The sequence below is a fragment of the Megalops cyprinoides genome, chromosome 15, assembly GCF_013368585.1.
Source record: "Megalops cyprinoides isolate fMegCyp1 chromosome 15, fMegCyp1.pri, whole genome shotgun sequence".
Taxonomy (NCBI): Eukaryota; Metazoa; Chordata; class Actinopteri; order Elopiformes; family Megalopidae; genus Megalops; species Megalops cyprinoides.
The window spans coordinates 5,226,931-5,299,019 of NC_050597.1; the positions used below are offsets into that span (position 1 = coordinate 5,226,931).

The following is a 72,089-nucleotide window of genomic DNA, read 5'->3' on the forward strand; positions in this document are numbered from 1 at the left end:
GGCTCGTTCTGGACAATTACAGAGCTGCGCGTAGACCCTGTTTGCTTAAGTGTTTACTAATAAAAAACTGCGTGCGTGTTTCCACTAAACTGCACTGCCCTCTGTTGGAAAACACAGAGCACAATGGGCTGAACCAATGGCAGCACAGAAACAGCACTGACTGGCCTGGGCCAATGACAGCACAGAAACAGCCCTGACCTGGACAGTTTTATTTTACAGCTGTTTAAGAGACTTGTTTAAAAGAAGAACAATGAGGCAGCAGACCAAGGGATCAGGCCTGTTTTTGGAAATCTGCAATCACTTTAATAGGCACTTTATTGAGCTACACATAAACAGCTTATCTCTTAAGATTTATGAAGAACTTGTTGGTTACAGGTGACAGCAAATTCTATGCCACTATAAATGTAGGAAAATTATTACTAAAACATTACAGTTAGGTGTAACAAAAAACAATGGCACATTGTTCAGTAAACCACAGCAGAAAACTGGAGGAATGTAGAACAAGGAAACAGCGTGAAAAAATGAAGCTACGGCACAAACAACTGAACAACTTTCTTTCCATGCCAAAAAAACCCTTTTCAGAGACTCGCATAAACTGAATGGCATTCCCTCTCTGCTGTTAGTGTGAACTTTACATAAGTACCTTTTCATTTTTTTCTTTGCCACTTCCCATTATCGTTGATCTGAAAGCTCTCACAGTAACACCTATACGTGCTTTTATGTGCAACGCAGAGAGATGTCTCTCCGACCGATACGGTTGCATTATATGGTGTTCTGTAGTCTCACAGGAGGAAAACAAAAACCGATGACTTCCAGCCCAAACAATTACAGTAACAATTTCAAACAATTTCAGATACAAGCTGACAAAAACATCTTCCGGTAATTTCCAACACAAACTTACAAACACTGTCTTAAGTTATTAAAGAGAGAAAGAATAAGCACTTGGGATTTCTAAGCAGCTGCTTTAAGTATATTCTGAAAGTGTGCAAAACTAAGCCTCAAAATATGTGCAACTCTACTGTTCTTAAAGATTCTAAAAGAACAAAAAAAGAAAAATTTTCTCGAAGTTTGGACTCATTCTTAATTCCTTTGTTATAACTGAAAATGCTTTTTGCGAAACATTATTACAATAGCTGTTGTGTATGTGTGCCCATGCGTGTGTCTGTGTGTATGTGTGTTGCTGTTATTGCGTTGATGCATCAAGTTTTAATTTTCATTTGCATTTATTTGTTGCACGGGCACCCCTGACTCAGATGCTTCCTTGCATACCCCCCCCCCCCCCCCCCAACTGCCACTAAAAGCCCCCCCCAACATCTCTGTGTGTGTCCCATGTGTTCATGGCCATTAGGAACTGAGCACCGGGGCAGAAAAACTGAAACGAGACACACATACTGCTGTTTTAATTCTACTGTTTTTAAAAAAAACAACAACCAAACAGAGGGCTGATACATTTCTCTCCCAATGTTGAACTGCTACGAGTTTGCCTCACTCAAATAATCACAGAGCAGCCAGGAAGTGCTTCAATTCCACCTCTGCTCAGGCGCATCAGCAGTGCTCCTGTTTTCACAGAGGGAGGGAAGGATGGCAGGGTGGGGGGGTGCTGCCGCGGCGGTGGGGTTAACCTTTGACCCCTCGGGCTCTCTCGTGCGCCAGCAGCCACTGTTTCAGGTGGTTCCCCTTCCCCCCCATGTAGCTGCCGCTCTGTCCGCTGCTGGAGATCACTCGGTGACAGGGGACCAGGAGAGGGACCTGAACGCAGAAGGAAACATTCACCCTTTTACTCTCTCTGAAAATAAGAGGAGCAGGAAGCTCCTGGGGTTTCTGTACAAGCACAGAGAATAATGATGTCATTGATCTCATATCTCATATCTCAATAATGATGTCATTGATCTCAGATCTCATATCATAGAAACTCATTCATAGAAACACTTTTTGTTCAGGGGAAAAGAGTGTCAATGTCACAAATATTGCTCTCAGCTGAGAACTGTCTCATTGTGGAACTGTACACATCCTGTCCCCGTACTGTCGCTATACTTACTGTATGCACTTTTGTAAGTCGCTTTGGATAAAAGCGTCTGCTAAATAAATAAATGTAAATGTAAATGTAAACACTTTTAGGATAACAATTTGCTTTTAGCATACTTTTACATTCAAATGCTCATTCAGAGCACCAAACATCGACACTGAAGTTCTGCAGGCAGGCGCAGACAGCATTTGGCTGACTGAGAAATATAAATGCATAAACAGATTGTTAGACTGCAGCGATACAATTCCAGTGCAGTTAGTACAATTGTAAAAACTAACAGTACAATTCCCTTCCAGATGTACAATCTGATAAAACCAACCGACTGCCTCAGTTATATTAATGACAACAGGGACTTTCTGACCTAACAACAATTTCCTGCCCAACTGCAATGCCACAATCTGCCTTCTGAGCCAACTTTGTAAATGCTTTCGTTGCTAAGTTTATTTGGTAGCTAAGGTGTCGAATTGTAATGACACACGGCAATAACAGACCGAATGCAAAGCCCTGCCATCTGTAACTGTAGCAGCCTTTCTTACCACAGGCATATTGTTTCAAATTACTACAACCGCCCGCTGTCAAAGAGAGGAACAGCAATTTGTTTCCTTGAATAAACTCTCTCCCACGTCCGAACACGCTACGTCTACAAGCCCAAAGCGCTGGCGGCTGTTAGCTAGCGATCCGGCACTTAAAGACGGTGTTTGCTAATCCGCCTCTGTCCCGCCTGTAAAGACTGAAACTCGAGGACTGTTTGTTGACATCCTTCTCCCGTGGATTCTGAGACGGGTCCCCCAGGCAGTTACCCTGGTTACAACCGCTCTGAGTGTAACCTTATGATAAGCAGGCCGTGCGTCTTTCACCCCTAAACAGACGCCGAAAGAGATCACACTGCAGTGTCGTACTTACTCAAATGTCATCACCAGCGTTTCTGTTGTGAGTGAAACCCCCCTGAGAACTTCCAGAGAACCCTCGAGGAACCAAATATGAACCCTGTGCGACTAAAGTGCTTTTGGCAAACGAGATCCAAAATCTGTTGCCGCTAGACAATTCAATATATTTAAGCAGAAATAGCTGATGACTGGCGGTCTCTGCTATTGATTAAGTGCAGCTTTCCCATAAGCAAAACAGCATGTATTTCAATTGCAAAAATGTCTGGCATTTTTATACTTCAAGAAATAAACATAATTCCACTAAATTGATTAGACAAACATATTCTGGACACAATAAGACACAAAATAACACACTTGCATTACCTATAATTCTGCAAAAAGCATTACGTTAAGATGTATGCTAGATGTGACATATCATTGGGTCAATATATAAAAGACACCACTTAAACAGCCACTATTTCAATAAACTCCTAAACTCAGAGGTGTGTTTCCTGGACCAAAAAAAAAGTATATAGGATCGATAGCAAAATTTGGGTAGCAGCTAAGTATTTTCCGCAGGTTTGCATTTTGTTCTTCTGGGTCAAGACCCACCAGGGAGCCTCGTTGTTTCCACTTCCACCCTCATCAATACCTAAATCCTGGTGAACAAGTGACACCGAGAAGCTGTAATCAATAGCTCTCCCTGTGTCTCCTTCCGTCTGGTCAAACGGTTCAGCTCCGCTGACAGGGTTGGCACTTAAAAACATGATGCTAAGTCTTTATCAATGAGAGCAACAGTCAGTCAGTACTGCAGTCAGCATTTAAACACACTCCTTCACAACCCATGCTTCTCTCAAGAAAACTGGAGAAAAACTATATAGATACACTGTATGTGTGTCTGTGCATTGATAAGTGTGTGTGTCTGTATATGTGCGTTAGTGTGTGTAGGTATGTTTTATATATGTGAAATGTTATCTCTTTGAAATCCATTTGGAAAAGCATGTCAAGTCAAAATCAGTGGTGACAGGTGTGCCAGTCGCTTGCCAACGCTGTAACTGTGATGCAGTAAAACATTGTCCTTCACCCCTGAACGTCTTCTTTCAAAGGTTCACCTTACCTGTGAAAATTTAAGGTGAAAAATTTAAGGCGAAAAGGTTTCTAGTGCTTTTCATAATTAGAGCAGAACCAACGAAGCTCAGAGGGGGACCCATTGATAAACACAGACAAAACTTCTGAAGTGGACTGATCCTACCCAGTTCTTGAATAATCTGCATCTCTCAGCTGCTGCTGGTGCCTCTCTCTACACTCTACACCCTCCTGAGGTTAAAGGTCATGTGTGAATGACTCACCGGGTTCCGCCTCATGGCCCCGCCCACTGCTCGCACCGCCCTGCCGTTGCCCGCCATCTCAGCCAGGCGCTTGTAAGACACCGTCTGTCCCACCTTCACCTCCCTCAGCAGGGTCTGAAGCACTCTGCTGGTGAACGTCTCTGCCAATGGGAGAGGGGAGAGGCGGTCACTCACACGCTGCTTCCTGCCACATCATGAGAATCACTTAATATCAACTCAGTGGAGTAAACCCCACCCCCCCCCACAACATGCTTATACACCCCCCCACACACACACACACACACACACACACACACACACACACACACACATACATATGCCAATGCAAAAAAACCCAGATAAACGTTTGTTCACACTGACAATCACGGTCACAAATCACAATTCCAGCATATGCCACACGCAGCAGTCACTACAAATCCTAGTCAATCCAGCACTTCGGGAGTTAACACCCTCACTTCCCTCACAGCGATACTTGTTTCAGTTTTGGAAAAAAAAGAGAAGTACTTTAGGCAGTTTAAGTGTCTCAACTCAATTAAAAATTAAAATCAAACATTTTTATGGGGTGTGCACTATTAACACAAGCTGATGAATATAGGTCATAACACAAAGAGAAAAGGGAAAAGCTTATTAATCAAATAATAAGGGCAATTCCAGTGCCATTAGGCCCAGCCCAATCAGTTCCGAGGAAGTGGGGTGGCAAACTGCTAAGCCTGGTGGTGTTTACACAGAGAAAGACAAAAAAAGAGAAAAGTTTACTTAACAGAAAAAGGAGATGGTTGAGGTGGGAGAAAAGGTAATCATTTGATTGACAAATCTGATTAGTCTAATATTATGACATAAACCACATTACAAAGCAGCATAATCCAAGTTATATTAGAATAGGGCCATCCTAGGAGTGAACTTCCCCTCATTAATTTATGTGGATTAGCAGAGGGCAAAAAGACTGCAAATCTGTCCTAGTTTTTATATAATCATTTAAAAGCGCACACCAATTGTGACAGTTGGGTTGACTTTGGGGTTAATCAGGCTGATTTCTCCTTTTAATTGCTTTCTATTCAGAGTAAATTCATTAGATAATGTTCTCTTCAAAATTCATGAATGACTTTAACTGAGGAGTCTGCTTTAACTGTTTTAGGTTTATTAGCCTTGCATCTGACCTGCCAGCTTGCTGTTTCTGTTTTTTCTTATTGTTAAAATGTTTGTCCTAAAATGCTAATATTAATATTATAGCCCTCATCTCTCAAGAAAAAGGTTGAGAATATGAGACTGACAATAATAATAATAATAATAATAATAATAATAACAACATGAACACGCATGTAAACTCCAACCACACTTCATTCAGAATAACCAAGTATGTTTAGGGGAACTTTCTGTGGCTGTCTTCAAATGACAGTTATTCCGGTTCTGTGAAAATATGCAATCTAAGCATAAAAAAAAAACAGAAACTCATACATCAATGATATAATGAAAATGATATATTCTGGTTCTAGGAAATAAGTAATATGTGTGGAAAAAAGACAACCAAAGACATGAATAAACAGACACAACATCGATGAACTTAATGAACATCACATATTTTGGCTCAATGAAAATATGCAATTTATGTTGAAGAAGACAGATATTAAAGGAAGATGCCAAAGGAAAAAATCAGTGGCAGTAACATCTCGATGTGTCTGTAAAGTCAGAAATGTACCAGTGGATGCTTTTAATAAATGAATTCTGTAATATGTCTTTTGAGCCTGCCAAACCATTTTTAATTGGCTATAAGTTCAATAAGATAGTATGTGTCAGCTTTTCTTTTTTTTTTTTTTTAAAAAAAAAAAGCCCCTTTTGCTAACTATATTAAAGACTGTTAAAATTTAATCACGATGCTCCTGCTCTTCTAAATAATACAGTCTGACAGACCAAATGGTGAGCGACAAGTAATCTGCAAGACAACATTCTTATTTGGACCTTTTCATCTGCCTTGTTTTCAGAAAGACTGCCCTGGGACGGTCTCAGCTGCATCTAGGCAACATTATAGTCTGTAAGCAGGGGAGGTTCCCTAAACCGTGCCCCTACCCCTGAGCCTCTCCAAACTACATGAGGCTGAGACAAGAGATAATCAAGGCAATTTGCCTTAACTTGGGAGAATATTTACAGAATCTGAAGGGGATAACCTCGATTGATATCTGCCCATGTGACTTATTAGGCTTTGTCTGGGAGAAAAAAAAAAGAAGCCCCAAGGTGCTGTTAAATAATTTTTCATTGATAATCATGCTTGTCACCGCTACGAGCCAACTTTGTGAGGAGCGACCGGGGCGGAGGTAAGCCCCTTAATTTCTTAATAAATTATTCTTTACCAAAGGATGAGGATTAGGGGCGGGGGAGGGTGCGTGGTTACTGACAGAGCTGTCAGGGAGGCAGGTGAAGGGAAAACGGGCACGCTTTAATTTATCTGCGCAGGAACGAGCAGCTCTTAAGGGATTAATCTCGGTATCTCGGCACAGCCTCGGCCCTGGGGCGGCTGGAGCGTTCAGCGGGAATTGGGCGATTGAATTTCTCAGTGACGGGGAGTCTACCTCAGAGGGCGGGCTGGGATCTCACCCGCTCGACATGAGGGAGCAACAACTCAGGTAGCGGCGGTGGCGGGTGTTGTCTTGCAGATCTCTTCCCTTTATTAAGCCCTGGCAGCGCATGGTGTACCACATGGAAACTCAAAGAGCAAAGTGCCCTCCGCACCACCCTGTTGCAAAGATCAGACCTGAACTTCACCTGTAGAATTGTGGCCCACTGCTTCTGGTGGGTTTTATACCGGTTACTCCATCTCGTACACACAAAGGCATCAGCAGGTTTTGAAGCATGCTTTCAATGGATCCTTTTGTGTCCTAATTAAGAGTTTCCAACAAAGGTCAGGACCTCCTGGGGTCCATGAAGAATGTGATGGAGAAAGTATATTCACTTTATGTAAATGATCAACATCTACAAACACATTTGAGAAAATACCTGCATGTATGCTGCATAAAAATCACAGATGTTATTCTGAATATGTGAAATATTTTGAATTATATTACACAAATTTTTACTCACAGGAGTGAACTACTGTACAGCAACACTTAATGAAAAGATCACACCCAGATCACTCTGCCTTTGTATCTTAGAGACCAAGTTCAAAACAATACACAAAACTGATTGCTGAATGCACGTAAACACATTGCTTATGTTCAAGCGCAATAATTTCCTCAATCGGTGAGGTTTCACTGTGACTGAATCTAATGCTGCTGACCGCTTTCCTCACAGACGGGTTCTTAATTCCGGAACGTTATTATGACACTCCTGTCTCTAAGAGTGACACGGAGTGAGTGAGAAGGCTCCTCCCTCCCAGGACACACCCGTCCCCCTGTCCCACCGTGCCACGCCGTGCGCTGGGACCTGCGGAGAGAGAGTGTTTTGTCTTGTGATTAATATTAATACAGAGGAGCGCGCGGCTCTAAACGAGGGGAAGCTCTTTGGGCGGGACGCGTGCGTGACACGGCTGACAGCTCGGTGCCTCGGTGACACCTCGTCCTGACTTCAGACGGGATCAATTAGTGTCGCAAACGCGCAGACAGGCGCAGGAAAGACAACCTGAGAGTGTCAAACGCACACGCGCGTACACACATCTCTGACACGGTGGAGTCTGTGCTAATTTACATTGTGCAGAAACGTCTTAGGATTAACTTATTTCCATTGACTTAATTATTTACTTAAAAATTCTGAGGAACCAAAAGTAGGGGAGACATTCCCAACAAACTCAAATGTCAATAACCATGCATTTAATACCCAGGCAAATTAACATATATGATGTATTAGACTGCTATAGTTCTTTCCTTTTCTGTAGACAGGTATAGAAACAAAAGCAATACGATTTATTGTTTGCTAATGTGGAATATACTTTTAGCAAAATATACCAAGTAGCTTGTAAAAGTTCAAACAAGAACAATATACCTATCTGTTGATCTTGATATACAGAAATTATGTTGTAACATACTGCAAGAAGATATTGCAAATAAGATTAAAATATATTAATGCATATCTAAAATATATTGCAATACACCAAAATGGAAATGATTCACATATCTTAAATATATTTACTGAGGTCAAAAATATCTTCTGTAATATAGACTCTCAATATACGATTAATTGTAGGGGTCTATCTATCCATCCATTACTTTTCTTTTGGTATCTCTTTGTTGAGTACATTGAGTGGCTACACTGCGAATGGGGGAAATACAAAAACCATGCAACAGATATAAAATGATGTAAAAATGACAGGAAACAAACGCTGATGATGCAGATAGCGTCACCTTGGTGCATACTATACTTTTCCGCAACAGAGCTGTTTCACTTGTCAGTCAAAAATGTTACTGGATATTTATTAACATATTAATAGGTGGTTTATAGATATGTCATAACATCCTAAAATGTTTTGTTTGAAAATCATATCATTTCTGGCAAAGTTTCTTAAGATGAATTATGAGAAAAAAATGTACAGTTCCATGTGAATGGTATGTCATAATCTGGAGCAATCCTTGTGTCATACTTCAGACTTATCCTCACAGAAGCACAGATTCAAACACACCAAGTTCCTGTATGAAATCTCCTTTGCTATTTGCATTTACTTTTAAATTTACTGTAAAATTAATAACCAAACATGTTTTCCAGTTTCACCAAACCTTAGTGCGCTCGTAAACAACCCTGTCAAAAGGAGCGACGTCAAAACAACATCAGAATTCCCTTTTCCCCCGGCTTGCTTGCGGAGATGAAACCATTTTTTTTTCCAGTTTCTGATCAAATTGACTTCGACCTTAAGTAAACACTCCTCGACGCACATTGGCAGAGACGGATATTGAAAAGTACTCTCCAATTAAATATGGGAATCTTCCAAAAACGGACTGCTGCTTTTTACTTCCACTGCTGATGCCAGCTTCCAGCAGGAGGTCCGGCCTTACAAATGCGACGGGAGGAAACTCCCAGGCCTCTACAGCGGGAGCAAAGCTGCGGTCACACACTGAGACACCCTCCTCTCTGGGAGAAAAATGATTGCCCTCAGCAGGTTTGGAGAATGGCTTTCATTAAGGTCACTTTAGGTGACAGAGGTAGTGCTGATCTCCCGTGGTTAATGAAAGGTTTAAAACAGTGGGTGAGGAGGTCAGGACCCTGTTTTGCTGGGGACCACCGATGTCAATTGTTTAAATAAGGGTTGAAGGGACCCTCTGAAATCTTCACCTCGCGTGTACCTCAGACACGCCATAAAGACGTTACAGGTCATTAAATTCCATAAGGAAGCAGATTACACTGCTATTGGCGGCTTGGGAATTGGCCAAACTGGATTGGCTGGAGGGGTATGTGTTGCTATCGATCAGCAGAAACCAATCGCGCAATTTTTATGCTGACCATTTTGGGTAATATTTATGATTAAATGGGACAGACTAAATGTCCGATGATTCCTATTCAGAAATCTGGAAAACAGTGCAATTTATGGATGGTGGCTTTGAATGACTGTGATCTCCTATACATTGACAAATTATTATATGAAGCCTTTAAAGCACACCTTGGTTTAATTGTGATTAATAAATCAAAATATCATTAAGTTAATGTTATGGTGCCCAGTTGTGAAAAACAAAACTAATCCATTATTCGCAGCTGAATGCATGTGCCAAGCAGTCTCAAAAACTGACAGACTGATGCATACGGTGTATACAGCCAAAGACTGTCTCAATTTTTAAATATTTTTCTGATTCTTTCTGAGTAAGAATAACTTGTATATGCCTATGTACATATATTTATCAGTCCCTAGACATTTTCATATTCTAATGTTTGTGTTGTCTACAAATTAGCATTGAGATAAATAATTTTTCAGATTGAATATTTAATTGAGATTGAATGTTTTAGTGGTGCATTCCAATTATGCACTATTAACAATTTTTTTTTAGCAACTTTTGTACAGACCTCCATTTCCTGTTTCCAGAGCTGGGAGATGGAAGGTTGCTTTCCTCACTCAGTATTTTTGAAGGGATTCACGCATCTGAAGCCGCATGAAGTCTCTCTCAGATCCGGGAAACCATTCGGACAACTTTCATTTTCCTAATTCCTCTCCACATCAGAGGGGAAGAGGAAAAAAAAAAAAAAAAACGCCACCCGACCCCGTGCCATCGTGAGCAGGTGATTAAACCTCGCAAAGGAACGGTGTCACCGCAGCTCTGAGAGGTCCTCCTCTTTAAGTCACATGCTGAGGGGGGACACCCTCGTCCATTACTCGCAGATGCATAATTAATGAAGATGAGTATGCATAATTCTTGGAGCCCATGCTCTGTTCAAAAGACACCCCCCCACCCGGAATCCTGTGATGAAGAGTGCGGAAGACATGTGGTGAAAAGAGTAACCATCAGAGGAATCTTTTAAGCATCGGCGGTGAACATCAGAGGGAGAGAGTATCTGATAGCGTTCCCTTTTTAAGGAACTACGTCCCGTTTTCCTCATTTTATCCCAACATCACTCGCGCTTTTGTATTTTGTAATTAAACACTATATGGCCATTTTTCCAGACTAGGAATTTGCTTTTTTCTTTGTTTTCACTGTAATCGCTGAAATAAAAAAAAAGAGAATAAAAGAAGGTAGAGATATAAAATGAAACTGAAATGCATCATAACTTTAAATTTCCTCAGTGTTAAAGCACATCAGCCAGTTACGTATAACAAACAGATGACACTCAGTGATTTGTTGTTTTAAAGAAAATATTGTAAGAAACTGTATAATAAGAGGTTTATGCCAATATTAACTAATAAAAATGTTACCTGTCTGCACAGGCAGCAGAGAGTCCTCATGGGGGTGACTCAGGTATCCCAGGTGAGCAATAAGGTCCCTAATTTACATATGCAGAATGTTTCACTCTGACAAACACACAGAATTCTGCATAAATGAATTCCCATCACTGGCTTATCTACTGGACTTTACCCACAACATCTTTATTGCTTAAATGTTAACTTGCTGCACGTGGTATGCTTTCTGCTTTATAGAGGACGTAATCAATATGTGTTATCAACAGAAGCTAACAGTGTTAAACATATTTTTAAATGCCACTACACCATTACCATTGCTCCTCTCACAGGGATGAAATTCAAGGACATGCCACAATATCTTCCGTGAAGGGAGCTTCTTGCTGATGCTGAGACATTCTCACGTTATGTTATTTGTGCAGGTCTGTTGCCAGTACAGACTGTAAGTACGTATGCACTGTGTGCATGAATTTCATTGGTTTTTGTCCAAACTATTTGGAAAGAAAATGCAATCCCTCACCAAACTAAACAAACATGCTTGTTTGTTTAGCTTGGTGAGGGATTGCTTTTCTTTCCGAATGCTGTGGGTGAAAGCATTTCTTGTTTTAATATGTCCACAGTGTCAAAACAATATGTCTAAACACCAATCGGGTTGGCTAAGACTTTTGAAATCCACACAAAACACAAGCTGACATATCTATTTCCATTCTGATAAATATGAGCAGGCTACAGGCACGGCTTCTTGACTTTATATCGCAGGACTTAGTGCAGGACACAGGACACAGCGCTGTAGTTTGTGATCGCAGCCATGTGCTATCATTGCAGATAAACTATTCTGCGCATGGTGCACGGTGACATTATTATTTGATGTTTCCATGCTCAGTGTGCAGGGGGTTCACTGGGTGATGCCGTCTGCAGCGGCAGGCCATGAGGGTGACGATTTGACATGCTCTGTGTCGAACGTGCGCCATGTCATCCGCCTTAATTTCGCATACTAACGGGAGGGCCTGCCACCTCTCGTCAAAGGAGGTGAGAGACCGTCTGCGCTCCTTTCACAAATAAACCCTAACCCCTGAAGAGAGAGAGAGATGACACTGCCCAGAGTCCAATGAGACTAAAAGGCATAAATGTACAATCATAATGACTATTTTATGGATATATTTTAGAAATCACTTTAAATATATTTAATCCGCTCTCCTGACTAGAGAAGGGGTTACAGGATTGCCTTGTTCGCCAATGTATTACTTATTCATGTGGCGGTACACGTCGTAACACTGGAAAGTACATCAAAAAGTGTTAATGGTTTCAATATTTAGCTGCTGCAGGGAAGAGCTCTCTAAAGAAGACAGAAAAAAAAATCCGGCTAATGGCTATGTCTCGCCATTAAAACGAAAAGCTTAATGCATCTTATAATCAGGAGACAATTTGCAAATCATTAAGAGAAATGTAAGATTCCATTAAAATACAAATCAAGTGGCCCTCGCCGGACTAATAATCTTTTTTGATAATATTTAGCATTTTTTTTATGTCGTCTGTCCCTCCTTTGCACAGCCACTGCAAATGAGTCTGCTCCTGAACCTGCGATTCGCCGGGACCCGCCACTTTAACGAGAGCCAGATCCCCGCGCCTGATCTCCTATTCAGAGCAGGTACTAATGAAGAATTCCATATATTCTGAAATTTAATTAAAACCCCAAAGATTTCAAATTAGATGCAATCTGAAGTGCCTGGGGCAGACCCACATGCACTCGGTGGCGGGGGTATCGCGGCTGAAAGTTGATATCGTAATTGGTCTTGATGTATTTTTGTGTTGCCAGGGTGCGGGAGCAAGGAGCTCATAACCATAGAGAAATCCTCAGTAGATTACCTGCTCATTGAAAATGCCATCACTCAGGTAGTCCTGCGCTAAATTAGCATGCTGCTAAAACGCACAAAGCGACGTGGAAAGGGGAGGGGGTGGGGGGTTGATCGGCACAGCTGGCCCGTGCTGCCAATGAGTTATGCATGCCCCACCACTACTGCCTTTCTTCTGTGCAAAAATATGCTCCGATGAATATTAAAATATAATTGGCATTCAACCTGGGTAACTCGAACCGTTTTGTTATTTTCTTTTAAAACGATTTGGATCCTCAGCGGTTATTATTTTCAAAGAAACAATTCATCGTCTAATGACACCGAGGTAATCAAAAACGATTTTGATTCTCAGGCAGAGGTCTTGGTAGAGAGAGGGATACTTTTATGTGTTGCCTACTGTTTTGTTTAAAAATTCCTTTGAGCATCTATTCTGCGGCACGCGAGGAGTCTGAATTAGCTTATGACAGAGTGGGGGAAGTCTCTCAGTCTCCACACAGGAAATATCACTGTTACTCCCCAGTCATATAGATTTAACTGTAAAATTATACACATTTTTCTACACACTGAAATGGTCTTACAGTGCATGTCTACATAATATTCCTGCTGCAAAAAAATTGTATTTAGCTGATACTGTCTAGTAGTGAAATTACACTGCTCCTGGGAAGCATATATACTTGCATACATATATACATTCATAATTCCATATATCTTTTAAAAAGCACCACAATAGTCTCAAAAATATGGTACATTATATACAAGTTGACAGATTGTAGGAGACTAAAAAAATAAACACAGAGCAACACTGCACTGCCTGTGAAACCCTGTTTACTGAATAAAATTGTACATGTTAAGCTCCGACGGGGCAGTGATTATGAGGTCTGTCCCTTTCTGCGGGGAAGTGGCAGGAGGACAGGAGCTTGTAAAAAGCCTTCTGCAGCACTTAGCGACGTAGCATCGCTCTGCCCGTCAGACATTCGCACATGAAATTGTAAAATATGTACCTGCCAATCACTCCAATTTGAATTTCCCTTTGATATGAATGAGAGGATGGAAGATTGAAATATGATAACTTGTATCTCACCATAAATATGTCGTGTCCAGCAGTGTGAAAGAGCAGTAATTTTGCAAACCTTCTCCGCTTGCTCATATTGGGGGGGTGGGGGGTGGGAGAGGGAGTGAAATACAGACAGCTGCTGAAATGTGCAGGTCTGACAGCGCTATCTGTCTTTTTGATTTAAATGGAGTGCTCTGACTGTGCCAGGATTGGCTAGGTCTCGAAGGCACAAATTCAGATCTGAATTCAGTGTGAACAATGCCTTTACTGACTTTTTTTCTCCCTTTATGACCTTCAAAAAAAGACTTAAAGCCTCGGGTTGCCCAAATTTCAATATGCGCTGCCAGATTTTGGGTTTGTTTTTTGGTTTTCCTCTGTAAAGCGATGTGTGCATGCACGGAACTAACGCATCTTTAAAGCATCGTAACACAAACCCAAATGTGACCAAATGCGGCTGTCAAAATATTAATACAATTTACCAGCTGTGATTATGATTCCAGGAGAGAATTTTCACCGCGTTTGCCATTAAAACTAAAATAATATCAACATGTGACCCAATTACTTGGCATGTATATATGTCTATTATGATTACATTAGCATCTCAGTCGTGTCCACACAATGCTAATGAAGGGGGGTCTCGGCACGCTGTTGTCACCAGGAGCTTCTGGCTTTGTGAGCGATCGTCTATTCTTCACGTCTGCCCCCCCCCCCCCCAGCTCTGTTTTTGGCAAAAGGACAGGTCAGGCTAACAATAGGCTCATTGAAAACTTCACAGCCATTCACATGTTCTCATTTTCTAAACCTCCAAGCCCAGCAAATGTCAGGAGTTGAAACTGCGCTATACTCTCCCCCCCGTCCCGGCCAAGAATTATGGAAGCGCGGGCCAAGACTAACACAGCCCCTCCCGGAGCGGCGGAGGATTACGGGGCCTGGAAGCCATCCTGCGTCCTGCACCGGGCCTGGTTTTTGGCGCGGGCGGAGCGGGGCGTCTGATCCTACCCAACCCCGAGGCTTTCGGGGGCGGTCGTCGGCCACGTACCTCCGAGCAGGAGGGGGTGGTGGAAGGGGGGCATGGGGAGGCCCTCCGTGGCCTGGGGGTCACTGAAGTACGCCTGCAGCCAGTCTGCGCAGAGCCGCACGGCGGCCGGGGTCTCGTCCGGGCCCTCCGACGCCACGCAGCCTCTGTGGAGGGAACAGGGGCCCTGCTTAATGTTCATGTTCACGGTGCAACAGCTGATCATACATACCTCATCCAGTCCATACTTATTCCATGTATGTGTCCTGCCCCACTGTTAGATAGATAGTACTTTATTGATCCAAAAAGACGATTGCCTTGTTAACAGTCAAGCATGTTAGGAACAGAGATATACAAAATAAAATAAACATAAAACAACAGGACAATAAATTGAACAATAAATACTGCAATTGCAACTGCACCATTAAAGTAACTAGATGCAGAATTTCGTTAATGTCCGTAGTGTGCTTCTTGCATGTATTGCACTTATATATTGTACATGATGAGTTCCATACCTGATTGCAAATAATGTTGCAGTTTGTTGTAACACTACTGTTGTTTGGTATTTGTCGTTATCACTTTGACGTAAGCACTACGAGAGACACTGGTACTGAAGTCAAACTCCTTGTATGTGCAGAAGCATGGTTGGCCAATAAAGTCTGATTCTTAAACATGTGTGCTTAAACAGTCTCCAGAGCTCCTCATGCCCACTATCATAAATGGCATCTGTAAAAACAGCGTTTAAACAGAACATTCGAACGGGCTCGGCCTCGTCCAAATCCTCAGGCCACAGTTAACTCCATGCAGAAAACATTACCTTTTTTACAGGCCTGCGATTAATAAGTCACTTCTCACTAGGTGTGAAAAAGAATTGGCGAGCAGTGCTGTCCAACTGATTTCATTCCTGGGACCAGAGTGGAGAAGTATTACTGCTTCCTTAGGAATTCGTTTATGGACAAAAAATTCTCATTTTATATACGTTTAATAGTCACTGGAGTGGCAAGTATCACAGCCCAACTGCCTTACAATCTTAAATACCTTTTTTACTGCACGTCGTTGCCTGGCAGCTGGCATCAAAACAAAACCTCTATTGTGACATAAGCTTGCCTCCAAATCTGCCATAACCATGGAAGTCCCTGAATGACGATTAAATGTGTCTTTCAGACATACCACCCACTCACACACACACACACACACATGCACACACATGCACGCACGCACACACACACATCCACCTTCAAAAACAGCAGGCCAAAGTTCCATGAGCAAAGATGTGCCAAATACTTATCCTTGTTTTTTTTTTTTTTTAACATATATGACCATATTAAATAAATGAACAGACTTCAAACATTAAAAAGCAGTTTGTCAGATCTAGGTATGGTCATGTGCTCATACAGGTGCTCTCACCGTTTTTCCGGTTCTGAGAGTAAGGAGCTAAAACCGCTGCAGGACCCAACAGGACTGGATGCCTCCACCACTTTCCAAACAGGGTACCACCGAAGAAGGAGGCAGGAAACAGGAAGGGCTGTCCAAGCGTCCGTATTGGTTAACCTTGTGTTCTTACTGGACGACTCGTAACATTTTCACGGGATATGCATCCCCAGTGTCTCGCTAAAGAAGCTCAAATAAACCCCGCTGCACCAAAGCCAATACTCGTTCCAGATTCAGTAAATCCATTAAATATAGGTACGTTAAACTGGGTGACGACATAGAACTCTGCAATGCCAGAAAGGACAGGAAATTCGAACAGGAGCTCCACTACCACTTATTCTGACATCTCTTTGCTTTATATCACATCAAAAACATGCTCTATATTTAAATATCACAACTGTAATGCAACCCAATTCATTTATAATGAACTACTGTGTGGATGGTGATGTTATAAATAAATTAAAAAAAAAACAGACTAGTGATCACATTCTTATGCCCACTGATTTAATACACCTCCTTTAGGCCACAGAAAGCCATTTTGCATTTGCTGAAGCATGTGTCACCTATCATCATTTGTAAAAACAGGTCAGCCGATATTTTACGTTTTGTACGTTAAATATTTCATAAATCATTGATTAAATTGATCACATCTTGCTTAATTGATTAAACTTTTTAGCTGGTGCCATATGTTTAGAAAGATTTAAATGGGGCAAATGAATTACTCCGCAATACTTTATTAAGGGCATAGCCATTACTTAACACATTATTGTATTACAGAAAAAAAGGAAATGGCCCAGCGTGTCCTTAGAGGCATAGCAGTTACAGTACGCTCCTACAGGGACTTAGAGGGTTATTTAAAAGCTCTGCTGCCTCTCACAAAACTAGTAGTAGAGAAAAGTGTCTAACAAAGGACTACACACAACTAACCAGATTCTCCATCCACAACATGACGTGTGCGGAATACGGAGGAGGGACAGAGCCTGTCTGGATCATTGTGACCTCATACTTTTGACCGTATGCTGCAATCTGACTGGACAAGATTCTCTTGCCACAGTGACTGCATTTGTCAAAACCAGACCATCTGAGCATATAATATACTTACATTAGTCTTTTGCTAACTGCATACACTTTCAAGTAGACATGTATGTGATTATGCAGTTACCAAAAAACGTAAAAAACTTGTAAGTATATTATGTAAGTATATTATGAACTGCATTATTAAATGTATTAGTTTTTGATGAGTATTAGCATAAGGATATATTTACAAAGACCTTGATTCATTGACAGATTTTCTGAGACCTTGAGCAAGTGCCAGCAATGAAATGTTTTAACTTTGCTGTTCTGCTTATGCAAAATACATGGATTTCCAGCAAACCGATCACGGATGCTAGCTGATGGATGCTTTAACCAAACACAGTAGAGTAAAACAGGAGTTTTTTGTTCTGTGGAAGACCTAAAGGTACTTAACAACGCTAACTCCTGTCCCTAACAAGACAAAGGGGCTAAACCATTATGTATCAGGTACAAAGTACCATCCCCTGAATGTTCCTCTCTAAACATGTGCATTACTGGTACACAGACCTGAAGCTCCGCCATGGGGGATCTGCACAGCAGTTCCATTAACTTCTGTACGGCCTTATAAATAAATAATACCACCACATAAGTGGCTTTCTTGTAAATTGGTTTATACTGTTTCGTATAAATAATACACATTTTCTCCGTTATCCTCCATGACTGACTTTTTTTTTGTTTTTTTTTTTTTTGCTTTCGCCACAGATAACCCGATACAACAGTTTTTACACTTGTGCAGGAAACGGTTTATGTACCTTTTAAAAACACACAATTTCCTAGTGTTGTGTCATCACTCTTGGCTCTTACCTCAGATTGAATGTTTATTGGATTCTATATTGCAGAACAGCTCTGTTTTTAAGGAAAAGCTATTGACATAAGTGCTCTGTTATTTGAGGTCATGTTAAAAACACTTTGGGGGCTCTTAAACAAACAGCTAACACAATTATACTATGAAAGCCAAAGGGAAAAAAAGCAACAACTTTCAATTCAAATACTACCTACTGCAAAGCACATTTAACACTTCCATCCAAAAGAAACCAGTTAAAAATCCATTCAATTTATCTGGTTTGGAAGTGCTGAAAATTTGGAATGAAAACTAGTGGTATTTATGTTTTAAATAGCCACCAGGGCGATTGCAAAATCAAACCAGGTGCTTGCACATAATAACACTGCACATGACTCTAAAATGCATGTTACGCTGGATCACAATGCCACACATTAGAGACTTGGAGGGCGTGTTCCATCTAAGAGAGCTGCAGCTAAGGAAGACCCCTGCAGGTAAAACCACAGGTATCAGATTAACTGCGCAGATCTTTCCAGGATGGTTCAGCCATGCAACAAGGGCTGCCTTGATCCATTCCTGTGCTGTTTGACCATCCAAAAATGAGGACTTTACCATTTCTGCACAATTCATCTACCACTCAGTCAAATGAATGTATTCAACAATTTCAATAAAGCTGATCACCTGTAATCCATGAAAGATCTTATTACATTCTTATTTGCAGTATTAATAGTAAAAACTGGAGTAATAGTAATGGGAGCAGTATTAGTTGTATTAGCATTACAGGTGAATGTGGTACAATTATGTCTCTCTCCATTCTGACAGAGGGAAATCAGACATCAAGCACACGTATAAGATCCCAATGCACTTCAGGTAGAGCAGATTTAGACAGCAGTTACCAGCATCTCTGGGTTTATCAGGAGGCAAAGAGAAATAATTGCATGTAGACTGAATTAATGAGATGGAAAAGCAGGCGCGTATTGGCCGGCACAGAGGGGACCGGCCTCTGCCATGGCGGCCGGCATCCTGTCTCCGCCCGGAACCGTGTGTGTGTGTGTGTGGGGGGGGGGGGCACCTGATCATGCCGTCTGAGACGACTGTAAAAAGCCCTGCGAAATGCAAACACCGGGCCCCGCTCTTAAGCACAGGGGCGACCCCGACACACACCCTCCGCACTGCCGACTACACACTCATAAATAAATGATTAGATGCGGCATCTCCGGGGGCTATCCCACTCTTCCTACAGCAATTACGGGGGCGGGGGGGCGGGGGGAGGATGATCATGGCTCCAGCAGTGGACCTCCCCACTTTAAGCTCGCTGACTAGCAGGAACAATTCCCGGCGTCTTAAGTCGCTGTGCCGGAAGATTGGGCATTAGCATGTAGTGTGCAAATTTCGAAACAAGTCAGGTCAACAAGTGAGGTGTGGAAATACGGTTTCAAGCTCGAGTGCAACACTCCCCCCATGACAAAACTGAAATGCTTTCATTGCCTCTCTTCCTCATGACTGTCAATTTATTTGGTCTCTTCTTTGCTACAGGTGATTAGTCTGTTGTTTCAACCCGCTGAATTCAGCCACATAACACCAGATGTCCCTTTTCCCCCCGCCTTTTCCTCTGGTGGAACCATGACAGGAAATTAAACAGCTGTTCCTCAAAGAATTTTCATTCTAGATACTGTGTGAGAAAGTAACACATCACATTAACAAGAATTATATATTTACTGCTGGGAAGTACATGACCCACAGTTGGACAATGTCTGAGAGCAAATATCCACTACTGAACACTGAACATAATTTCCCTCTTACTGACAGGTGCATGGAAAAGGCACCAGTAAAGATTCTGTTTGGTTTGTTCCAAGAGAAGAGGCTAATTTACTCCATTGTGGATATTTGCAACCCAGAACAGAATTCTCGATTAACTTAAGTAGGGTCTTAATGCATATGATTCTGAAGACCCATGACTTATGGACATGTATATATCCTGTTATAGCCTTGAATATTTGAGTAATATAGGAAAGTCTCTATCCTTATTCTCCTCCCTTACTGCATGCACCATTGAGATGGGATGAGCAATTTTTTCATCATTTTTATATTTTTTGGAGCCCTTTTACAAGCCATATAACTGCTGACAATGTGCATTAACAGGCTACCGTAGCAACAGTAATGCTTGACGCAATACGCGATTACCGTTGGCCTTCATTTATGTGTAAACGACACAAAGTGCAATGCAGTAACACTCACAAAAAAAAAAAACACTACACTCAAATTATGTCCCCAACGGACCAATGCCCTCAAACTGAGTCTCACACCAGCATGCCGGCCCAGTAAAATATACTCTCAACAAAACAGTTCTCAGCACAAAGATCTGGCAGCCACAAATCAACCTCACATTACTGGGATACTGGTGGGGCCACTCGTGTGATGAGGTTAGAGAGGGCACATATACGCTCCTATTAGACAGCGGATGAAGGGCCCCCGACTGCTCTGTCTCTCTCCCTCTCTTCTTTGTGCACTTTCTGTCAGCGCTATCCCACGTAGTTAAGTATTCTCATCTTCTCCTCCTGCTCTGTTCGTGCCAGCAGACTGCTTGACACCTCTCTCCGGCCCCGCCGCTGCGCTCGTGGTCCGGCCGCTCGTAGGCTCCTATTTATTCTGACAGCGACACTAACTCCTCATTGCAGTTTCCCCGGCACTCCTCACAGACACGCTTTGGTAACCTCCAGCCCCGTGGCTTTCCCTGGAAGACGTGCGCGAGTTCGGCCTCTGTCCGCAAAGGCTGTTCGGCAGCACTTATCTTTCACTGCTTTAACACATACACAGCACTAAATCTGTTTGGAGGGCTCGCAGGACTGCACTCTGTCTAAGACATCAGTTTTACTGATGTAACACACCTCAACACACCTCACTTTTACTACATAACATATATATCTAAATGTAGCTTGAAATGAACAAAATTCATTTTCTGTGGGAAATTCCCCTGATTTTTCCCAAAAAAAAGTTACAGTTAATCAATTTAATCAATCAATTTTCTTGTGGAAGAGAGATACAGGAACTGATACCACAGAAGGCGCCGCCCAAAACAAAAGTAGACTTGAAGCCATAACTCAAAATTTGTACACATACAAGGCAATCAATGTTTGGTGCTCCTCAGTAAAGTGGCTGAACATCTTCAACATCGGGCATCCCATTGACAATTCGTATAAACCTTAACTGTGCTGCCTTGTCTATGGCCTTTATCAGTCAGGTGATGAGAGGGAAGCATTGCTCCATATTGCCAGGGAAGGCACAGCGGCAACTGCAGTGGTCCTAATCAGGAAATAAATAGGTCAGGGAGCGCTGACACACTCTCAGATGTCCACACCTGTCACACACAAGGCCCCTCATCCCTGTGCTTAGGGATAGTGAAGCGTGGAGGAAAGAGGTGGCCACCTTCCCTCCCTCCTCCTCGACTGCATGGGTGAGTGGCTGTCTGGCCCCTTAATTTCACCCCCTGTCCCTCTGAGAGGGTGTCCGAGCTGCTGCTGGCCGGCGCATCTCTGGAGCGCTCCCTCTACCCCCGCCGTACCCTGGGGGGTCACACCCCACTGGGCAGCGGTGGAAGGGGAAACTCAGTCCCCTGGTGTGATGGGACCCCTTTACCCTACTCTAACACTCATTACTCCCCCCAGTCTTCCCCTGCCCGTCCCCCCTGGGGGCCCGCTGTGCCAGACGCCATGCTGCCTGCTCGAGTCTCTGGGCGATGGCCCGGCCCGTGTGGAGCGCGGCGATCTCCTACGGTCACACGCTCTTCCCTAACCTGGTGATGGGCTGTCAGATATCCACACCTTCAGAGCCACATCCCTATTTCTGTTAATGGTAACATAAGATATTCACACTTGTCATTTGGACTTTAATTCCTATATTCTACACAATAAAAAAGTGTCACAGTCCATCCGTATTCTTTTTTATCCGTTTTCTGCACCGCCGGTGACTTACACTGATATGACAGGATGGAAGTTTAATTCAATGTCTCAGTGCGTGCGGCAGACTTTTTTTAATGTCGTGCAGTAAATTATGTGTATACTATGCGGATCGGTGACACGCTGGACTCAGTGAATAGACCATCCATATTTAAAAATCAAAGAATCTCTGCAGCACTGATCAAAAACATGAGCCAAGGATGATTATCAATCACACCGGTGAAGGCTGTCAGCTCTTCCGTCAGCTCACCATCTTAAAATTATGGCAATCATTTAACAGACAGCATGACGTGAAATACGTGCAAACAAAGCCAAAACAGACCATACACAAATCTGACTAGGTGGGCAGTACTAGGTAAAGCTATTTTAAACATAAAATGACTGAAATGTCGTATTTGCAACATAAAAATCTTGAACTATGATAAATGAAAAAAGACATGAATGGAAAAAAAGGAGTTGCAATAAAATCAGAAAGCAACCATGTAATGAAAGATAACAGTGAGGAAAAATATGGATGGCTGTGCGATATACTACTGTTACATCCATCTCAATCACCACATAAGCCATCCCTGAGTGAGTGGCACACACAAATACCAGCAGTCCTAAATGAAAAGTTTAAAATATTAAAATTTTATGATAACACAGCTTACATCCTATGTTAAATTATGCAGAACACGTTCACCTTTAAAAATACATTATACTAAAATCTCAGAATTAATAATGAAACACAAATGTAAATATTATTTGCCATTTTTTTTCAAGCTGAAAAAAAAAGTCTACAACATTGATAAATTCAGCGGATGCCACTTCAGGCCTGCTCTGCTCTCTCTCTCTCTCTCTCTCTGTGCTGAATTAGTAATGATGGGGATCCAGGAACTCTCAGCTCTTTTACCACGAATAAGTGTGATCGGTCGTGACTCCCGGGGGACTCGGTCAGGAATCTAACTCCATAACGCCGCCGGTATATGACAAGGTCGGTTCCATCTCCCAGCAAATGCACTCAGAAAATAAAGCAGACACTCGCGGGGCAGGCAGCTGAAACCCAGAGCACGTCGCCGTCCAAGGCCCGGACACACGGCACAGCCAGTGCCTGCAAAACCGAAAACTAACCAGCATTAGAGGAGGACCTGCCACAGATTAAGAGAAGAAATTAAATGACACACGCCTGTGTGTACACCACACACACACACACACACGCACACACACACACACACGCACACACACACACACACACACGTACAAACGGGGCTTCATGAGTGAACCATCTGGGGTTGTCATCAAAGCCACAGCTGCCCACACAGGGCTTCACCATAGCTACCCCTGACAAAGGCCAGTCCATTCAGGCATTTAAATGTTAAAGGCTGCAATAAAACTTTTAGCAGTTTGTTAAATATGAGTAGAAGCCGTTAAATCACCTCTCTGTACCCTACACATGCAGTTGATTATAACTGAAAGAAGCAAAAGAAAATTCACAAAAGGAGAGCATGGCACCAGGTGTACCAGGCACACTGAACAAGTATGAATAACACTCTGCTCAATACTGCATTTCAATTTACTGATATTAACTACAATACATGGAATTTATGCAATGATAGTTTGCGAAACTACATTGGTCTAAAAGCATTCAATGAATAGAAAGTAAACAAGCCTGTATGAAATCTGCTGAGGAAAATGTGTAATATTCATGTAAATTACAACTCATAAAGCAGATTATTATTGCATTTTGCACAGAATACCTCTATTCTGTATCTGAGTGAAAATACGACTGATTTCCCATAACTTTGGAGGCCTGCATAATTGGCTCCATTTGTGTTAATGAAATGTATAAAAATTAATCTAGCCTGAAGGTGGATGTAGCAGAGGCCAAAAAGGCCTTGCATTTAAAGACAATGAAAGATAAATCACTGTGTCACCTAACCAATTAAGAAGCAAAAAAAGAAAAAAAAAAATCTGCATATCGCGTGTATACTGTGTTCTTGAACTCACCTCCTCCTGCTCCCTGACCCTCTCCTTTTCCATATAGACCTATTTTCCCCCCATCCCAAGTGCGGAACTGTCATATACTGAAATGCATGAAACTTTATACATGACAGGAACACGGGCAGATACTACAGTGATGCTTTAAAAAGCAGCCTGGACAGAACCTAGTACCTTAAGAGTGCCACGCAGTTGCCGGGATACGTTCTGCTGGTGTCTGAAACGTCTGTATGCCAGTCGGTTGTGTGAAGAACAACAACAACCCTGCATGCGTTAGTCAATCTTATTGTGGGTCCTAACTCTACAGGCAGGACACTGCTGAAGCTTTACAGGTCATTCCTGAATGTAAAGCGCTTTTTTGGGGGGGGGGGGGGGGGGGGGGGGGTGGGAGTTGTGTTATTTGATAAACCAAAAGGGGAAAAAAAAAATACAGCCTTAGTGCCTGGTTTCTGGTTTAATGCACACCAGCCACTTACACAAAAGCGACAGACCCCATCACCCCCTTTCACTTCCATTAACTGTGACTTCCAGATGTCTGTCGACAGGGCTTATGGGTCCTCCATTTCTCTGATACTGTACGGCAAAGGGCTGCCTCAGTGAAGCCCAGCAGCTCCGATTCTGCTTGACCCGCTGTGTTATCAGACCAGCAAGAGGGAAGCGAAGGATAAGAGGGAAAAAAGACTAATAATCAAGGGTTCTGATAGGTCAGGGAAGCTTGTCAGAGCTCGTACTTCTGGGAATTTATTAATAGGTGTATGACTTCCGCGAGCTATTTATTCTGCTATTACCAGCTACTCAAACGCTTATCCAGAATCTGGAAATTCTAGAGCAAAGCAGTGCCCCACCACATCCTTCTCTTTACCCAGTCAGCTCAAATATGTATGAAACTCTCCAGGGACGTCAGATGGACCTGGCCACCATATGTTCTGAAAAACGTGTGTCTATCTAGGTATGCTTCTGTTTAAAAGAAATCTGCAGTGGCACTTAGCTTTTATAATGCAGAAACTGTTCTGTTAATGCTTCTCATAGTTAGCATGTTCAGCCAAATGTTTGACAGGAGAGGGGAAATAGCTCTGTGCAAAAAGACAGTCAAACTGAGAACGCTTTTTAACCCTGCGGCGACCATGTGGGGGAGGGAGATTTATGGTTTGCCTGTGTGGGACATTTCTGGTGGGTTTTTTTTTTTTTTTTGGTTGTACTTTTGGGAGGAAATGTAGCATACCTCGCATTCGAGGGGGGAGATCTCCTACACGGTACTGGGAAACCCCTGGATCTGACACCCAGAAAAGCGAGTTTTAGCAAAAACAGCAGGCACCAGGCACCAGAGGACTGGCTGCTGCACATTCCACAGAGGCCTGTAGGACTCTCCTGAGCAGGGCAGCCACCGGGACAAAGAAACATAAAAGACCAATGTTGGATTTTCTTATTATTTTAAAAGTAAACGAACCGGACCAAAAGCGCACTTGGAGAAAATCTTTATTTGGTGGAGATGGAATCCGGCAGCATTTCTGCCTGCGAAGCTTTAACTCAGAGAACTGTTAGCGTAAACAACCTTTTATACCATGAAACAAATGGTAACAGACAATAGGTTTACACTGTTGCAACATCAACCTATGCTCCCAATGCAAATCAGAATCTTTTGATGCTAAAGGCTCCTCTGTCTGGTGGTGGTTGCCAATTGCCCACTACCGGTTGTATTCAACAACTGACGGCTGTCACCTGCCTTAATCAGTTGCTCTCGGCTCTAACTGTAACGTGGCGCCAGAGGTGTGGACCTTCCTTTGTAACTATGATAATAAGGCCGTCAGGTTCAACAGTTCTCTTATTCTGAAGCATTTCTGGTCAGAAGTTACTATAATCTTATACCAATTACCAATTAACCAATTAAGAAATCACATGACACACACAAGAGTCACATCTGAGACCCATAATATTTTAAAGGAAAAGACCTGCGCTGGAAGCAAAAAACACTCCATATTACGCTTAGTCTCAAAGTGTAAAGCTGATACTGGGTTACACAAGCAGTCCTGTGTTTCTCAGATGCACAAATATATATTTCACATAAGGTGGCTTATAGGCTTAAACAAGTTGACTTTCTGACAGTAACCCTATTTTGGTCGAATCCTGTGTTACCAATTACAGCATACTGTATATCCCTATCACTCCATCAATTGGTTTTGACTCAGTGAACCACATAAATATATTTATCTGAGTTAATTATGTACAAAAAGCCAGAGATGAAGTGTAAAAATCAGAAATAACTATTTCAATTCTGCACAAAACCGGAACACATATCACAGCATGTTATGATTCTGAATAATGTAAACCACAGAAATAAAGGAACACGAGAAATGCATTATTCATGGTAAAAACCTGGAATTATTTTCAAAGTACAAATACCTGCATCAACTGCCCTGGAGACAGTGACTGTCCTTTCGTGTTTGTGTCCTACAGAGCAGGGATCATAAACCTAATTTATCCTGACACCAGAGTAGATCAAACCTAACCTATCCCTTTAAATATTTAACTGCCTTTTTATAACTTAATGTATTTTGTATTAGGAGGCTTCTATTTTTTTTTTTTTACTCTGTCTGTTGGAATCTGAAGTTTGTTAAGTGGAGATAGAGTGACAAGAGATGTGCATCAATCACAGGGAAGAAGCGGGTCCGATTCCGGGGCCACTCGACGCAGTTAAGGGGGTTAGAAAGCTTGCTCGGTGTCCCCAGAGATGACCTGGCTGCAAAGACTCAAATAGATAACAGCCGGGGTCAGTCACTTGAAGTAATCCTTTAGTGGCTAAAATGACTGGAATGGCAAAACGCCGGGCTGTGATTTACGCATTCAGACACTGATAAATTCGGATACTCGGAGAGCTCCGTTGAAGGGGACGGAGGTGGGGGGAAGGAAAAAAGGGGTTTGAGAAAAGGCCCACCGCTGTGAGGGAAAAGACACGGAGGAGACCTTGAAGCGGGGGGAACCGAGAGAGCGTGACGACCGGAGTGCCGCTTTCCTCTGTGCAGGACTGTCTTCTTGCCTCACCCTTAAAGCACCCTTACCACAAATCCAACAGGACCCGGCCGCATGTTCTCTTAATTAATTTAGGATTTCTCAGAGGGAGGTCTGACAGATACACATTTTAAGCCATATTCTCGAAAACATTTTTTTTTTTTCCAAGCTGCAGCACAGAAGAAAGTCTAGATGAGCTGATCATGTTTCTTAACACAAACGTGTGAGGGGAAAAATGAAGAAAAGATACGGATCACCTTATTTATAACCTTCACACTCACAGATGCATCTGTGCTCTGTAGGCATTACCTCAGATCAAACGGCAGACTGGAGTGTTCTTTGTCTGATTGGGTTATTTGAGTGTTTCATGTGTGTCCACCCTTCAAGCGGTATTTTCAACAGCACAATGTACAAACTGAACTAAAATGCAGTATTAAGATTTTATATTTAGATTGTGAACCGAAATAGAGGGAAATCAGAGCTGGAGCAGACTGATTTTCATTACTGCAGAATTCTCAAAGGGCACAGAAACCGAAACAAGCTTTTCTTCGTATGTACCATCTAGGTTGAAGATACGCATTCTAAATGCCTAGCACAAAAGTGTGGAAGACACAGAAGACAAAGAGATAAAATCTGGTACAATGGGCTATTTAGGTTGTAAAGAGCAGTTTTCAGTGTCATAAAAGGAATCAATTTGCCTGAAATAAATGACATGTACAGTAGAATCGTGTGCAGTATTAATAAGCTACAACTGTGTATTGTCACACTATTGCTATGTAAAGCAATTTTCATTTAATATGAACGAGTAAAGAAAAAACTAATTTCGTTCAAGCATAATTATCATTATATTTCTACCGTTAATGATTCTACAGGCACACATCATACAAATTTCATGATTCGTGTTCTCCATACGATTTAAGCAAAACGTGGAAATTACTTTCGACATAAAAATTTGAAATGCAAAGTCTGAAAATTGAATTATGGGCTCGTTTAAACTGAGATCCCAGTGGGACAAAACTGTTAAAATTACCTGCAGTAATTTGGAAACATTTAGATGTTTTAAATGAATTGTTTTTTATGCATGATTTTACACAGGGAAAATTGTGCTACCTTACACACTTCATTCATTTTTGTGAGAATATTGAGGTCAAAATCTCTACAGGCTTGAGTTTGCGTGGCAAGATGAAATATGTTCCCATGACAGCAAAAGGTGGAAGTATAATAAATAAAATATTATGGAGATGTGTTTCTAATATTGTGTTGTCATGATCAATTTCCCATTACCCATCCAGATTTTGATATAAACTGTAATATTTCCAACAAAAATTCACTTTATGGAGCTACTGACTCCAGTTTACATACAAACTACTGGCTGCCCTGTAAGCTGGAAATGAACAGCCTATGGCTATGTGCACAATGAATTGAGCATTTAAATTACAATTAGATGAGTATATACAACACTGAGCATTTGCGCTGGTTCGCAGACTCAGAGATGTGTGGAGAAAAATGATTTAGTCATCTCAGTGCTGAGGCAAATTGAATCAAATGAGCAACCAGCAAGCGGTCAAAATGAACTATTACCTCAAACTGGGAATCATAAGACATGATTGCTATCTTTTGCTAAAGGGGACCACAGTTATGAAAAGACATCATTTCAATAACTAAGATTTACATAAAACCAGCTCACACTAATATGTTACCATGGCAAATCATGAAGGCACTGTGAAGGATACTGTAACATAGGCTCATTGTTGGGATAAAAAAGAAAAGGGAAAAAAGACAGGATAATATCAAAGCCATATGAATGACTGCCATCATTTATCACCAAACACACACAATTTTTTTGGCAGATTAAGCTCTTCTAATTGCCCCTCTGAGTTCTGTTCATCTTGCTACATTATGCCTGGGATCATCTTACCACAATAAATTGTGTAAGTGTGTCAGGTCCTATAAACAATGATGACTACCCTTTTGAAAGCTTTACGTTATCAAGTAGCTTCACAAGCCACAAGTAACTAATATGAAGAGGTCCAGAGTTTCTGCACTGAAACCTGTTCAGAGGTAGGTGTAAGAGCCAGTGAGGAAAATGAGCATACAATAATGTAATGTGTCCATAATGATAATAATAATAAATAATAATCCTACGGCTACTTCTACAAACAATGGAAGCGTGGTAAGACGTAGTAAATACCCAGTTTTCTTGACAGAGTGTTAACCATGTGCATCCCTCGCTTACTGTAAGTGCTTTAACATCCTACATGGTTGCATCAGTGACCAGCGGGCGGCACAGAATGGCACCGAAGCCACTGGAGAGTCTTGAAGCGGTGACACAAGCTCAAACTCCAACTCCCACAATGCTGCAGTGGTCCTCTTGCACTGCTCGTCAGGTTCATTCCAAGCAAACGTTATATTACATTACTGTCATTTAGCAGATGCTCCTATCCAGAGCGACTTCCATTTATACAGCTGGATATTTACTGAGGTAATTCTGGGTTATGTACCTTGCCCGCGGGTACAGCAGCAGTGCCCCCAAACGCCACCTCCCTCACTGCAGAGCCATGCAATACGATGGGTCACAGGCCATCCCTGCTTTGGATCCCGTTGGCACAGACCTCCCAAACTTATAAAGCTGCAACAGACTTGATTCTGGAAGTCATAAGTCAGCCAGGGTTCATGCCATCATATTAAAATTAAATAAACAGATACCCATGCAGTAAATCTCGTGCCTTTGGTTTGCCACTGTGGCACTTAAGAGGACTGAATTGATAAGTCCTAAGGATACCTAGCTGATTAGAGCGGCTTTTCTGCACTGTTAACCATGTGCACAGTGTGTTCTAAAGACAGCATATCTGAACCTGCGAACGACAGAACATAGTTAACAAAGTGCACTGCTGCAACAGCGGTGCATATTGACACCATTTACTGCACAGCTTTCACAGTTACAGCACTCAGAGACAGCAGGAGGAAACATTCTCATTCGAAGAACATCTTCTGGATAAAATCCAGCGATGATCACCTGAATAGACAGTACGGTGTGTTTGAGATCAACATTACAAAAATGGAAAGAAAGACTGAATCGGCTAGAACTCCCTCTTCCCTCACGGTAAGCACCTCAGGTCAGAAGTCAGAATATAACGGTCCGCTCTGCCCTGCCGCAGGGACACTAACAGCAGTCCCAGTGCAGGCCACTTTGAGCCATGCCAGGTTTCACAAACCACAGGTCCGTGTGCTGAGTGGAAGCTGCCAGTTAGTGGAATCCAATAAGACCGACTCAAAACTGAAATGCACTGCTAGTCTGCCACTGTAATGTCTGCTCTGCTAAGCAACTATAATATCCACTTTCATCCTTGTACTGCACTCAGCTACATTAAACCTGACAGAAAGTGACTGCAGTCAATATTTCAAAAGTTAAATGCAGAGCTTGTGAAGAAAGCAAAATCCATGTGATATTAAAGTGAAAAAGAGCTAACTTTCCATTTCATGGAAAGCAGATGTTGGTTAACAGAGAGTCATTAGTTAGACGTTAATGTTCCGTTTGATGAAACATGTTCACTGTTGTATTGGAAAGAGAGCCAAGCCCTGAAATCCTTGTCAAAATACAACTAACCAGGATTGTTTGTTTAACCACTCGCTGTAACCTCAAAACTCCACACTATATATTTTGCTCTGCCTTGTATAAAGACACTGTTATAAACTGTTTTTACTCGTTGTGCCAAAAACCACGGGCTATCTGCCAAAATGCTTTCGTTGACGACGTTCTTGTCTGAGAGGAACCTGCCAAAACCAGTAAATATATTCAGTTTACATCAGAGAATGCCCCCAGGAAAAAAACCAAACAAAATAAAACAAATCAACTTGAGGGATAATAATTATACAAAAAAGGGATACAAATACAGCTTTATAAGGGCCTGATTCTCCCTAAACCATTTTGACTTAATGTACTTTGACATAAGTGCTTCTTTGCAAGTTTTGAGTGATCATATTATTCTAGGCATCAGCTCATCATACCTTTTAATGCGTTCAGGTAGCTGACCTCATAGACATAGACAAGTATAATGACCTCTGTGACTGGTACTGCCAGAACTGTATTCTCTTAGCTCATGTTGAAATCACTTCAAATGATTTAAATTTACTTCTAATGCCACTATAACATCATTCACTATAACATCATTCAATGCATATTAACAGATATCACGACAGGTGTTAGTAGTCCAAAAACCTGTATTTCCACCATTTCCTGGCATTTTTTCATGGATTATTACTTCTATCCAGTGCATAATGTTGTATGTGACCCAAAGATGAGTTCACACAATAAAATCAAAGACTGTTTAATGCTTTCCTCCTAATTCAGCTAAATAACCTTTAGAAAATGTGGTAAAGTATTATTGAGCTATAGTGGTAAAAAAAAAAGACAGCTAGCTACAGTACATCCCTATGTCATTGGTAAAAATGAACTTTTTCAGAGAGCGTCTGTAATATGTCATCATCATCTTCATCATCATTACCATTTCATATAGCACCTTACAAAGACCTCTGAACTGTGACCTCTGGCCTCCGGTGTTTGTGAGAGCTGTGACTGACCTCATGCAGTCTGAAGCACCTGCAGTGAGTAATGCATGCAGACACTGTGCACCAGGACAGTGACCAAACGGCAGTGTGTGTGTGTGTGTGTGTGTGTGTGTTTTTTTTTTTTTGGAGTGCCAAGGAAAAACATAAAACATATGACATTTCAGACGAAAAACAGGTCGGAAGCAGGTGCCAATCTAAACGAATGGAAAAGGAGAAAAAAAAAACAAACCACGTTCCCACTCAACCCAACCGGCCTGCCTGTCACGTCTGACACCGCTCATCACCAGTCATCCTTCACTGGTCATGGGCAACACGTGGGGTCAAAAGACCAAACTCAACGGGCCGAGCCACCCCTGTTTCTCCTCATCCTCGCGGCAGACACTCCGCTCTGAGATGACAAGAAAGAGCGCGTTTAAAATAGCTGCCAAAGAAGCAGACGTCTCAGATGGAGAGGGGAAAAAAAAGGCTGTCTCTATGAATTTCAGGGCCTCGGATCATGTGCAGACAATCGTACAAGCAAAGGCCATGAGACACTGGAAACAAATATGCTCTTCCCAAAATGATCCTTTCTGTTTTTTTTTCTTTCTTTTTTCCCCCTATATATAATTTCTCTCAGTTGTACTCACAGAGTACAATAACAGAGAGAATGCAGCAATCTGGTCTGACGCTGAGACACGGAATATGTGAATATACCAGGACAATATATATATTCTATGGATTTTGCTGAACAAAAACCATCAGATGTTGAATTACTGACTGACTAAGAATACAAAGTATATCTCCTAACCCATTTATGATGATTTCAATGCTTATTTTTAGCAAAATTAACAAAAAAATAATAAAAGAAAATCATAATTGGTAACCTAAATTGGTAATTGGTAACCTACGTTGCTGACATTCTAATTGTAAGTGAGTTCTCTTCTTAAAATTATTACTTTTGCTATAAATAATAAATATATTATTTATACTCCATGAATAATTATTTGTTATACAGATCTGTTATACCATATGCAATGGACACAAAGGATCAGTTTGATTTTTCTAGGAACAACCTTCATTTTCACAGTTAAATCAAACTGAGGTATAACACAATAAACTCAGGACAGCGGGGCCTGCATTTGCCTTTTAAAACGGTTTCCCTCCCCTGGCCCCGGCTCAGCACCAGATTAGAGAATGATTATCCGGTGCTTTTAAGTTCCTTGCTGGTTGGCGGCCGTGAATCAGACACCTGACCCGTTACCTTTATTTTCCGTCGCCACGCCGACGCCCCTCGCTGTATTCATGAGCCGCAATCTAATTCGAGAGCACTTCAGCTCCGGCAAACAGCCGACGGCCGCCACGCCGTGCGGAGTATTAGGCACCTTTTGTAAATATCACAGTGAGAGGCGAGGAAGGACAGCCTGCCTGCACATAAACTATGCCAATTAACCAACAAGGAAAAAACAAACGCTGTGCATGTTCCTAAAGGCCAGAGTAACTCCCTGATTTATGCTGATGCTAAAACCACTCCTGCTCTTGCTAAGAAGCTGGCGTGACACCATTCCTTGGAATGCGTTGGGTGTGCCCCCTGGAAATGCAAAAATTCCATTGGACTCTAATATTGCAAGGATGATATCAATGTCCATTTCTTATGTATTATGTATACTGAATGAGTAACAGGCATACAGAATAAGATGCATATCGCCTGTCATTTTATTTTGTCTTTGTAATGAGAGTAAAATGTCGAAGCATTATACTCTCACATAGGATGCCTCACAGTGATGTAGCTTCGGGACATCATGATCAGTCCACGATGCTGGACTGTTCTGCGGTTATGTGTCAGAAACGTGGCCACAATTCAAATGCGAAGACGGGCGTTTCTAAAACTGTTTAATGTGACTGGCCAGACAATAGGCAGAGACACGCTGGTATTTGTAACAAGTCCGCATTGTAATTTATTTATTTATTTTACACAGACCTTTCATGGAACAAGACAGCCCATTGCCTCGATCAGTAATCTACTTATGTTACAAAACTACTACATGGGTAACCCTTGCAGAGCACTTCTGCACACCCTATTTCCAGATTTCGCTCCAGGCCAAACACCACGCTGTATATACCAGTACGTTCAACCACCTCTTTAGCATCCGAGAACAAATTACTGTTGAGCAATCGTGGCTACGGGGCCCAAGGAGACCAGGAGACCCGGTGTTTTTTATTGTAAACAAGCATGGTGCCTTGCCCAAGAGCAGTCTGGACGCTGATACAAGATTCATAATAGCTGTCAGAATCTCCCCTTCTCCCATTGTTTTATGGGGTCAGGCGATATTACACGCACTGATGTATTCCACTTTTTTTTTCTCCCCCAGCTGAAAAACCTTCTCACTTTCAGGCAGGGAGGAGGGTATCCTCGTTCTGCTGCCCGACATGCGGAGCGCTCTGTGAGAGGGGGGACCAGGAACACTCACCCCACCTTCTACTTTTTTTGCTCTTGTCCACTGCCCTGGCAGTAAATTAAACTGTCAAAAATGGAATTGTCCTGTCATCAGTAAAGCTTGGGGGGGGGGGGGGGGTGGTCTCGAGTACTGTGACATCAGATACATTTCTAATTCTGCATTTCCCCCGCACCTGTAATTTCATCCCAAAGTCACACCGGACCGTGGCTGAGATGCTGTCCGAGGAATGGTGGAATGGCGATCTGGAAAAAAGTGGCATTTGGATAGAGGGACATTCATGACGAATGCCTGCAATTTATCATGGGGGGGGGGGGGGGGAGGTTCAGAGAGGAAGCGTGCTGACCTTCGTCTCAGGGCTGATGTACAGGACAGGGTAGAGGTGGAGAAGCCAATTAAATTAATTCCAAGAAAACAAAATAAATATGCAACAGTTATCCCAGCATATCCACAAAGACAGACACTTGTGAGACCATAACAGACTGGTTGTTTTGATTTGATTATTGCACTGTTATAACTAATCAGATGGAACCTCCATCTGATTAATCAAGATGCAACACACCTTTCACTGTTAACATGTTTTAACTAACACTAATGCCAACAAACTACTGCACTGTATGTAATGAGGCAATGAGTCTTATTTAAAACAGACTTCAATGCAGGTGAATATTTGTTTAACCTCGCTGATTTGAGCTGTAGTCACTTAACACAACAGCATGCATGTTAATTATGGTCTCTTCAAATTACTAGCATCATGCTCCAAAGCTATATGAAAGACCCAAGGCATAATTAGTTGGTATTAAGCTCCTGATATTAATCCAAAGCCATAATAAACATTGTCACTGCAATTACCTGGGAGCAGCAATATTGATCTCACTGTCAAATTTTAATATGACTTTATTTCGTATTTCCATATAACTAGTATTCAAATTTGTTCCGGCAATAACAATTTTGAGGACATAATTGAAGTCTCATTCAAAGTATGTAAATGACTGGTGAACACTTGGGAACGAGATAGACAGCACACAAGCAGCATGTTTATGTAGCCCCCAGGGGTTCACTATTGCACGAGCACTGCTCTAACACAGCACAGAAAAGCCACTGGGATTGAACGGGAATATTTTACCCACAGAACCCAGCTCCTTGGCATATTAGAACTGAGGGAGCATTCTAGTCACTAAAGTGCCCTGGTCTTAAGTTTGAGTAACATATTTAAGCATGTGCTGATTTTTTTTTTTTATTTTTTTGTCACTTACCATTGACGGCTGAGAAGCCTCCTACATTCTAAAATTAGAGGGTACTTCCACTGGTAAAATATGTGTTGCTTTTTCGAAGTCTTCCATAAGGACAGCTTTAAGGAACGAACACAATATACTTTTTAAATATTTTTATATATTTTAATGTCCAAACTGAAATGCTAAAAATAACAGTGTCCAGGGAAAAGCCCTGTCAGGCAAAATACAGGACTAAAGGATTGTGATGCTATGTCTACACAGGTAGTTAGCTGGCTATCTAGTTTATATAAACATAACTGTACCGACTAGCCAGGCAACCACTGGACATTGCTAGCATTGCTTTGTAATGTTTATGCTTGTATTTACTTTTCTATCCAATAACCACAGTTTTATGAAATACATTGGATACTGTTCCATTCCTTTGTCTACCGGACAAATGACTTTGGAGCCAATGTTCACATGGGCATTATTAATCACATCTGAGACATTATCTTCACCAATAACACTCCTAGTGACAGGAAAGGGAAAATATGGCAAAACTAGGCAAATATCTGCTAGCACTATTAAGAGCATTCCAGTTTTCTCTCCATTAGTAGCTAACACAAGCTGCCTTTTTTAACTGTGCTTAAGCACTAACATGGAAATTTTAAAACAGCTTACTTACTCATAATGGTAAGCCTTAGATGTCCTGTCAGTAAGATTACTCCAAACGTAACCTTCGTTGATGCTAATGCATATAATAATGCATTCAGTTAGTTGTATTACAATTGTCGATGACTAAGTAGTATGTTTTTTTCTTTTTTTCAGTGTGAAAATATTAATATCGTTACTATGCTATATATCTAGCTGTGCACTATATTTCATATGAGCCTTGCTCCATGTCAGGTTTGGTGCTTTAGCATGTATTGAGGTACCTGTGCTCTGAGAGAAGAAATTAACCATACTCGTAACACTCACTTTAGTTCATAATGTTCTACTTAGCTAGCTAAAGAAATAAAACAAACTATGACATAGTTTCCAAGCTCAAGACATCCAGCTCCCTTTTAAAAAATGTCTTATTTGTACAATTAAGGGGAAAGAGACATTTTTTCGAGGCAGTAATGTGTTCACTTGTTTAGTGTTTCACCAGGTTTTCACTAAAAAAAAAGTTAGTTTTTACATTTTATTGTTGATTTATAACATTCCAGATCATGAAATATTGCTAACTGGTGAAGAAGCAGCAGCTGACATACTGCTCAGAGCTGGGAAACATTAACCATGCATGTGGAAATGACAATGAAACATGCTGTACCCTCGTCAGCAGTGAGTGTACTCAACACATCCTCTGACAACGACTCCCCCCCATTGTTTTGGTTTGACGTGAATCAATAGCTCGCATATTGAATATATTGTTGGGGGTGGTAATCTCCTTCACATGTCGTCATCACCCAGGGCTCTTCAGAATGGGATTTATTATTATTTTATTTTTAATAAGAGAATTTAGGTCTTGTTCCCTTGGGTCCTGCGTGCTTAACTCCTGAAGTACTCGACCTGCCACAAATCCCCCACCAAATCCATGTTTAGTGGCACATGCAGATAAGGGTTAAGCAGCAACATCATAGCATAATTGACTCATATCCTTCCCTAGTTTGGAATGTCAGGGAAGGAAAAAAGGGAGGAAAAAAAACATACTTAAAAAATGCACTTATTTAAATTTTCCACAGCTGAAATTTGTTATTCTACCTCACAAAGATAAATATACAATAAAGGCATTTGTCAAGGAGTGTCACTTATTAAATTTAACAGAAACATGAAGTAATCACAGTAAGTCACAATGCATAAAATAAATTGACAGACTACAGCATATGTGATTTCAGAAACCATGAGGTATTGTACACAACCTCATAATTGCTGTGATAAGCACAATACAGCATTATTGTGAGTATTGCAGCTTAAAACAACATTTAATTCATGCATTTTTGGTATTCTTTTTGGTGGGATTTAATGAAGTCATCTGCCTCCTCAATGCAAAACGACACTGATGTGGGTGTAATGGAGGATTAGCTGTGTTTACTTGGGGGACTTTACAAAGGTACATTCCTTCCTTTAAAAAAAAAAAATTCTGCTTCTGCAGATCTGAACCTCTCCACAAACCACAAGAGCCACATGAACCCCAAAGAAGAGATTTACAGGTTGTACATTCACTCTGTTTACAAAGAAAATGAGGCATCCACCACGAGCAGGTGACCACCCCAGGGATTAAAAGTAAATTTAAAAAAGAAGGCACAGATGGGGACAGGCAACCCTGGAAATGGAATACAAATGACTGCATCCCACTGTGTCACACCTGCATGCAGAAAAAGACAAATAAATAATTCTGACATTAGAGGAAATAGAAATAAAAAAACCGAGACCAGCTTGTTTGTGATGTTACAGATAATTGAAAGAATAACCATAATGCTCTTTCCAAATTACAGTGGCCATGTATTTCAATTATTATACATGTAACACAAAATAAGGATGAATCCACTTTGCAACCACAACAAATAATCCTATCACTGTGTCTTCAGAGCACTGTGGATGATTGTGTCTGCTCTTCTATATGTTGTATAAAACAACCTAAACCACCAAATATACCATCAAATATTCTAATCTCACAATAATAAATTTTGTATTGAGTGGGGAAGTTTTCATATTTAGCTGCTGAGAAATAGAAGAAAGAAGCCCATCTTGAGAGGAGAATCAAATATGTCACCTGCAGATATGTTCTCAGACCACAATATGTGTGTATCTGTGTACGTGTATGCATGTGTCCGTGTGTGTATCCATTGTTTTAATTTACGTTCTGGTTTACAGCGTAACTCTCAGCCTTGACTTCTTCCAGATTCAGCAGTGCAGGGCTCTTGTGTGCTAAGGGACACATAAACTGTGATTTTCGGCTCAAAGCCACATAGTCCACCATACTGGATGGCCCCTCCCTGGGACAATGAACAGGGCCTGCAGATCCATCTTAGCCAGCCCCTTTCTAAATCACGTGAAGAAGCCGTGGGAAGCGGCAACCAAGTTGTCCCTTCTGCCATCCTATACAGCCGGCAAACTGATTTACAAACCGCACATGGCCCCAAAAACAAACACGCTGCCTTCAGATACGCCATGCTGGGGTTGCCCTTCTGTGAAAGCCGGTGTAATTAGCTTTCACAGAGAGGAAATTACCCAACAGGCACGCCAGCGTAACTGTGAAAACCTTGTAAAGGAAAAAAAAGCAGTGCTTCGGTGATGATGCTTACAAAACCAGAATCCGTGCCAGTGGAATGCCATGGGGTCAGGTTGCAAAATGCCGAAAAGGCTGACAGAGGCTAACATACTTCTTCGTTTACCACTTCAGCACAGTATCCTGTCTTTTAAAAAGAGATGGTGCCAAACTACAATATGAAACAACCTAGGTTTGGAAAAAAAGATTAATGACTTGAACACTTTCATGTGTTCAATTTGAGCTTATTATTATTATTGATAGTAGTACTACTAATACTAGTAGTACTTGTAATGTAGGCCTGTTTTGTTTGTTTGCTCTTTGAACTACTTTCCTTGTAATTCAAAATCAGCAGTAGATGAAACAACAATCTGAAAAAGCTATTTCCGCAATGTGATACATCCTAATTGTTTCTGTATTATCTGACTTGCAAATAAAATCTACGGTATGTCACTGCATTCATGGCATTAATCACTCTTGAAATTTGAATATGCTCTTGAAATATTCAATATGAAGACAGCCATGTTGTTGATGCGATGGAAGCTCCTTGCTTTTTTACTGATTGCCATTATTATGCATATGCAGGTAGAAAGTTAATTAACCCAGAGCTTAAGCTAATTATGATAGCAGAATGCTATCAACCAAACGCTTGCAGTCAGACAGCTGTCCAGAATTTCATTTGCTAATCATTTGTCTTTTGACTGAGCATATGGTACATTTTCATGCTATCAGAGGAACAACAAACAGCTGAAAACCATTAACTAAAAACAATGTGCATAAAATCAGAGGCGGCTTTACATGGCTTTGTGTCAAACAAAAGCCAGATCCCTGCCCTTTGAAAAATAATGGAAATTTTGGTTTGTGCCACTTAAAATTTTCAGATGATCTTATAATAAATGTGTGAAAGGAATTTAGATGCGCAAATAAATTGTTTATATTTGTATGCAAATGATGCTGGGTGTTTATTATTTATACATGGTATGTTAATAAGACATTTCATATGCAGACCTAACCAGGTCTGCTTGTATCTGCACAACAGGATTATTAAGTCAAAGCAGCTACATTATTTTCCTTCTGTCTTTATTTAAATGGTTGTATGACCATGATCATTTACAGGAATTTGCTAAAGGAAACATAATTAGGATAACAGTTGTATAGTACAATATTGTCGTGGCAAGATATTTTGTTTACATTGCAGTTACGCAAAATGGAATTCAAAGGCAAAAGGAATTCGAATCACACAAAATCAAAAGGTGCTCCACTCCAACAGATGCATCTACCCTTCATACAAACACAGATATAGAAACACTGCAGCTGGATAACGCACAGAGAACAACGGCCTTTAAAGCACAGTAACACCGCAAACCCCCTGCAGAATCATCTACATTTTTCTTTGACCAGAGGAGTCATTCTAGAACCACTGGTTCTTAGGGTCAGTGCGTTGCCACAGCATGGCTGGAACAGGAGGGCCAGAACAGAAAAGGAACACTCAGAGCGCGTTGCTGTTGTGAGGTGTTCCAGCTTTCCTCACTCTCGGCTACCTCCATATCCTGAGCAAAAGGAGTCCTGGCCAATGCTTCAAAATAGTGTCCTCTATATAAAGACAAAGATAACATATTCTGGCTGCTAATGGGGGAATCAATGACACCACAGGGTGCTGTGGCTATACCAAGCCAACTGGTCCAGGAGGTTCAGCAAAAGAATACCGCAACATGCCCGTTGCAAGGACTACACACTGTTACCTTTGCTACCAAGCTAATTTCACTTCACAGCTCAGACGGTTTGACCCATCCAAATACCTTAGAATGACACAAAAAATGGGATATTTAAACCTGTAAAATGTGGCTGACATTATTTACATAACTGTACAAAGTGCAAATGCAATAAAGGCAACTCATCACCCAGAAACATGCATGTCATTAAGGCAGAAAATTGCCCTGCTTAGTACATTCATTCCTCCTTATGCCACACACATCATAAGGCCTAACTGTATGGAACTTGTAACTGTCATTCACAATCAATTAGAGGGCACACAGAGAGAGGAAAAAAAAAAGACTGAGCTTTTGTACCATAGTTATGCAAGATCAGTACATCATTTCTGCATAGTTCTATGTATTCATGTGTGTGAACAGTAGAACATACTTGCGGGTTGTCCCGCGTGATTGATGCAAACATAACCCCCCAACATCACGGGGAAATAAAACTGCTCAGGCTCCCATATAACATGTGACAAGAGCTCCTACAACATTTCTACTCCGGACCTCACAGGCTAAATTGCATTTTCCGGAACCCTCTCAGCCTGTTTGACAGACAAATTGATCTGAGCATTGGAAAATAATAAGCTCGCGAAAATTTCTCGGGGTTGCGATTTCACGTCTTTTGAATTTTTCATACGGGAACAAAAAAAAAAATTTTTTTTTTTGAAAAATCGCCTCTGATTTTCTCTTTATTACGCACCCTCATCTCGAGTGCGCCAGGGAACACGCAATACTTCAAGAAGTGGCAATCTGTTGTAAACAATACGCGTAACATTTTTCAGCAGACACCGCCGTGGAGGGGAGGCAGGCGGCCGGGCACGCGGACATTCGCCGCGCAGATTATGTTGTTCGGGGCATTATGAATTCATACATTTGATGTTGCCTTCAGGGCTTCTCCTTGGACTTAGTGGCTGTTTGTTACAGGAAATATTGCTTGTATCAGTTAAGAGGCAAAAAAGCCATGGTGATTTGATTAGAAAAGTTGACAGTTGACATGTGTAAGGAATATGTCATTCAAGTGTGTTTTCGCTGTTTTAATAACAATATTTGTCATTTTAATGGTCACTTTGTCACTCTACATATAACTAAAGCGGTGGCACAGAGACAAAAATATCTTTACACCCTCCTCTCCCATACAATTGCTATGTTGCTTTGAGATTCTATAGAAGTTGATTCTTTGTGAAAGAATTATGGTTGAAATTATTCACTATTTAGGACAAAATTACTAATACAAATAAAACACTTTATATTTTGAAAAAAAAAAAAAAATCCAAAATAAAATAGAATTATGAGACATGTTGATCAGGTCTTTTTAAACTTACATAAGCTTAAGCTTTATAATTTAATTATAGCTACAGACTTGCCACAGTTTTAGTTTTATCACTCAGCAATTTCAAGTGCATAGAGTTAATAAGATGTGGGAAGTGGTTCTTTATAAACTGAAATGATCTGTGCGTGGTGTGTGCACACTGATCTGAGGAAAATGTGTGAACTATAATGTCTAATATCCAAGCGTAGTGCATAAAAAGGACATGAAAGACTGAAAAGAGCAGTCTTGGTGAAGACAAAGAAATGATATTTTTAGTTTTAGACAAATAGCTAGCTGCATAACAAACAAGTCTATAACTAGCAGCTTTTATACTGAGTATATGTTACCTACTACAAAACATAAATGAGTACTCAGACGTAGTGTTAAAGCAACACTGATTAACATTTTTGGTTGCCATGGTGTTTTCATACGGCCCCTAATTGGGGTTTGCAATGGAGAAATGGAAGGTACAACTTAATATTACAGAATTATGGATTTCCGCATGGGTGGGGGTTGAATGAAAGTGGACCACAGATGGTTTGAATGACAGAACAAAATAGAGTTTGAATGGCCCTGCAAAGCAATTAGATGCCCTTGTTAGGACCACTGAGTTGTTTGTGCCTTGGAAATACATCTTAACACAATTTTTTTTTTCCCCAGGAGTTCATTTTCCCCACCACAAACGTTAAATTCACATCAACATACATATCATTGTACCGTCTAGGTTTACAGTTAAATGCAGTTAGACTGAATAAAGCCCCTAGTATCTAGAAACCACTGTCTACAGTAATGTACAGTATTCACTAAATATGTGCTATGCTCAATGTCATTCCATGGCCTGTTGCTTTCAGCAAGCTGGAATCTGACCTCTCTTACAAAGAATAATACAGTTAAGAGTGGATGACTGCTGTATACTCTCTCTCAGAACTGCATAGGAAATATCTGCCCATACGCACCCACAGACACAAACACAGACGCACACACATGCACGCACGCACGCACGCACGCACGCTCACACTGATCTGAACACTTCATCTGACTCCACAAGGAAACATATAAGTTTCAGAGACGGAGAGAGTGGGATGGCTACATGTTAGAGTTACTAGAGTTCAGTGTTAAAATTAGCAAAGCAAACGACTCTCACACAACAGAAGGCACAAACGGAGGAGAAAAAAAGTGTGACTGATTTATGTAGACACAACATTGCGCTGAGATAATTTTGTGAAGACCACTGGGAGCTTGAAGTGTAATAATGGAGCCAACACCATAGCTATTGTCCAGAATATCTTATCACACTGACACGTACATATCCTTTACTTCTTATATTTCTTCCACATTATATTTTATTGCAGAAAAAAAAAACGCATGACCTATCCACTGAGCTATGAAGTGCTGGAAAGAACTAAATGGAGATGGATGGATTTTGGTACACCTGTACACTGCCCTGAAGGAGGTCTTTTCGACATGAGACCAGGGTCTGATGTATTAAAGTTATTGAGGCCCACATAAAGTATCACGGTAAAATGAAGAATCCTTCCACTCTCAATTGGGTTTAAAGTAGGCTGGTACATCCATTGTTTTGTATGTATGCCATTGTGCTTTCTCAGACACAATTACAACTATGTTCTCTGTAAATCACTCTACATAAGAGCATCTACCAAGTTTCTAAATGTAAATGCAACAGTATTTCTGGCACTTGACCATTAGAATCTGGTTGTCACAGTTCAAACTGGCTTAGTAAATTTATTTAATAGCTGACTTGGGCATATTTTTGTAAAGGTTGCAGAAATTGCTTTACTGTTTTTTTTTTTTTGATTTAACAACCATCATTGGTTGCTGTGCATTCAAATTGGATCGCTTTCAGTAAGTCTAAATAAATACACAGCAAAAAAAAAGCCGGATTAAGTCAACATTGTATTGTCTTCATGTGTGTCACTCCACATAATGGTCCTCTAATTGCTGTGACTGTCTGTGTGACAAACTTCCGCAATTTGGTTGCTGTATGTGTGAATTGGTTTTCAATGACTGATGTTTGTTGCGGAGAAAAACTCTGTCAGAACAAAATTAGGTGATCTATCATTTTAAGATATGGTCTTCATATACTGTTTACTTGAGGATATCACTTGCCTCCAGCCAATTTTGACCAGAAACATTTGGTGAAATGGAAGTGATTTGTATATCATTTTTGTGATAAAAAATGATCTACTGTAATGCCATAATATTGCTGCTAAAATTTCTTTATTGAAATGTATGCCCTTTATCAAACCTCACTCTATTGTATTCTTAAATGATGAATCTAACTGTAAATACACTGCACAGGAATCAAAAACACAGAAGTCGAGACAGTAATTCAAATTTAAACTGTTATACATGCTCTTTTGTAAAGTCACTCTGGAAACGGTTCTCTGAAAATGACTCTGTGTAAACATATGATATTAAACCCAGATAGGTAAAGAAACCCTAAGATCACTTTTCTTTTCAGTCTTTTTCAGCTTTTACTTTGTCTCACTCCAATGTGTCTTCCCTTTAACCTTGACTGACACATTTCAGTAAGATCTCCTATTTTATTTCTTTTTTTTTTTTACATAACATCATTCAGTTTGATGGCTGCTGAAATTAAAATGGTTTGGTTAAAAAAAGCACATACAAAAACTCGCACACCAAAGCTAACAACCTCACCAAAGCTCAAACTTAGATAAAACGAAGCCCACTGTAGATTAAACAAGTAAAATGATTAATAAACAATAACTAATGAACACAAGTAAAACGCCTTTGGATTTCAAAGCTATGTGGGCTCTTGATAATCCGACACATAACTGCACACCCGCATTTGAATAAGCTTGTAGGGTGCAGCCAATGGGCTCCCAGGGCTGGTTTCAGCACATGCCCATTCACAGAGAACAGCACAGCCGGGCAAGGGCTGATGGTCATTGGGGGGGGCTATGGCATATGCTAATCAGCATGCATGCACATGATTTCATTTATGCAAAAATCATTAATAAAAGTCACAGAATACTGATATCGCCGATATAAACATTTAAACTGAATCAGACAAACTATAACATTTATTTTTTATTTATTTATTCTTTTTTTATTTTATTTTATTTTCACTTTAGAGCCAAATCTGAGTGCATGTTTAAGATGCTGCTCTTGCTGAGCAGTAACCAGTGTCATTTCACTAACACAACCAGTCTCTGCAATGGCAGGCACTGGTGCTTTGGCTTTTAAGTGACAGTGCAGACAAAATGAATCACGGTGTGGCAGGGTTGCTTTTTGTGTTTGTACGTAGCTTCCAGACACGAGGCCTTCCTGATAAACGCAGAACATCAACTGGCAGATCCCTGTGTCATTCCACAGTAGCATGTGGCGTATCATTTGGCCTACAGCTACACATACCATCTGTGGAATTCATTGCAGGGGTTCAATTTGCATGCTAAACTGCTTCCTGAAGATGTCATCTGGTTCTTAATTTTTCAAAGTAAGGATGATACTGTACGGCTCATTTGTTTATTTCTAACTCTTAGACAATGACTTCTTGCACATGTGTTTATATTGGTAACGAACCATAAAATAATGACAACATTGTTCTGAATAGCAACATACATTTTGAGACTGTTATAATCCTCAATTAAAGCAAATAATAGCTAATAGGCCCTCTGTTTGTTTAGAAATATGTAAACTTAGATTTAAGCCCAGATTTAATCAAACTGCAATATTCTTTGTCCTGAAATTTAGACTAACATACTGTGGCAAGCTTTACATTGGCTGTTGACATATATTAACAAAATACCATGCATTCCCCAGCCTCTAAAACAAATGAAAAATCACAGTGAATAGTCAGTGTGTACTTAATTAGCGATAATTTTAACTTCTCTTTGGGCTGTGAGCCATTTGGCTGTGCACAATGCTAGATACACTCCAGAGTGTAGACAAAATGATAGGCTTTGTCACAGGCTAAATAGCTGCTATATCATCCCATGTGCAAGGTGTGGAGTGGTTTTAACCCTGTATAAGTGTGAAAGAAATAACAACAATTAGGGCTAAATACTACATACATTGGCAGCCATTTTACATTCTGAGCACTTGACTGAATGATGGTATTCGACACTGAATTATTCCTGAGTCTTGCCTGCATATCTAAATTCCAACACTAATCATTAAATTGCAGTACAAAAACACAGCCTCTGTATTGCTAACGTTCTAGGAGACCTCCAGCTGTGTAACCCAAGCAACCTAAATTATGGATGCAATTACATGCTGTGTGTGGATTGCATAACTAAAATATTTTCAGCCGAAAAGGGAAAAGGAAAACCGTAATTACAAAATTAAAATGTCTTTGTTCTAATGTTTTACATTACAGACATGTTCAGCCCACCTTTAAAACAACAACAACCTGGGGATGAGCGCTACTTACTGGGTCAATAAAAAAAAAAAAAGAAAAAACTCCTCGTCTGACAATTGCAAAGTGATTAATGCAAGCACCTTTTCTCTCATAATGTCAACCTCCACCTTTTTTTAAAGACTGACCTTTCGTGGAGTTCCACGGCACCCGAGACTCCACATATCTTTACCTTTACAGGAGAAGACTTAAAAATGAATGCACATGGGAACAGCATTGGAGCTGATGCTCTGCTCATCGTAATTGGTTCAGCCTCTTGCAGTCTACAGGAACACGCTTCTGCTGACGCCTTATGTTAGCACTACATTTCACTCAAGAGGTATACTGTAATAACCAAGCCACGAGGGCTGATAAATAGATAAAGCTATTGACTGTTAGCTTAGTGCAGTGCACTGACAGCTTGAGGGCACTTTATGCTGAGTTTTTTTTTTTTTTCTTTCTTTTTTTTATCTGGAATCTGGCATGCAATTTGTTGCCTGTTAATGTTTATCCGCCGTGCAAAAACGCAACACAGTGCAATAGTTGTCCATAATTGTTGTAAAGCCCCACAGCCTCCACTCATGTACACTGTAACTTGTTGTGCAGTAGCTGTTAACTTATTGTACAGTATCTGTTCATATTTATTTTTACAGAGCTCGTTCATTCCATCCTTACCGCACTCCATGTATGTGTCCTGCACTGCCATTGTTTGTTGTAGCATTATTGTTGGATGGTATTTGCTGCTGTCACATTGACATTGTATGAAAGTACAAGAGACTTCGGAAATTGAGTCAAATTCCTCGTATGTGCAAATGCATACCTGGCCAATACAGTCTGATTCTGATTCTGATGATAAGCTTGTTATACTGAACAAGAGGCCGTTTGTTTCCGCTCCTCTGTTACAACTATAGTTCTATAGCATACCTCTGATTGGTCAATGACAAACTAATTATGAGGAGCAATGGGATGTGTCCCTGTTTCAGAACGGCTTGTTGTACTTGCTGCTGTGTACTCCTTTTGTGTATCACAAAATTTAACTGCAGGAATTATGGACTGTTCTGTGGATTCACATGCCAGTCTCACAATTATTAGCTTCTAAATAAAAACAAGCGTAAGCGTGAATAATTAAAGACATGCCCATATCAAAACCGCATGTGTTCTCAAAACAGCATACGCAACTGCGTTTTCATTTGATTGCAGCCAGATGTCAACAGTTCATCTTCAGGCATTTTCATAATCAAATTCAATTACTGAAATCAGTTGCTGTTTTAAACAGCACAAATAAATAAATGGTAAACCATAATAATAGTAATAATAATAAGTATTTATATACGTTGGCATCAACATTTTATAAAATTGGCAAGAAGCCTTCCAAATAAAATTTTGTACTCATACTGAAACAATTCACATTGACTTAAAAAAGAATATTATGACTACAATAAAATCCATGTAGTGGATATTACACAATGTTTTGGATAAAGATAAAATTATTGTTTTTGGATCTTATTTTTTAAACGTGATGCTGAAGCCTAATAGTTCAATTACAAATACTTCAAAATAGACATTTTAAGCTTTGAAAAAGCTTGTACCTTGTATATAAATGGTGATGTAAAACAGGATATCATTTTTATCATTGATAACAACCAATCTGAGAAATGAAATTGTTCATGATATGAACAGTCTATGTTTATACTGCTGTAAGGCTATTAATTTTTACATTAGGCAATAATAACAGCTTCCAAAAGCCAAAGACACCCTTGACCAAAATAGCATAGGATATTAAACTGAGAAATGATCTACTGATGCAAATTATTAAATCTATTTGCATTTGCTTACTGAACCTTAACACAGAAATTAAACCATGTTGAGAAACAGAAAAAAAAAATTAAAAAAAGAACTGGTGGTGCATGGTTAAAGGAGACTTCTTGGAGGATCCAAACTCTATATCATTAATTTCTACACTTCCCCTCATTAACAAGTAAAACATTTTTACTGCTTGAAAAAATTTAATAAATAGGAAGAGCGGGCAAGCCAACATATGTTTGTAATGTAATATACAAGGGCATTAATATGTTTACATAAATTAAAGAGCTCACTACATTTTAAGAAGGCAAATTTCCAATTTGGCAGGTGTAGGATATTAGGTATCTGTTTGTGTATTCAATTTATTTATTTATTTATTTTATGAGAGGCGATTATTTTCAATTCCTCTGAGTCTTACTGACATTCTAATTTTCCATCAAATGAATCAAAGTGGAGAATATTACTCAAAAGCAGTTTTCATATCTTCTAGGATCAATTTTAAAATGGCAGTACAGGCAAGACTTGAATTCTAAGGCCAATTAATTGATCAATCTTGTCCACAGCGTCTGTATAGGCAAATGTGGGGCAGGTGTACTTCTATGGGTCATCATTTTGAACCCATTCTGTCTTGAATGAGATGTGATAATATCTCAGGGATCGCAAGGTGTTCACATTCATTCATTCTGCTGGCAAAAACATGCAGAGAATGTGTGAGGATTAGTGCCTTTTAAGGCAAAGCAAATAAAGAGAAACACTCTTCGGCCGAACGATGTCAAGCCACACGTCCGTAAGTGTGAACATTCCCTGAGCTGGTCTCCCTGGTGCACTTTGCCAAATCTCCAAAGTAAAAATACTGCGTTAATAAACTGTTACGTTTCACCATTTCCAAGCCTGTCCTCCAGCTATGATTCTCAGAGCTATTAGGGGTGTTACAATGAATGCAGTGATATCAGTCCTCCACATCTCAAAATGTTGTCAATTACAGGAAGTGATTCCCTGCATCAAAAAACACAAGCTGAGCTTTATTTTCTGTGATCCAGCTGCTATATGGTGGTCTCTGGGTTTGTTAAAGGCCTTGCACAAATACAGGCCTTGAGAGACGTTTCTCCTCTTATAGTAAATACATCACAGAGGGGGCAGATATCGCTAACAGTCCCTGCTCTCCTGCAGTTGTTCACATTGGTCTAATTGCTTAACTGACGGTCACACTTGACTAATATCACTGTCTGCCTGTGTCATATGATAGCAAAGCCTATGCTTTCTACAGGAACACATTTTTATGTTTGTTTTCCCCTTGCAACACTGTTTTTTTCCCTGGGATATGATTTATATTAGAGTGATGAATGTAAGCCTCCCATACATCGGCATACAGTCAACACCACAAAGTGCACTGCAGTGGAGTGAGTGCTCATTGGAGGATATGTGCTCCTCCACTGACATCATCAAGCAGGGCAACTCGAAGTGCCCTGAAAATTCAGAGGGTGCCAGAGCAGTGAGACAATGAAAGCCTGGCAGACCTACCCACCTCAATCCCCAGTAAAAGCCAATCTGTTTCGCCATTGTGGGATCCTGGTTATTGTTGGCCAATGACACAACCAGCTCAGAACCTGGGCCATGGAGCTCCTTCAAACACCTTGAGGACTGTGTTACTTGGAAGCCGAGAAACCTAATAAATGTTGCTCCCTGTACATTAGTGCAAGTTTATATTTGCATGAATTTTTTGTGACAAGAAAGTGATTCATATGGGAACTCTGTCAGACATATACACTGTTGTGGATACATTCTTTGTGTAGCTGACAATCATATTCCTGATTCTGAAGCCAAAATGTAGAAATGTATAAAGCAGTTATTAAAATGTGATTCATATTAATATGTGTCATAAAAAAGTCAATTCACCTTTAAGCATAACAGCTACTGCACAAATAAATTAATCTAAGCTGAATTATATAACATATTATTTAAAAGAATGCAAAAATAAGTCTTTCAATAGTGTGTAATTAATATTTGATCAAATATATTTCCATACACTGTACTATGGCGTACCAGGCGAGAGACCAGACTGAAGCAATTTATACCAGCAAAAATGAAAGGCTGTAGTGAATGTTCTCCTGAATGTTGAAATTAGGTTGGCGACACCCACTGTTTTGTGTGGACAAATTTCTCATTTTGAGCCGGACTCGGCACTCTGGAGGGTCCCGTGTTTGTGTATGGGTGGGGGGGGGGGGGGGGGGGGTCCCTGGGCACGCCACTGTAGGGATCGGCGTAAATTCTCACAGCTTGATGAGAAACGTTCCACATCGTCACATCCATGGATCTCATACCTTTATTAATCAAATCACCGGCGCGGCTTCTCACCTACCCTGCAGCAGGTGTGGCTTCCATTTGGATCTGGATGTCGTGCACGCCGTTTTCACAGCCCGAAACTCGCACCCTCCCCAGGGGGCAACACAGTGTGAGCGCAGTCACATGGCACTCACCGGCATCCTGGCCGGGGAACACAACACATTACCGTGAGGAAGAAAAAAGAGAGAGAGAGAGATGGGCAGACTTTACCACAGCCAATGGGGACAGCTTTGTATCAATGCCAGCTTAAAAATGGAAAAGAGACATGTGTCATAGTTTAAGCTCATTTAAACTGTTTAAGCGTGAAAGTAGTACTGCAATAGATCAGGCAGACAAAAGTCTTGCAAACAATCAATCAATTAATCAATCAATAATTCCATCAATCAATCAATCAATCAGCCAGCCTGCAAACAGCAAACAGAAATTAAGATAAACAGTGCATAATGGAGATGGCAAAGACTTCCACATGCAGCTTCCTTTCAGAACTCCTTTCAGCTTTGTGATTACATGCACTATGTGAACTACAATATTTTATATTAGAAGTTACAATATTACACTATTAAAAATATGAATTATGATGACACGTTCCTTCAACATGTACAGACTTCAGAATTAAAAGGAATGTGTTTAAATTGCGCATATGCGCCATCCGTCTCTCAAGAAAATGATTTCATTGATCTAATCACTGCAATGCAGCGGCTATCTTTTTTCCCTTTCGATCTTCCAGGAGAGATAAACAAACTGTTAGCCCACCTAGCCTATAAATCTTTCTGCATTTTAATCTGTACTCAAAAACATAAGTGGAAAAAAAAAAACAGAAAAACAGAACCAGTCCCCTTGTCTAGTGAACGATTCCCCTGACAGCACCACGTTATTTTCAATACGTCATTTCTGGTTGATGTTCAGGATGTTTTTCCAGCGTTAAATTTGTTCCGCAGGGTGTTAATCCTGGGGGATTCTGCTTCCCAGCTCTTAACAACTGCAATAATGCACAGCCTCTTTGATGACCAAAATAGATGTTGGCAATAATCAGACCGCACACTTTTTTTTTTACACAAGAGACATTTCATTGAAAAGTATTTGAGTAAAGTTTTTTTTTTTCTTTTTTCATGCCTGAAAATAAAACCGTCACAAAAAGATCTGGACATCATTTTACACTAAAATGAATTTCAGATCATCTTATTTTAAAAATGGAAGATATTAAGGCCAAAAGCAGAAAAGATCTCTGCTTTCAGGTCAACACCGTATAGTGTTAAAGCTACATGAATTTTAAGACCTTTTAAAAAAAAAAAAACATAGTTGGAAACTGAACATAGTTTCCAAATCACCCTGAAACAAATGGACAAATGTAGAAGTGGTCAAAACAAATACCTTGGTATTCACATTGTTTTTGTTTGTAGTTTGTACTGTAATTAAAGACTTGGAAATGGAAGCTTTCCAAATGCCAAAACCCACTGCATCATCAGAAATTTCATATCACAACGCATTACTGCGTGAACAGGGGGAACTCGTGCCAAGCCTTACGGGCACTGTGAACTCAATAGGAGCATTATTAATGTCAAAACAAAGCAGATACAGCACCAATCTGATTAAAAGCAAATAAAAACAGGCATACCAACACGAGAATACGAGGGACCGAGAACAAACCAGAACAATCCCTAGTAATTCTTGTGGGCCATTATTTGCAGTCAAAGTGCGATGAACTACCACCCTTCGAAATCAGTAGAAACACAATCAATCTCAGCTGTTTGGAGGCGTACCAAATCAGAGAGTCTCTCAGCTCGCCTTGTTTAGCCTTTCCTGTGCGCTTTGCAAGTCCTGCAGCCTTACAGGGCAGGCCAGTGGAGGTGCCCGGACAACGGGCATCTCCGTATGAAGTGAATGGGTGGGGCCACGCCCAGCAGGAATGACAGAAACCAACAGGCTACCTTTCATTCACTCCGAAATCCCCCTGAGGTCGACAGGCTTCCCCTTTAAGAGGGAAACAGTGAGCGTGAGGAGGCCTTGTATCCAGGCCACGACTGGAGTGCCATGCCCCCTCTCCAATGCACAAAATCCACCTCAGCCTGGGACCAAACATGCAGATGAGGCCTGACACCCCAGAGCACATAAGACTAGTCCGAAACATACAATTAGCACAGTTAATAAACAGATACTGTACGCTTGTGGCAAAATAAATCTAATCACCACAATCAGAAAGTAACGATATCGAAGTAACGATAAATAATGTTCAAAGCTCTGTTTGAAGACACTAAAATCAGTCTCTAAGAGCAGTTTAACAACTGCCTCACTGATTTTCTTGTATTCACAGGTGCATTTTTACAGCTTTGACTGGTTGCAACGTAAGAATGATCTGAAGTCTTTAGACCCCATATCTCCACAAAACACAGCTGCATTTTATGTCTCTGTTGTGTTTTTCCTAGTGAAACACAGGAAGACGCACAAGTGATTTTTTTTTTCTCCAAAAAAAGAAGAGTGAAGATTTACCATATTAGCAGAACCACTTGAACCTACAGTGCATACCCACAAAGCATCTACAGAAACGAAGACATTTGGTTACATGTCTTGATAGGAGCATCAGATTAACAACTTGAACCACGTTGCAATTAAACCCTCGCCAACAGACATAAAAAACATTCAACTTCTGAAAAGGTCTCTTCAATGTTATCAGTACTGGTCTATGCAGAAAGCCCTTGTTTCATGCTTTTCCCCCTCTAACAAGCCAAGGGACACTGAAATGTATTCAAAAGACATTTTTGTCATTGTGGCGACTATTGTCGACTACATACCGACGATTGTCCCCATCACAGCATTTGTCTGCTGTGCTTTTGCCCTGAAGGTCCCACAGAACCTGCTGAAACTCTGACGTCTCATTATACTGTTAAATGTTATCTGCAAAACTGGAGCAGCATTGTTAGCCAACAGAATTAAGTTCGACCTGTCATTAATAACAAATGAGCATCAAAAAAGTTTTTTTTTTTTTTTTTCCCCCCTCACCATAACCACGAATGTATTGGAGGAGAGAGTGTGGATGATTTATGACTTCACAATCAATTCAGAAGAGCCCAACTTTCAGGGCACGTTCCCACAGCGTGCCTGGCGGTGTTTTCCACACCGTCCCACTGCCGACCTAGTTCAGCTACAAACCGCCCGCTTGTGGAATTAAAAAAAAAAAGATTCATCCAATTACGTTTGACTGCATGAAGCAGGAAGTCTGCTTTCAGGTTTGCCTACATATATGGTGCAAACACAGGAGCCAACTGCAGCCCTCCAAAGGTCATTATCTTCACAGGGGTTCCTGCCTGTGCCTTTCACTCGACTGCAGTGTACAGATTCTCCTCTTTCTTCGCGGTCCCTGTTCCATGCATAGAAACCGCAAGCTCCTACCCCTACAGAACGGTTCAAATTCAACCGCCGCCGTCCGCATGTTCCAGATTCAGCCACATATCCGAAACCAACCTGTGATTGTAAAACGATGTCACAATGAATGAATCAGAAAAAAAAACTGTTGACAAATTACATTAAATTATATTTTGTAATTCATCGGTCAGCAATCATACAGGGAAAAAAACTGTTCTGCTAAGCTGTTTTTCCTGTGCTGGAAAAAGTATATCTATATATCAATGTCTGATTTATGTTTTGTCAACTACATTTTTCATTTATGCGGGTTAGTTATTATGAATACTTACAAAACAACCCTGCCGCAGGAATTTAAACCATGGTGTTGCGTTTCCAGCGCCCCTTGTCATTTATTTTTGAGACGAAATAACAAACAAGTCCAGCGTTAAATTATCATTTCTGGCTCAAGAGGAATGCGTGTATCTCAGGGAAAGAGACAACTTGGAATCCAGTCCTGGTCAGTAGTCATTACTGTAAAGACATTTTCTGCCCTTTACTTGGCATGGAATAATGTTATAAACAGACACATTGTTAAACTATGGAGAAGGGCATGACTTCGAATTTAGGAACACAATGTGCATCCAAAATATTCCAGACAGCTATGTTTGAGCCAAACATCACAGTTCAATATTTCTACAGGGAATACCCCAGCAACTGACCAGCTAGATTCACCATTTAATGAAACAAGAGTAAGACACAGAATGATTTATTAGGACAAAATGTATCATTTTCAAGGTTTCTCTAGGTAAATTCCTTGGTAATATGAAACGCATAATTGCTTCCACCACAAAGGTGATGCACAAGTTAAGCTGTCAGAAAATAATGTAATAGCAGACACAATAAAAGATGCAGCACTTAGAATGCATTATTGCTTGCAATTAATAGAATAAGTGCAACCTAATTTCAGGAGTGCTATCATCTGCACTAAAACAGCCTCTCTTTAAATATCACACAGTATTACATTAAAGCAATAACTTGCTTTAACTCCCAGCTATAATAACACAAATCTGTTTTATTTAAAAAAGCTTGTCCTTTGACAAAGCAGTTTTTCAGGCTGCGGTTCATTGTGTTTTCACAGACACGTATCTATATGTGTGTTTACTTATCATGGAGTTATAAAGGAAACATATAAAGAATTATAAAGGAATATAAGAGTGGTTGACTGTGTAAGAAAGCGGTTTTCCTGCAGAAAGAGTCAGGGCCTCATGTTTCTGTACTGCGCTGCTGGTCTCTCGTGCCTGAGAAACCATCAGCGATGCCACAGGGAGATACGCTCCCCGGCCATCAATCATCTCACAAATACCAAACCAACTGCCTCAAAACAGAAGCAAAACAAAACGCAAGGGATGAGCGAGTACCAGAGCAAAGACACTTAACACTAACTTAACTCTTTCGGTCCAGCATTAAGGGAGATGGCCCAAACTGAGCACGTCTTAGGACTAAACTGAAAATATCAGTATAATATTTACTCAAATTGTTTTCCTTGTGCAGGGGATGATGGGAGGAGAGGTATTTTCCAGCTTGAGGTTTATTATACAGCCCATCTGCTGGGTAACGTGGGACAGCTTCGCATATCAGGATGTTCATTTCTATTCACTGTTTATTTGACTAGCTGATCCAGGGCAATTTAGAGATTCAATTCTGCATATTACCAGCAACCTGCACTCTTCTGACGAACCGCTGTACCACAGTGGCACATGATGGCAGAGAAACAAATCTCAAGAATATGCCACAATCCATCAATAATTTGCATTAATGTTATGGTGTCTTCTGTTTTGGGGTTTAAAGGAAAAGGAAATCATTTACAGTTACGTGTTTTTTTGCCCTTTAAATGTGTGATATTCTACATTAAAAATGCTTTACGGTTTGAATCATTAACCTTTTAGTCCCAAAAGTTACATATTTGTAACTTTAACTTACTAAACATACTTGTTAATTGTTTGTTTATTCACTGAGAACTGGTCAGTATCCTCTTCATATTCAGCACTGTGCATGAACAATGTCATGTAAAATGTACTATATGTACTACACCTGACTGCAGAGACAATACATGACCTGAACTCACACTTACGCTTTTGGCACACTGATTAAGAAACAGGGCTAGTGATGTGGAGAATACGAAAACACTAGTGCCGTACATATCAGATCAAAGAAATCATTGCAAACAGGAAAAATAGAAACAACAATGAACACTATAGAACCGTATAACAACTCAATTTTGTAAAAATAAAAATAACTAGCAAAACCCTTGGGCCCAAGTCTTTGATAATGTTTTGCTGTGCGTTGCATTTTTTTGCACAAACTGTTAGCGCAGACATTGTAATACCTTTTAACAAGACAACTATGAAACTTTTCTTCTGTGATTAATTAAGTGAAGAGTAAAACTTTACATCTAATGAGTAGTTTCTAACAATGCTACCCCCCCAAAAAAAACAAAACAAAACAAAGACACAAACAATGGGTGTAATGAACATGTACATGGCCTAAACTATTCATGTTTAACCAGCTTGCGATTTCTCCACCAATTTTCTTGACAAATTGTGATGCGCATTTGAGGTTTCGGAACCCTACAGATGATCGTATCCTCAGATGACCTGATTTTTTTGTTTGATTGTATAGCTTTGGCAGACATAGTCATCCTTTAAAGAAGTTTACAGTAAAGCCTACCTGCTCTATATGTGCTTCTGCTGCAATACATAGTTTAAATATTTTTAGTGTTCAGCGAGTCAACATTGATTGCTGTTGATAATTTATACTTAACATATAAATTATTTTCCATGTACAGTACACCTTTTGGTGAGAGTCAGTGTACTGCCTAGGCTTATATTTATGATGCAACAACATGTACAAGCACATTATCCAAAGAAAAAATTCAACCTTTAATTCGGAATGAACACATGTACACAAAAAAAAAGGTAAAGACTGTTTGCCTTAAGATGCTGGATGAAAATATCTCTCTGTTTTGCAGAATATACCTCTTTATATGTGTGTGTGTGTGCGCTTGCGTAATGTGCACTGTATACGGCTTCTTTTTTTGGTCTTAAAGAACAGTGTTTCCTGAGTGCTGAACTCACAACTATCAAACACATCTAATTATTTACGAAAGGTCAAGAAGCAACTGGCCGCAACAAATCTAAGAATGGAGCGGCATCCTATTAATCTCCATTCTGTGGATGATGGATACGTGATGGGGAAAGGTCTACTGATGGCCGTACCTGACTCTGACAGAGCTAGCATGATTTAGAGAGCAGCATCAATCATGTCATCTGTTTCCCAAACAATAACTGTCAGATAGGAGGGGGGTTGGGGGCCTCCAGACTACTGTACGTGTGAACTCATTTGTAATGTTGCCTTTTTTTCCATGAGCTATTGGAGGAAAATAAATTCTCAGTTCTACTCACTTTCCCACGGAGTCCAGATTCCATGGTTGCTTAGAGAATTGCACCTACAGAAGGGGAGAAAAAAAAGAGGAGCAGCTTAAAAATGAGGGAGGTGTGTTGTTTCTCAAATGTGGCACAAAAACAATAAAAAATAAATAAGTAAATTCATATAATCATAAATGTCTCTGGGCACCACCCCCACTCCCCTGAAATGCTTTTTGAACAGGAAACGTGGGTTCTCCGTGTCAGCGCTCATCTGCGCAGAGTGGCGGTCCGCAGACGGAGAGACGACCGCGGTCTCTCATCGCTCCGCGCACGCCCCTCTGATATGCAACAGGATAGACGCGGCAGTTAAAAAGCGATCCCAGGGCCTGCGCAAATAATACGCACTCGGGCTGACAAGATTCGCTTTGTTCTCCATGCCTCTCGGCGAGGTTTAAAATAACCTTTACACCGCTGAAAACGAGAGCCTTTTCCCTTCCTCCCGGTGTTCAAGGAAACGGCAGCAGCTGAAGGACCCACCCCCCGCTCTTTGTCGCGACTGTCCCCCTTTAACCCTAACTGAACCTTCTGAGTATATGTTCACACAAAAGAAGTACACAAATAACACTAGAGATTGTGGCGTTTTTGAGCGATGTGGTAACGTCGCTGCGTTGGAGAGTGGGAGACCACGATTTGCTTCCCAGCTCCGGCGGTTAAGCTCGCCGCCCTCCCCGGAAACCCGCGAGTCGCCACAATATTTTACATTATATTCATAAGTATAGCTCTAGCAACCCATGGCAGGGTAAAGTAGTTGTGTTGCTGAACCAAAACATAATTGCAACTATATTGCATTACAGACTGATTACAGTATGGAAATCGCTCTGTGTGTCTTGCCAGGGCAACTCCAGCAGTTGTCATCGTATATGCCTTCACAGAACATAACTGATAGAGGGCACAGCATCATTTGACAAGAAGCAAAGAAACAAGCACGCTAAAACAGACAATTTTAGACACTGCTTATCAGTAAGAAGACTGTCATACCGTTAATTCCGAGGAATTTAGAATGGCCTCATTATCACAGAAGGGGAATAAGTTTACAGGCCGTGATACAGCACAGAAGGGAAAACAGACTTCCTCCCATTATTCAGCAACATTTTTAAGCTTCTTCTAACTCCATGCTAAGTCTGGAAAATAACTTGCTGCACTGTAATGGCTGCTCAATGAATGGAATGGGGCTTAGGGGATGACTATCCATTGAATACTTCAATTAAAAGACCACGTGACCTTGGACACTACTATCTGGAGTTGCCCTCCTGTGACTCAACCAAGACTGCAGCCCTTATACTGACACAGAAGTAAAGAAAACAAGTCTACAGCAAAATGCGAATTAACTAAAGAAATTTAACTAGACAAATAAATACATATTATAAAGTTGTTCATTTAAATGCACTTGACTCATGATTGCTTGTATAACCCCATTAAAGCAAGTTCAGTGTTGGAGGTCTGTTGGACGCTACAAGTCAGCTGCGGTTGGAACATTTGACAGAAAACAAATTCAACACCTAAATTCATACCTAAACAGCTGCCAAAGTGCTTTGATTTATTAGCACTCTTGACAAAAAATATATTTGAAAGGACAGTTACATCAAACTTTTAAAAATATTGCTGTCAAGCCACCTGTTTTGCGTGAGTCAGCAGGTTCTGAAAATGATACGCTGGAACATGAAAGCTCCGCTGGTTAGACCTTTACAAAATGAACTCGTGTCCAATCTTCCTAAAATAACTGTAGTGAACTCTGAGCCCCAATCGATTCGCCTGAATTTGCAGACTTACTGACACGACTGTTGCAAAAGGAATTGGACAGTAGTCCTACTATGGTCTGTACTCTGCGTAAAATGTGCCATGCGTCAACGTAGATCTGTAGAAAGCATCAAGCTAAAAACTAGAATTTTGCGTGGCTTCATACCTGTGTGCCTTGTAAGGCTGCTACCCCCGTAGTTTAATATAATTAAACGTTAAAATGAAATCGACCAGCTATCTATCATAAAGCTTGTATGTCGTATTATTTAGACTAGATGCCATCAGGTTCGCTGGCCTATTGTGGATTATGTCTAACGCTAACTGTTCAGTAGCCTACATATCCAGTCATAGTTTATGTGAATTACTAGATCTAACCGATGCATAACTTTCGTTGTCCTTACACTTTGACCACTTTTTCCGATTCCTTAGCTCAACTTCCGCCGCGAATGGAAATCGAAACAATTAAGATAGCAATAAAATCTGACAGACCGAAGAGGACAGAAGTATAGCTTATATTCACATGCACCCACACTGAAATGTCATCAGCGTGTTCCTGTTTCACGGACACGAATCAGCTGGTTAACTAAACAAGCTGTAGTCACGACTGACTGCTTGTAGCTAGCTAGCTACATGTGACTCGAACCGTTAGCCTTGCTAACACATTCACAAACGCAGCTAGCTAGCTACAGCGTGTGGCTCTACTTAAAATCATTGCTCGTGAGCAAATCACATTTTAATAAAATCTTTAAAACCTGTATGAAGCAAACACACCGTGTACAGACTGTGAACGGTTCAGTGGGATTCCCGAGCACTTTGGGAAGAGGCGTTTGCTGTATCCTGTCCACTGGAAACGGCGGGGAGTAAATTGTCCAATCAGCGTCAAGGGGCGGTTCATGATGCAAACACCCTCCCTGAAAGCAATGCTGCTCAGTGGGAGGCATTTTACAAGCATGGAAAGACAGTCGAATTGATTACTGATGCGAGTTTGTGAAAACGTGTTAAACGCATCCTTCCCAGCACAGAAAAGTCTTCAGTGCATTGCACAGATTACTTGTCCTTGATCTCTTGTATCATCTCCTTTTCAACTTCCAGCAGCAGATTCGTAAATGCATGCAGTTCCAAGCTAATAAACCAAGCGAAACAGAGTAATTCTGAATGGATTTTACTCTCTACATTGCATTAAGGTCATTATTACCGTTGACCGTATTGTAAAATGATCTTATTATGTGGTCTAATTAGACAATTGGCTGATTCCTCAAGAATGCAGCATGAGATACTGTTTGTAATACAGTAAATTAACTATTACATTATTTATTTGTCAATCTGTTTTATTTACTCTGTGTGTGTGTGTGTGTGTGTGTGTGTGTGTGTGTGTGTGTGTGTGTGTGTGTGCGTGCGTGCGTGCGTGCGTGTGTGTGTGTGTGTGTGTGTTTGTGTGTGTCCATGCCACAAGCCTGGCTTCTGAAATCCAACACTCAACAAAATTCTGGTGCAAATTTATGACCTGCTAGAAACTGACTCACTTGTTGGCACTTACCAGACTAATATTATCTCTCTTAAGCACTGGAAGCACTGCAAGAGCTACGTTTTCACCGTATCTTCTTTCAAATGGCGTGTAACAAACGGGAACTACAGCCAACTTATAATGGCAACTGTCTGAGATAATTCCGGACTAAAGTAGTACTGTATGTTATAGTCCTACGGCATGATTTTGACAGTGTCAACAAATTAAAAGTGCGGCCAGAACAGATACAGTCTTAATATGTGACTACAGTACAGCCTGACCAAGATGCTGGAACAAGCATGGAAAGTCACATCTAAGGGGCAAGAGCCCAAACTACATGTCTGTGGCATATATGCAAAGTTCTCAGGGCAAGTGTTTCTTTTATAATTTCAATTACAACAATTACACAAACACACACACACACACATAGACACACACACATACACAACTACCATAAAATACCTGCCATTGAACCTATCTGAACCTATCTCCCACTAGTCAAACTCAATAATCAAATGTGCAAAGAAATGTCACATGCTACAATATCATTTTGTTATCCATTTTGAATGGATTTCTGCCAAAGAAAAGTATTTTATGAGGGAGAAGCACCCAGTGCAAAACACAGTATAATTAATGTCAGCATTTCTGTCAAGTTTGCTTTCTTGCCACTGGAGGGCTGCTTTAAATAAAGTTGGCTTGGCTGTTTACTTTCTAAATAAATATGAAGCTGGATTTAAGCGCATACTCCCTAGTTTTCAGAGATATTGACGGCGGGGTGAATTAATGCGGCCGATGAGACAACACACAAAATCCCCAGCAAAGCCAGGAACACTCCTGCTTCTTAAACACTTGACATTTGTTTTTCATCATGAACTTAAAGGTCACTAGCAACAGAAGCGCCAAAGATCCCTGTTTGGTTTGCCCCTGGTTTGCATTTGCATGAATTTTATTGCCTCATTCTCTTTTCAGACTCCAATTGTTTGCCTTAAACAGTGCCTTTTTATTAGTCTGACGATTCATTGAAGTAAACAGGTAGGAAGGAACAGTTTCCCCTGTCTCACATTTTGGTTTTGCCATCTGCTGTATAGAGGCTTTTTGGGAACACAACATACTAATTCATTTTTTTCTTACAGTTTCCTCCACCATACGCTTTTGAATGTGTTTATATTTCAGTTGTAGAATGTATTGTCCTGTGTGCACATAGGACAGGCTACCTCACAGACACAGAGAGCTTATTGCTCCAACTTGCTCCCAACCTGTCTCAACACAGAGGAGCTAAATCACAGAGCAGAATTGCATATGTAACATTTATAACTGCACATTTTGTAAGCTTTCATTTATATAAAGCAGACCCACATTGTTTAATGCATATTAAACACTAAGATACAGAGTGGACATAGAAGACCATCAGTGCCTGTGTGTCTGATTACCAGATAACTCATACTGGGAGGAAAAAAAATGTTAAAAATCATATATCAAATATACAGATATGAATCCTGCTGATCATATGAAACTATTCTTAATTCTGTATGACAGTAATTTTTCTGTTACAAAAATGGAAATTTTTGTTTCAAAACCCAAAATGTACACAATTAATGTGGAAAAAAGGATTTCAGATTAGTGAATGGTCTACCAGCCCTTGCGAAAGTCATTAGAAATGTTACCACGTTAAAAAAAATCTCAGAGAGACATTTTATTATTACAATACTAGTATAGTTATAGTAGTTTTTACTACTGATGGAAAAACTGTAATTATGTAGAATATTGTATTGTACTATATCCATCAGTAGAATCTTTGAGACACCATAGCCATCTGCAAACTGGGTGAAGGTTGACAAAAACAAAATTATGGGTCCACTGCAATGATTTCCTGGAAAAAAAAAAAACAGTGACATAAATAATTCAGGATGATTGCTGCAAATAATCGGATTTCATTCAGTAGAGGTCCCTCATGTTTAGGCTAGATGAACCAGGTGAAGATTAGGCCTCTCCCCTGTCAAAAGCTGAATCCCAAAGTGAGCATATGATTATTTCACTCCAGCAACGGCACAGTCCTGCAGCCAGTGTGCAGAGCAAATCTTTATACAGGTGAAGAAGTTCAAATACATACTGACCTAAAAAGACAAGCTGTGGCTAGAATCTCAAGAGGACGCTATTGACAGCTGCCACTGTTGCTCTATATTCATTTTTAGGGCACTAGCACCGACTCACTAAAGCTGAGATTGTGAGGAACAGGTTGTGGAATATGTCATATCATAGTGAACAGTCTGCATGTTTTTGTCTATATGCCTAATGTTGTCATATTGACTAAATATTTTCAAAGTATAAATAAGCATTACTAATCAAATATAGAAGCGGTTTTGTATAATTAATGGGCATATGTCATAAAACAAAAAACGTTTAAATATGCAAAAATGTTAAAAACAGATCTATTTAGTTTGCAAAAAAAAGAGAAAATTGTTATGTTGTGAGAGTCTGAGGAACCTGATTACACTCCTGGACCATCTTACAGTGACAATAAACAGGGTTGCTGTTGCAAAGTGATGACTTGAACCTCAGGCTCTAAAATGGTGACATCATCTAACATCTCCATCTCCTCACCTTGCCTTGCACTTGGATCAGTGGCTCCTTCCTCTCTGCACTGGTGTGAAACACAGACCGGAATTTCTTTGTTATGAAAGTCAAAAAAGTCAGAGGAAGAAGGGGTGAAATCATTGAATGTGACAAGTCTGATCGGCTAATTCTGTTCCGCTCGCAGTTCTGGTAGCGCCACTGCTGCGATCAAATGAAAAGATGCATCTGGGATTAATTTCACATTGTTTGGCCGTAATTGAATTTGTCAGTTTTGTAATCACTCACTTAACAAAAGTGATGGCCTTTCTTGCGTGGTGTCACACAATTGCGATGCATAATTTAGGATATGACTTTGGTCAATCAGATGGAAATCGCTCAGGTCAACTTCAGTAGTTAATTTAGCAATGGTAGGCATTAAGGAACATCTCTGACATGCTTGCATTGTAGTGTAATGGGGGAAATCTGATGAACAGAAATCAAGGGGGACAATAGATTAATGCCAAAATCTTACGTGGAATAAAGCAACATTTAGTGTAATATGTTTAGATGTAGTATCACATGGTACTGGATAAATGTATCTCCATCAAAACTGCATTTTAAAAGTTATAATAATAATAAAAAATATCACTTAAAATGCTTATATATTTGTGTCTGTTTATTTTTTCTCTCTTTCTTAACAAAAATGTAGCCGTCACCCACACAACATGCAAATCGAACTGGTTTTAACCATGTATTGCAATGGTGTAATTGAATTATACTGGAATTGAATATATGTCATGGTTCCCACCAAGTTATAATTTAATGTGACTCCTTTGCTCGATTTACCCAGTATTGAGTTAATTTCTCTTGAATCTCATTAGCTATAGGCAGTATATTTTTAAACTGTTAGGAGCATTAGAAGACCTATGTGCCTAACACAAACGCAGACACATGCTCCCCACAGTTTAAAGCTCACAGCTAACAGATCAGGTCCACTTTTATGTCTCAGATGTTTCACTGTAGTGGATGTGGGTCACAAGAAAGAAAGAAAAAAAAATCATAATTAAATGGTACAGGTGAAAGTCTCAACAATGGAACAAAGGCCTCAGGCTTGGAGAATTAGGAATTCCACCAACGATTACGATTTTGACCCCTGACTGACTTGCCCACTGTGGGAATATGTTCTGTTTGATCTTGAAGGAAGATCTCAGAGTAGACCATTTGTTCAGCTTAGTGGTGCCCGAAACGCTTTCATCGGCCCCCAATAAATACCTGTTCCGTGCGTACTGGGCAATTAACGTCTCTATCCCGCAGTTGTACGGTGCGTTTCGGACCTCATAAATCAAGGCAGGCTAGCAGGTAGCCTGTGTGTCTGTGTTTTTCCCCAACAAAGGCCCATGAAGTTTCGGCAGATTTGCACTGCCGGTAGGGCCCGTCGTCCCTCCTCGGAGTCAGGGACGGGAGAGTGAGAGACGCACCGCCGCGCTGCCTCCCCCGCGGAGGTCTTTTGAAGTCCGCCCGGATTTCCCCTGCCATCTGGAGAGGCTGTCTGTCAGACCCAGTATATTGCGGCTGCCAGCAGTCGCCAATAGTGCAATATGGCCCTTTCTATAATGAACCGCTAACTGCCCCCCTTTTTTTAATTGATGTGACATTTCAGCCATTAATCTCTGACATTTCTATGAGGGACGATGTTCCTTTGGGCCATTTTTTTTTCTGGGTTTATTGTTAAATGGCTGTGGTAAAGTCTAATGTACTGCATGTGTTCTCTTGTTAATTTATTTCTGAAGTGAAAGTAGAAAACACAGTTCATAAGCTACTGTGAACATGTTTGCTTTGTCATGACAGTGCACAGCAAAGGTTGGGCATGGCCTCATAGCAGTGAATTCAGCCGAAACTATTGAGAAAAAAAAAATGATTTTGAGCCGCCAATCTGGAACTTGACCAAAATAAAACATTCCAGGGTTCTAGAATCAGGGTAAAAAAAAAGCCTGTTGAATTCCGTCTCAGACTCCAGAGATGAAGTTTTCAGAGAAGTCTTCTCCTCTTCCCTCCCTCTGGCCCTGTATTTATAAGAAGTGAAATCCGAGGACTGAAGTGCTTCAGTCCAGTAAACACGAGGAGTGTATAAAAATATTCAGAGCATGAAATGATAGAATCACTTAATGCGCCTCTCAAGGAGCTGTGTGATTATTTTATGATGTGGACTTTAGGTATTTGAATTCTATTTTCTTACTGATGCTAAAGCAAACACACACGCGGTAATGAAGCTCTTGCCTCCAAATCCAGCCCATGTAGCTTGAGATTTTCAAATGGCCAGTCATGCTCATACTAACCTTTCCTTCCTGTTATGTTTTTCTGTGCAGAGGCTGCAACATAGACTCTGGCATTGGAACTGGTATTCAAAAAAAAACTGCTCAGACAACTTGAGGTCTTATGTTTTCTTGAGTCTAGATTTGAAGTTCTGCTTTAGCAAGAGAAGTCGTTCTCTAGAGAAAGCAATTTCTCTCTACTGGCAAAGAGAATTATTTTATCTTTTGAAATGAAGACAGAGAGAATGACTACAGAGCCAACTAGAAAAGGTCAAACTGTCAGCTGATTTAAGTAATATGCCTACCTGTGTAGTGTACAATGAAATATGAAGTTAGGTCTATCACACAGCTTTAGTAGAGCTTCTTTGCCTCCTCCCTTATTCCCTGCCTCATGCTCTCAGTGCAATAGCAGCTAAACCCTGAATTTGTTCTCTTCATGTAAAGGAAAGGATGAACTAAATATGTCAATACATGAAGTCCCTAAATAAGATCAGATTAAGACATCAGAGCAGCAAGGAAATCACCGGCAAAGCAACCAATGGCGCGTGAAGCATGAAGGAAATGCAGGCGCTTTTCAGCTGTGCCGAAGAGTTCTGGAGGACATGGAAAAATGCTGCTAACACAATATAAGCTAGTGAAAAAAGGAACTTAAATCACTTTCATTCTTACTCTTTTCTTGACCTTGTGTGTGCTGACGAAGTGAATGATGTCACAGAGTTTTACTGTAAGCCTTACAGTGTTTTTCTCACATTAGCGAGAGGCCTGCAGGCTTCGTTTATTACTTGTTTTGGCTCAGACGCAGAACGTTTAATCCTTCGGGCATCCAATACTCTGCATGACCTCATCTGAGGCCCTTTTAAACACTTTTCTGATAGGACAGAGGCATTATCTGTGACCTTGGTCCCGGCATCAGGTTCTGGTTAAACCCAGAAACAGTGTGGAATGTTTCTGATAGCACGTTGTTTCCTGGAGCCTACAATCAGAGAAAAAAAAAAAAAAGAAAAAAAAAACTCTTTTTGTCATTCCCATAACGCTAATGACACTAGGGCTGGGTTATATGGGGTCTGACTGGCTGGAAGCCTGGGGTTTGACACCGAAGGGCTTATGTTACTTTCACGCACAAAATGGAGACATGAAAACAGAGCAATGCCACAACATGGAGAGAACCAATCCTCAATTAATCAGCATTATTCATGCAGTGGACAGTTAGCAGCCCCCTCTGCTGGAATGAAGGAGTTATTTGATGTTTACTGCATCAGCTTTCATTCTTGAGAGCCCCTTTCAAATGCCTGCAACTGTTGAATAACAAACATGGCTTTTTCCCCTCCTGTTTATCGGCCAAATATGGGTGGGGAGGCGCACGGCAGGACCGTGAAGTGCTGTTACGCAGTAGGCATAGAAGCTGCTGCAATTTGTCTGCCATCGCTCAGATGAGGTTCGAGGACTCCCTTTAATAGCGCTCCAAGTATTAACAAAAACATGCTAACACAAAACTGGAAAGCAAAACCGAGGAAAGCAAAAAAACAGGAAATGGTCAGACTATGGTCGCTGATGCAAAGTTAGTAATACGTTCCAAACACATGTTGCGCATCCAGGTTCTATTGTTTTCAAAGAATGATTCCGTCTATTTTAAAGAACTCGGACATGATTCCTTTGGTCGCAACTCTTCCTTTGATTGTGAGCGGTATTAATTCTGAGGCGTGGCCTGCTGTCTGCTTTGGCAGCAGCGTTTGTGTCTTTTGTTTCAAACTCAAAGCGTTTGTTTTCCTGCTCAGGTTTCCTCCGTATTCTCTGTTTGGGTGCAGTGCTGATGGACTTATGAAGAGCAGCTTCCTTGTGGGTACAGCACCAGATGTTTCTCTCAATAACAGATTTTTTTTTAAACTTGAAGGTGAAATTTTTATGTCAAAATACATGTTTGGGATAACTATGTAAGCATTTTGTTCATATCCTTTTCTTTTGTCTTTAATGACTTGAAATCAGTAGTAATCGTTTTAACTGGAAAGGGAGATGGGTGGTGGTGTTTGCAAAAATAGCAAAATTTCTCCCAAGGACAAACACTTCTTTTGACAGCTTTTTTTTTTGTTTGTTTTCGAAAATTGACCATACCAATGTTTTTTCTATTACTCAGAGAATTGTTGACAGAAATATAGTATGCAGAGAGGTCAAGAAGAAGCTATAACAATGAAATTATTATTAGGTTCATATTTTCTGTTAACATGGAACAACTATCACACAATATTACCTCAGTGCATCCAAGTCACCCAGATATACCAGTCTTCAAAAGAAGACCAAAAATATTTTCTTTTCTGTCCTGCCAATTTTCTGAGCTTCACTCTCATTTTCACAATATAAAAGCCGGAGTAGCAGATGATGTATGCCGTGATATCTGTGCCACATGTGATAGGGTCAGTGGAAACTTCTCACAAAGCAGAATGGAGCGGAACACTTTCTCACGGTGCACTGCAAGGAAAATGCAGGTGTGCTGTTCGTTAAACGGGAACACGCCAACAACCAGGCTGTTGGGTTTCACCTCAAGCAAGAGGGAAGGCCTTTGGTGTGGACCGAAACGCTGTAGAGAGCTCCCTTATTTGGGACTTTCCCCTCGCTGACCTGACACAGAGCTGCTGACCTGCTAACTCTCCATCATCTCTCCATCCAGCACCAGCCTTCTCTTTTACCCATGTAACAGATGTCACTGTTCAATCCCTCCCTTTTTCTTTTCCCTTTTTTTTTAAAATTGGCCCAGTTGACGCTTCTTTCCTTTTTTTTTCCTACAACCATGTAGCACATACCCTGGCGCTCTCCAATTTGTAGTTAACATCTCACTCGTTTCCTGTGTCCTTGTTCTGGTCCCCGAGATCCTGCCCTCTGATGCAGCCTCCTCTGTATCTTTCTGTTGATTCAATTTTTACGAACGTCTCAGAACGGAGCAAATTAAGAAGCCTGAACTATGACAGGAGCTGACACCGATCGTGTAGCACGCTGCCCCCCGCATGCTGTGCGGCATAATGATTACATTACAACCTTGTGGCATTATTAAAAATTACTGGGGATAAATGAATGATAAGCTAGGGGTTATGCTTCCTTTATTACAGGGCTGATAAGGTGGCTAATCAGAGTCCAAGTAAATGTCATTACATAAATTATGAACTCGACAGTGAATTAGCGGCACGCTGCCGTGGAGTCCCTGACAGCGGCATCAAGAGAGGTTTTACGGGCTGTGAAGAAGGAGCTGTATTAAATAAAGAACAATAAATGAAATAGAAATAAAGCATAACGTTTATTTGAAGTGATTAATAGCCCATAACCAAATTAAACTGTAACAAAGGAAAACATGTTGCGCTTTGCCTAGCTGGACTCCAGCAACATTCGCCTCATGATTAGTGTATGTTTTAGGCAGCTGAGCGGAAAACATAAACATAGGCAAATGTAAATGCACACACATATATAAACATGTTACAGAGTGTGGCTGCTGCAACTCTAACTCTGCAGCTATATTATAGCTCAATAATAATGTCCTATTCTGTTCAACAGATACATGGGAACAAAAATGTCTGTTTTTATTTTTATTTTATTATTGCTAAAATTACATTCATTGATTAAGATTAATTAGGCCTAAATTAAATTTGTATGAAAGAAACATTTATTTGAAAAGAACAAGTAGATCTCTTAACTCTTTTTACATGTACTGTACACCCTCTAAAATGCAAGGATAATGGGAGCCTATTAAATCACTTGATTATCTGGGCCAGTTAAAACTAGAAATCATAAAGTCTGCCATACACATTTTGCTGTATATTTACATTGGTCACAGCCAACAAATTCCAGGGGACAGAGAGATGCACCGGTGTATTAATCTCCCTCTTCTTTGACAGTCTCCTGTTCATGCCTCCAATACACCAGATTTGACAGCATTTAAGGAATCCAATGTTTTTGTAAAATTATGATAATAGTATAATCTGTTAAAATATTAGTGAAAGAAGTAAGTTGGATACGCCAAACACACACCAAGGCAAATTCGAAATGCATGGCAGGTCCAGTTACTTTCTCAGGGTTTAATTTTCTTCAAGAGGCACACTTGGCACCTTTTGAAAAAGGTCAAACAGTGTGAGATGGCGCTTTACCAAATACACAGCAGTGACAATGCAGGAAACCAAGGAACTGCGGTGTCCTTTATCTGTCAGAGTGACGCGTTTTTGCCCAAGTCAACCTAAAGGAGTATCACAGGTGGCAGAAAACGCAGCCTGACAGCAGGTACTGCTTTCCACCTTTGTGACATCCTTTCCGAACAGCAGATGAGAGCCGGGAACCCGCAGGTTGGTGACAAACACACAGGTGACGTCCCGTTTCCCAGGCGCCGAGAAAGAACCCGACGCAGCTTCCCTTTTCATCCCAGACATGACACCTCGGATGAAAGGAGAATCAGCAGCGCGCTGCTGGAAAAACGGCACACATGAATCTCAAAAACAAGCCACGCTTCGTTTTAAAGCACAGCCATTTTACCCCGTCGCTGGCAGCGCTGTGGTTAGAGTGGAGAAACAAGGATGCAACAAGAGGCATTATGAGAGACAGCGAGTCATCACAAACATGCTGTTTACTGAAGAATGCCTTTGATTCCTACTGTAAATTCTGTTTCTGTGAATAGCAGAATAGCAGGCATTAAACATATTTACAGCCTACAAACAAGTAATTTCTATAATTACTCTACAAAGAGTTTGAGGCAATTGCTCCACATGCAAATATAATGATGGAAAAGTAAAAATTATATTTTTATATTGTTTTTATATTTGCACATATATCATGTAATCATGTTATATCATGTACTTGTATACTCCATGCTATTTCTGTGATATTTGTGAACACAAAGTGTAGTATATGGAAAGAAAAATGTTGTCATTATTATTAAGCCTCAGTGTGTGGTATGAAAAATGTGAACAAATAATTTTCATATTGATTTGATTTATTGTCTCTTCAGAGAAAGTAAAAACTTACATTTGGTAAATGATGCACTTCAGTGATGCACATTTATGCTGCATTCACCTTAAACACAAACTAAATGAAATAATGAAATAAAATGTAAGAAAAACATATCTTCTGCTTGGTCAAAACCTGTCAGTTGGGTTCACCGTATCGGCCTTCTGTTTACAGCTTCCTTCAGAAACCAACTATTGTCTGAAGTAATGTAGTAGCTGCCAAAAAAAAAATGTGTTTATGATGTTGAAATTAAAAATGACTTGGATAACCCTCAGAGTGGGGCTGAGGGGTGGTAACATCCTGTTCTTAAATTACCTCTCAGCAAAATCACACAATATATTCTCAAGCGATCAGCATTTCTCTACTAGCAACTTCCAGCCACAGAATTCCATTTGACCTCATTACTGCTAATCATTATCACATTCTATGATAGCTGCCAGGGAGGACGATAGACTAAACACACCATTTCTTGCCAAAATAAGGCCTGCCAAGTTATTGACAATGTATGAAGATTAATAATGAGGAGTGTGCCAGAAATTGAGGGGGAAATTTTAGGGTTGAGAATGCAGACAACTATAGAGACTTTTGGGGGTCCTTTTTTGGAAGGCTTTTTGCTGTGTGTGCATTGCCTGCCAAATTTCAGCATGCATATACAACTCTTACTATGCTATGAGCAGTGTCAGGCATTTGTTTTATGCATTTTCCCACTCTGAGATCCTATTCCTGTAGAGCTCCCTCTCCTGAAGAAACTACCTGTTCTTGGTCTGGATGCCTCAGGTTATTTCTCTTTTAACTACTAGTACCATTCTACAACAACAACAACGACATCCTGTATTGTGCAATTGCAGGATATTATTGCAAAATTATAGTTTTGTATAATGTAAATGTACACACACTCAAGACATGGTGAATAATTTGCATGCTATGCTGATGAAATTGATGTACAAATGGAAATGTGCATTCGATGCTTGAAAAGGGGAGATGATCAATACAGTAGGATTTTGGTCCCCTTTCCTCATTTATGTATGCAGTATGCATACATGCGAGTATGCAGGCCTGCAAAGCCTGTGAGCATTTTCATACTTTGACCACCGTAAATATCTACATGCAAACAAACAGTTTTCGATCCCTAATGAGACTGAATGAGAAATGACGGCCGAGTGTAAGGTGCAAACTTACACGCCTCGTGCCTTTAACCAGCCCAGAATGAAACTGATCTGACCTTACCCTGGAAAGGTCAAGCAGGCTTTAGGTCAATCAGAGTGGTGGGGGGTTGCTCTATAAGGTGATGACGGCCAGCATAGAGAACTGCAGGGCTATTTTGGGGAATTTACCCCTCAACCCCAAAGTTGCCCACATCCCAATTTACAGTTACCCTGAAGTGTATATGCATATATATAAAAAGTTGCTACATATTTCTTCTGAAAAAAAAAAAAAAACATTTATTTTTAGAAGGAATTATATATGTTGTACCTTATAGTAAAAGCTCCCAAGAAACCACAGTTCTCCATAGCAGGACATTTCTCCAGAGACAAATAATATTTCTTCCCTGGAGCAGAAAACACTCTTTTCATGAGAAGTTACTGTGACAGGAGCCGATCTATTTTCTACATATTGGGCGGAACAACCTGCCAATCGTAATTCTTCACTGTTGGCTACTTTTCTTAAGTTAATTCTATTATTAAGTATTACAAGGGACATTACTGGTGTTGCTCTTTTCAGGGGCAGTAAAGCCATTGAACTGTGAAAGGCATGTCAATAAACAACTTTATGCTGCTTACCAGTATCTCTCTATGGTGAATTTTCATGTTATAAGAAATATGAATATAAGCCGATTCTGTACAAGGTTCAATGGCTTTAACATTCATTGTCTCTTTGGTTTAAGTGAAGTGAACTGTGTTGACACCATTGCTGGAATACATAAACAACACAAACACTGC

At 40.5% G+C, this 72,089-nt stretch overlaps 1 protein-coding gene across 1 annotated transcript; it reads right to left on the reverse strand.

Moving 5' to 3' along the window:
• Positions 1-1,593: 1,593 nt before the first annotated feature.
• mgmt (O-6-methylguanine-DNA methyltransferase) lies at positions 1,594-59,616 on the reverse strand. The gene is made up of 6 exons (XM_036547458.1): positions 59,575-59,616; positions 57,043-57,086; positions 50,259-50,383; positions 14,987-15,129; positions 4,242-4,381; positions 1,594-1,749 (listed from the first exon to the last, which is right to left on the reverse strand). Exons 2-6 carry the CDS (start codon positions 57,064-57,066, stop codon positions 1,618-1,620), a joined length of 564 nt encoding a protein of 187 aa, XP_036403351.1. The 5' UTR covers positions 57,067-57,086; positions 59,575-59,616; the 3' UTR covers positions 1,594-1,617.
• Between the last annotated feature and the right edge of the window lie 12,473 nt (positions 59,617-72,089).

Bases quoted from the DNA above. Each gene is read 5' to 3' on its own strand.
- mgmt (XM_036547458.1), bottom strand. From the start codon at position 57,066: ATGGAATCTGGACTCCGTGGGAAA. The intron at 15,130-50,258 runs GTAGGTGAGAAG...TTCCCTCCACAG, and splicing joins GAAGCCACACCTGCTGCAGG to AGGCTGCGTGGCGTCGGAGG. The intron at 4,382-14,986 runs GTACGTGGCCGA...TCCCATTGGCAG, and splicing joins CCACCCCCTCCTGCTCGGAG to AGACGTTCACCAGCAGAGTG.